We start from the raw sequence: 72,089 nt of genomic DNA, 5'->3' as shown, positions 1-72,089 counted from the left end.
ATATATTATATATAACATATAAGTAATTATATATCATGTATACTATATAACATATATAATCTTATATAATATATAATATATACGTACATACAATTATATATAACATGTATAAAATAAATATTATATATAACATATAAAATTACGTTATATAATATATAACATGTATATAGAATGTATTATATATTCATATTTATATAAGTATATAATACATTATGTATACATATAGAATATAATATGCATTTATATTTATATATTTATGGAAATATATTTATATAGTCATAGAAATATATTTATATTTATATATTTATGTAAACACATTATATGTGTCTATATATGTATGTATAATATGCATAATATAAATACATATTATATATATAGTAATAAACTTCCTTTTGCTTTTCTCTTGTTAATCTGCCTCTGCCTTTTATTACAGGGATCTGCTTTAACTGGAATTTATGAAAGTTGAAAAAAATGATTCTTCCTTCCCTACACTGTCCATTCTCCCTTCCCCCAGGCCCTGGCAACCAATAATCTATTTTTTATCCCTATAGATTTGCTTGTTCTGGACATTTCATATAAAAGAAATCATACAATATGTGGCCTGTTGTGTCTAGCTTATTTCACTTAGCATAATGTTTTCAAGGTTCATTCATGTTGTAGTATCTATCAGTACTTCCTTCTTTTATGGCTGAATAATATGCCATTGTATATAATGGACACATTTCATCTATTCACTGGTTAGTGAACATTTGAGCTATTTCTATTTTTTTTGCCACTGTGAAACTATAAACACTGTGAATACTCATAGCTACTATGAATATTTATGCTCAAGTTTTTGCCTGAGTACCTGACTTTGATTTTGGAGTGTGTATACCTAGAAGTAGACTTGCTGGGTCACATAGTAACTCTGTGTTGACTTTTTTGAGGAACTGCCAAGCTGTTTTTCACAGCAGCTGCATGATTTTGCACCTCTACCAGAAAAGTACAAGGGTTCCAAATTCTCTACTCCCTCCCAACATTTATTTTCTGTTTTTAAAATTGTTGTTATTATAGTTACCCTAGTGGGTCTAAAGTGGTATCTCATTTTTTTAAAGTATGATACTGTTTATTTAACTTAAAAAAACATTTCAGCATTCTAAACATAGGAAAAAATAACAGAACATTGCAAATCGTATTTAAGTACAGAAGGTTCTTGAACTTTCATTGATCCAGTGGCTCTTTATTTTGCTAGCAATTAAGAATTCTAGAGTTTGTTTAAAAACAGTTTTGAAACTACCACACTTCACTAAAAACAAAAAACCGAACACTTCTCATGCCAGCTGACCCCCCTTTGTCCACATCTAAGAATGGCAGCAGAATGCTATGTCACTATACACAGAAACAAGACCACCTGAAGCTAAATGGATGCCCATGCAGAGTCAACAGGTGGAGCCTCACAGCAGCACACCCTGAGCTACAGCCCCTCCAAAAGGCGTCTTCCCCCACAGCCTCAATGCCAAGCAAGGAGCATGAAGAGTTTGTCGGGGTTGTTTTTTCTTTTTTACAAATTATAGATATATGCAGTTGATAACTCAGCATTTCTAGCCAATAACCATAGACTTAATACCACCTTAAAAATAAAAAAACTGCCAGAAACATCTTTAAATGCCTTGTCGCTCCAACTGCAATGTACACAGAGTAGGGAGAATACCAGAGTGACTTTTCATTTTTAAAATGTTTGAAATATGTACAACTTTGATACAGTTTCAGGATGCTCCGGACACCCAACCACTTCATGTAAACCACTGACAATTTCTAGAGCACTTCAAGAGACTACAATATGATCATAATCAAATTTTGTAATTAAACTTAATGAGGGCAACAGACACTTCTCAAATAAGAGATATGTCAATTATGACACTCCCCTACTCTAAGGCATTCATAAGATGACAGATAAACAGTTTTTTAATTCCCCCTCCTCCTTCTTCTCTTCCTCCTCCTCTTCTTCCTCCTCATCTTCTTTGTCTTTCTCTTTCACCTTTTTCCAGGCAATTTTAGTGGGACCCTTTGCACTATCAAACTTTCCTTTAGACTTATAGTCAGCAACATCCTTCTCATACTTCTCCTTCAGGTCTGCTGCCTTAGTAATGTAAGGCTGCTTTTCCCTGTCACTATAGTTAATCCACATCTCACCCAGCTTTTTTGCCATGTCTCCAATAGAGATGCCAGGATTTGTGGATTTGATCTTGGGGTGGAATTCTGAACAGAACAGGAAGAATCCAGACAGTGGCCTTTTGAGGGCATTAGGGTCCTTCTTCTTGCCTCCCTCAACTGGTCCATTATCCTTCATTTCCTGATCATAGTGTACTTTATCCACCTTTGCCATTTCATCAAATTTGGTCTTCTCTTTCCCAGACATGGTCTTCCGCTTCTCAGAGCACTTCTTGGAAAATTCTACAAAATTGACAGGGACCTCTGGGTTTTTCTTCTTATGTTCTTCTCTGCATGTCTGCGCAAAGAAGGCATAAGCAGACATCTTGCCCTTTGGTTTCTTGTGGTCACCTTCAGCCATCCTGACTGTATTGTTCCCTAGTCCATCTCATGTGTTTCTATTTGTATTATCCTAATGACTAATAATTTTGAGCATCCTCTCATGTAGTTATTGACCTTTTGCATATATTCTTTGTAGAAATATCTACTCCAGTCTTTGGGGTGTCTTAAAATTAGGTTGCCTTCACTTTCTTTATATATTCTAGATACTAGGCCCTTATCAGATATATGATTTGAAAACATTCCCCCCCCCCATGTGGGTTATCTTTTCACTCTCTTGATAGTGTCCTTTGATACACAGAAGCTTTTAATTTTGAAGTGCAATTTATCTTTTTTTCTTTTGTTGCTTGTGCTTTTGGTGTCATATCTAAAACACATTGCCTGATTCAAGGTCACAATGATTTATACCTATGTATGCTATGAGGTTTATGATTTTAGCTCTTATATTGAATTCTTTGATACATTTTAAATTAATTTCTGTATATGGTGTGAGATGAGGTAGAGGTTCAACTTTATTCTTTTGCATATAAATATACAATTGTCCTTAACCTGCTTTTTGTTCCTTAAACGCGTTGATCATTTGTATAACTTGAGGTTTCCTTATTTGCTGTTTCCTTTGCTTGGAATTTTCTTACCTCTCTTCCTTGTATGGCTGGCTTCTGACTTTTAAGTCTCATGTGAAATATCACCTTATCAGAGGGTCCTAACTACCCCATCTAATCTAAAGTTGTCCTTATTCCCACTCCAACACTCTATCCTATCACCAAATTTTATTTTTGTTTTAAAACTTCTCTCTCTACTTCATTAATGTTCACTTGTTTTATTGGCTGTCTTTCCTACTAATATGTGAGCTCTGCGAGAGCAAGAATCTTGTCTGTCCTGTTATCATTGTCTCTCCAGTCTCTGACACATAATAGGTGGTCAACAAATTATTATAGAATGAATGTAGTGGTCCCACAAGTAGTAGTAATACTAATAACAATTACCTCAAAATTATTTTGCTACTTAATGATTTGTTCCCATAGTATAATGATAATTTTTAAAATTTTTTAAACTTTTTTCCCTAGAATTAAGTCCTGAGAAGGGTGAAAGTGGTGGCCCAAGGTGAAAGAGAGAATCTTTGATTTGTGGAGCAATTCTCACAGCAATAATTTAGCTTGTGGTATCCCACAAGAGTAAAGGGAGAAAGACACAAGAGACACATGGTTTGAAGCTACTCAAGGCCAAATTCAAGGTGCTTGGACCTGCTTCCAGCCTCCCTGTATTTCCTCAAAGTTTGTCTAAATTCAAGAAAGAAAACCAGGTGGTACCAGAGTTGATGGCTCTTTGCCAAGCACAGCAAGTATCAGCCATTGAGTCGCCCCTTAGAACTCATTAAAAATGAAAAAGAATGATTAAGGAAGCTGGAAATACTGTTTCATTTCTGAGTAAGATTGGTTTCTCACAGCTCATCCCTAGTTACCACCGGACAATAGTTGGTCGATACAGCACTTAAAGCTGGAAGGATGTGTAACCACTTTGCCCCCAGTCCCCACATCCTTCCTGAGCCACTTCTTCCTGAGCCACCTCTTGTCCTTGAGAAGCTGTGGTATGTGGGAAACAGGGTGGTTGGAGGAGGTCTGACCAATCTTTGTCTCCTTCACAAGTCCTTGTTTCTTTACCTATCCCTTAAGTGCGAGTGTTTCTCAGGGTTGCTCCTGTCCCTGGCCCTCGTATTTGACAAATACCTTTGTTCTATCATCTACCCTTAGGCTTGTATTTTCCACACATGAACTTTCAGCCTGGAACTTTCCCCTGAGCCCTAGACCCATATAACTATGTTTATTGTACATCTCCACTGGGATGTACAGAGATGCTTTGAACCTAATAGCCAAGCTGATCTCAATAATTTACTGATCCTCACTGTCCACTACCAGGGAGAAAGAGTGTGGAGAGGTGGGGATACTGCTGTGTGCCTGTGTTCTTATTTTAATGAAGGATATATCTATGCACCGATTTTCTCAAAGCAGAAATTTAGGATTCATAAAATATTTCTCCCTTTCCCTTATACCCTTTTGGACCCTGCCTTCTGTCCTCATCCAGCCTTTCTTCTTTCTCCAGGTTTTTTTTTTTTTTTCCTGAATCTGTTACTCAACAGACCTAAGAGCTCTGTGGCTTTGGAAAAGTCATTTAACTTTTCTAAGCTTCAGTTTCCTGCTCTGAAAATGGGGGTAATGTTTATTTCATAAGTTTATTGTGAGGATCAACTTTACTATTCAAATTTTAGGAATCATTACTCATTAAAAGGCAAGGCCTGCTTGAAAGGATTAGGCAATGTTTGCCTGTAATTCCCAGCAAATATTCTTAATGACAGCCTCCTGGGCAGATCTTCTAAATAGAAGGCATGTTAGAATCCACCAATGTGCCTATGATTTCCCCAGAGATCAGAATTACATACCAAGAAGTGATGAAATGAAGTTGTTTGGCTGTCAATTGCTTTACTCATTTCTGCCAAGAAAACATGGTTTATATTGTAGGTCACTAGGCAAATGCCCAAATGTGCTCTGGGGTGGTCGTAAGCCAGCACCCAAATACTTAGCCAGAGAACAAAGCTGAGGTTTATAGAGTAGGGCTTTTCTTATTGTATCATCTTTGCTTCCTGCAGCTGTTGCTTCATGGGATTTGGTGGGCAAGTAGTCTAGTTTGTAGAACTGCCTCCGCTGGCCAGCCACTGGCCCTATCAGATTGCCCCTGTAGAAAAGGTTGCTATGTATTTTCTGAGCTCTGTGTCTCATTTCCTGAGCATTTTTTGGGGGATGGGGGAGGCTATCTTGTAGCCTTCACTTTTCCTTCAGCCTCTAAGCCAGCACTGAAATGGCAGAAGAAATGTTCATCCTTTTAGCTGTTTTGATGTCCTTCTGTGGTGTGGTTGCCCAGGTTTTTTGGAGCAGCCTGGATGGCTATACTATTCAGCAAAGCCAGGAAACTATTGTAATGCTGTAATAACCAACGAGATGCCTAGAAACCAAAGTCTTTGTGAGTGAGGTCCCCAAATTGACAAAGCTCCGTGACTTGCTTTAGGAGACAGAGGCAAGAACAATAATTTCTTGGTTCTGGAATGCTGTTTCTCTTGTTTCACTGAATTTTCTAAAACTGAGTTTTAGAAAAAATTCTCCATGACATGAATTAGGGTGGTCTGGAAAATCAGCCATGCCACCAATGGCCACTCTTCCACATGATTTGGCTGACTGAGAAGAGAGGGGTGTTTATGTTAGAAAGTCTTTGAAAGACACTGATGGCTTTGTGGTAAGAGAGGTGGGATGAGGAAGAATGACAGAGGAAATACTGTTGAGAAAGTTGGGAGAGGATTTGTTGTTTCAGCTCTCTGGACCATCATTTAGGACACTGCCTGAAGAGTAAAATTCTACTCAAATCTTCATTAACTGGACCATGAGAGAGTGGACTTTCTGTTCCTAAGCAAACCAATCCCATAATTAGTTCAGCATTGAGGTACTTTTAATACAGGGGCCCAAGGTATATAGAATTCTGGTATATAGGACTTTTTAAGAGTTTTGTATTTAAATGGGCAAAAACTGGAAGCATTCCCTTTGAAAACTGGCACAAGACAGGGATGCTCTCTCTCACCACTACTATTCAGCGTAGTGTTGAAAGTTCTGGCTAGGGCAATCAGGCAGGAGAAAGAAAGAAAGGGTATCCAATTAGGAAAAGAGGAAGTCAAATTGTCCCTGTTTGCAGATGACATGACTGTATATTTAAAAAACCCCATCGTCTCAGCCCAAAGTCTCCTTAAGCTGATAAGCAACTTCAGCAAAGTCTCAGGATACAAAATCAATGTACAAAAATCACAAGCATTCCTATACACCAATAACAGACAAACAGAGAGCCAAATCATGAGTGAACTCCCATTCACAATTGCTTCAAACAGAATACAATACCTAGGAATCCAACTTACAAGGGATGTGAAGGACCTCTTCAAGGAGAACTACAAACCACTGCTCAACGAAATAAAAGATGACACAAACAAATGGAAGAACATTCCATGCTCATGGATAGGAAGAATGAACAATGTGAAAATGGCCATACTGCCCAAGGTAATTTATAGATTCAATGCCATCCCCATCAAGCTACCAATGACTTTCCTCACAGAATTGGAAAAAACTACTTTAAAGTTCATATGGAACCAAAAAAGAGCCCGCATTGCCAAGACAATCCTAAGCCAAAAGAACAAAGCTGGAAGCATCACACTACCTGAATTCAAACTATACTACAAGGCTACAGTAACCAAAACAGCATGGAACTTTTACCAAAACAGAGATATAGACCAATGGAACAGAATAGAGCCCCCAGAAATAATACCACACATCTACAACCATCTGATCTTTGACAAACCTGACAAAAACAAGAAATGGGGAAAGGATTCCCTATTTAATAAATGGTGCTGGGAAAACTGGCTAGCCATATGTAGAAAGCTGAAACTGGATCCCTTCCTTACATCTTACACAAAAATTAATTCAAGATGGATTAAAGACTTACATGTTAGACCTAAAACCATAAAAACCCTAGAAGAAAACCTAGGCAATACCATTCAGGCCATAGGCATGGGCAAGGACTTCATGACTGAAACACCAAAAGCAAGGGCAACAAAAGCCAAAATTGACAAATGGGATCTAATTAAACTAAAGAGCTTCTGTACAGCAAAAGAAAATACCATCAGAGTGAACAGGCAACCTACAGAATGGGAGAAAATTTTTGCAATCTACCCATCTGACAAAGGGCTAATATCAGAAGCTACAAAGAACTTAAACAAATTTACAAGCAAAATCAAGCAACCCCATCAAAAAGTGGGCAAAGGATATGAACAGACACTTCTCAAAAGAAGACATTTATGCAGCCAACAGATGCATGAAAAAATGCTCATCATCACTGGCCATCAGAGAAATGCAAATCAAAACCACAATGAGATACAATCTCACACCAGTTAGAATGGCGATCATTAAAAACTCAGGAAACAACAGGTGCTGGAGAGGATGTGGAGAAATAGGAACACTTTTACACTGTTGGTGGGACTGTAAACTAGTTCAACCATTGTGGAAGACAGTGTGGTGATTCCTCAAGGATCTAGAACTAGAAATACTATTTGACCCAGCCATCCCATCACTGGGTATATACCCAAAGGATTATAAATCATGCTGCTATAAAGACACATGCACACGTTATGTTTATTGTGGCACTATTCACAATAGCAAAGACTTGGAACCAACCCAAATGTGCAACAATGATAGACTGGATTAAGAAAATGTGGCACATATACACCATGGAATACTAGGCAGCCATAAAAAATGATGAGTTCATGTCCTTTGTAGGGACATGGATGAAGCTGGAAACCATGATTCTGAGCAAACTATCGCAAGAACAGAAAACCAAACACCTCATGTTCTCACTCATAGGTGGGAATTGAACAATGAGAACACTTGGACACAGGGTGGGGAACATCACAGACCAGGGTCTCTTGTGGGCTACGGGGAGGGAGGAGGGATAGCATTAGGAGATATACCTAATGTAAATGACGAGTTAATGGGTGCAGCACACCAACATGGCACATGTATACATATGTAACAAACCTGCACATTGTGCACATGTACCCTAGAACTTAAAGTATAATTAAAAAAAAGAGTTTTGTATTAACATCTTGATGGAAATTTTCACTAAATCTGTTTTCATTTATTTAATTATTTATTTTGAGATGGAATCTCACTCTGTCGCCCAGGCTGGAGTGCAGTGATGTGATCTCGGCTCACTGCAACCTCCACCTCCCGGGTTCAAATGATTCTCCTTCCTCAGCCTCCCGAGTAGCTGAGATTGCAGGTGCCCACCAGCATGCCCAGCTATTTTTTGTACTTTTAGTAGAGATGGGGTTTCAACATGTTGGCTAGACTAGTCTCAAACTCCTGACCTCAAGTGATCCACCTGCCTCGGCCTCCCCAAGTGCTGGAATTACAAGCATGAGCTACCGCGCCTGGCCACTAAATCTGTTTCTATTGGTACATAATACATGTACATATTTTCAGAGTACAAATGATAATTTGATACATTCATATAATGTGTAAAGATTAAATCAGGGTAATTGGAACATCTATTGCCTTAAATAATTCTCTTTTCTTTATCTTAGGAACATTTGAATTATTCTCTGCTAGCTATTTGGAAGTGTACAATAGATTAATGTTAACTATAGTCACCGTACTGACCTATCACACACTAGGTCTTATTCTAACTGTATATTTATACCCATTGACCAACCTGTACTCATCCTCCTTCCCCGCTGGTTTCCGAGGCCTCTGGTAATCATCAATCTACTCTCTATCTTCCTAAATCTGTTTTTTTAAAGTTTACTTAAACATAAATATGCTTACAGAAAGATACTCATAGTAGTGTGAATATAATGCAATTTAGTTTAACTTATCCTATTCAATTTGGACCCAAAATTTGGTACATGATTTTAGTTAAAAAAAGGATTTGCAATCTGTTTTATTTTCATCTACTATAAATATAATAAAAATCCTCCCTCAAAAGCTGTTAAAGCAGGCAGCAAGATCCATGAGCAAATTTATTTTTGGTTTACTTCTGAATAATACACAAATTGCACTGCAAAAGCTTAAAAGTTGGTGCAGCAAAATATTTTTGAAATGCATTTTAAAATATATTTTGAAACATATTGTGTAGTGGAGAGAAGCCTATGTGTAACACATGAAACAACTATAACAGCAATCCCATTTTTGTTAATATTGTGTGTAGCTTATAAATCTACACAGACCAAGATAGAAGTAACTTCTTGAATCCGAGTTCCAGTGGTATGCTGAAGCTGGCTTGTAGCAGCTTCTAAGAATCGATTGTGTGTATCTCTTCCCAATTCTACTTTTACTGATGTCAAGCTGGTAGCTTGAAATTGGCTGTGATGGGAGTATTTATACTATGGCAATCAGCAGATGCCACAAATCAGGGCTCTTTTGCAGCCCTCCACCTCCCACCTCCTGAAGCCAGTTACTAAATGTTTACCAACACACCACATCACTGCTTAACACTATCAGTTCATCCTTCGAGGTCAAAAAGGAAACTCAACAAAAGAGTTATTGGTTCTCATTTTTATATACTAAAGAAATATAAGTTTCATCTCTAGGTTTTCAATCTATAACTGAAACTATAGTTTAGGCAAGGAGTACCTTCCATATCCAATCTGTATTGGTGACAGGTCATGGAGTTCACATGGTTTTAAATTTGCAAACACATATATACAAATTTCCCGAAGTTCAAGGGCAATGGGATTCTAGAAATGATTTTTTTAACAAAATAAATGCTTCTGTCTTGGAAGACTAGAACAGAACATACTAATAAGAGAAGAAGACGCTCTGACAAAAGAGGAAAAAATAACTTAAAATATGTTGGAAAACAACATCAACAGAGGTTCAAAGGATAATTAACAGAAAAATACATTTTCATAAAACTACCAAATGTTTGGCTTAGCTGAATTCCTGTGTGTTGCTAACTCACAGGGAATAGATTTTAACTAGTGTGGGTTAACTGGCACCTTAACAAAGCTGACAGCAAGCAGCATTTATTTTTATTTCACAATTTTCCCTTCCTTTCCAACCTCTTTCTCCTCGTAATCAACACAATGTCTCTACTATAATCTACTGATGTGTGTTTAACCAGGGGTCAACATCTTTTCTCCGTAAAGAGTCACTTAGTAAATATTTTTAGGCTTTGTGGACCATAAGATCTCTGTCACAAGTACTCATCTCTGCAAGTGTAGCATGAAAGCAGCCATAGATGATACATAAGTGAATAAACGGTGGGAGTGTGCCAATAAAACTTTACAAAAACAGACAGCCTACTGGATTTGGCATGCACAGTCTCCGGCTTGCTGACCCCTTGTCTAGACTGCAAAATGCTGTGGGGGTGTTCATCTCATTTGGGAAATGCTATTGTATACAACAGTGTTTGGCAAATGAAGGATGGGGATGGGGATATATATCAGAATCACCTGTTACCCATATCTTACCCTTGCAGAATCTCTTATTCCAGACTGATCGAAGGCAGGATTTAGGTATTCCCTAGTTTCCTTTCCAATACCCATTTTAGCACCATCCTGTCCCCTAAATACATTACAAGAAGTGTTCCTTTCTCAAGCCTTTCCACATAATCTTATGAAAGCAAGGCTGAAGAGCATTTTTAATTGAAAACATATCAAGAGCCACAAGATGCAAGCAATTTTTTTCTGAGAGAGCGTTCAACTGTTAAGAACAGGAAATAAAATTTTGTCCAATAAATTAGATTATTATTTATTATACACTTAAGTGTCTATAGAGAAAAGAGGATAAAAGAGGAAAGTAAAATGGTATTCTTCTTAGAGTTTCAAATAATGATAGGTTCCCCAAATGACAGGTGTAGTCACTAAGCAAAGGGCAATATTTACTGCTGTGCATAGAGTGGGGATCATCTATTTTTTATATGTCAACATTTTCAGCCATATCTCACACAGTTACTATGTGTCAGTTAATATTAACCTATATTTAATGAAGGAGGGCCTAACATTTCTTTTCACATAATCCTATGTCTCAAGCAATGGTTCTTAAGGGAATGACAGCTGGGAGGTTATAAAACTTAGTTGGGGGGCTTACATTGCCAAAAGTCTAACATTCCACCTAAGGAGTCATCTGTGCTTCCCCCAGAAACATGATGGCCTCAGTAAGCCATGATTACAGATGGGAATGGATTTATCACTGTATTGTAGAACAAAACGGTAAAAATTGCTGATGGAAAGTTGCTAGATAGACAAATACATGCATGAATATAGGATTATATCACTGATAAAAGGCAGGACACAGGTGGTATACACAGAAGGCAGGAGAAACTTTGTAAGTTCATTAAATAATCACGGTACAATTAATATGTTAATTTATGGTCATATTTTGAATTATTGCCACAACATGCTAGAAAATAGGCCTAATCACCTTTGTAGCATTCTGGTGAGGGAACTGGGCCATCAGAGAAGCATGGATACTTTGGATCAGTCCAGTGTGCTCTGTTAATGTAACCATTCTTCCTTCTAAATCATTTGGATTTGTTCAGCAAAGTTCCCCATTCACAGGCCATCTAGGAGGGGAAAAGAGACATGTACGAAAATAATAATAATAATAATAATGATACTAGGTAGAAGATAATAAGTTTCCCCAAATATGAAGTGTCAGGGACATTCACAGGTGGGAAATATGACATCGGGTTAGAGTAGAACATCAGGCAAAGCTCCATTCATCTCCAGACCACTCAGCTCTTTTCCCAAGCAGAGTAGCAGTTATTAGTGCACTGGGATAAATTAAACACTGACTTTTGATTGTATTATTACTATAAAAATATATTAGTTATTCCTTTCAATGTATGATTTCCACAAATTCTGAAATGTAAGCTCATTACATCTTGGAGTCAAAGATTGCTCTGCTGGAGCATCTTCCCCATCAGGCAATGGAAATCAGTTTGGGGAGAAGAGGTTATTCTGTCTTATTCTATTTAGGCATGTGTTCTCTCAGTCACTTCTAGCCACATGGGTCTGCTACCTACCACGGTAGAGATTATCTAGGGCATTGGAGGAAAATTAGAGAAAATCTCTGTTCCTCAGCAGGCTTTTGGGCAGCAAGTGAGGAAGTAAGATAACGCAGTTCAAGCGCGGGCATGCCTGCGCGCATGCGCGCGCGCTCGCGCGGACACACACACACACACACACACACACACACACACACACACACACACAGAGCTGCTTTGTCCGCTGTGAGGTTGGAGGTTTGGGGACTCTGTGCCCACTAAGCTACTTTCGATTTCAAGTGCCTGTATGTCTGAGGCTGGGTTTGAAGCCTCCAGCGTGTTTGGAGTTAATCCCCATTAGGTTGGACTCCGCCCCTTTCTCCCAAAGGTAAAGCAAGGTTTTCAGGCATCACTGCAAAGGGCAGCTAGTATTCCCATCCTTGTCTAACAAGCTGTGAGGAGAAGTTGTTTCTGAGATCTGAGCCTGAAGAGAGGGAACAAGTCAGTCAGCCTTCGTGGTCAGAAGGTAAATATGCAACTTGGGCCAAATGCAATTCAAACAGCTGGATAAGAAACTGCTTTGCTCTCCCCTTGCTCAGCCCCCCTTCTCCCCTTCCTTTCTCAGGTTTCCTGTCCTTTCATCTCAAAGCTCAGAGAAGCCGTTTTCTACCCGAGGGCAGCCTGGTGCTTTTTTATTTCTTCATAGTCCGTTGTTTGCACAGAGGCTAAGATGAATCAGGGCTGGATTCCTATTTCATATTGACAAGATTTGAGGACCTAAGGGTTAAGTGCTAGTTGGTTTCCCCAGGGGAGTTGGTAACCTGAGGAGATGAAGTGCCTGTTTCTGGGAGTGGAGAGAGTGATTTTGTTATGACCTGTCTATACAAGTAAAAATGGATCCGGTTTGCTAATGTGGTAGGTTGATCTCCTGGATTTGCCTAAATCTAAGGGGTTATGCGACGGAAATGGGGTAATGAAGTTAAACTGAAATGCAAATATTGAGGCCTCTCAGGCTGGAAATAAAAGAATGCATCCATTTGGTAAATATTTATGAGTTCCTACTATGTGCCAAGGCATGACAATTTCCAGAAGAACCTGAAATACTTAAACTATAAATCCATTCTTGCAAAGAACACTTGGCCAAGTGGTTTCATTTTGTGGTGGGGAACTGAAAATAGAATGAAGCCTAGGGGTGAGGAAAAATCACCCATGGAGTGGTTGTGGGGAGAGAAAGGGGAAAGGAGAGATGTTCTAAATCTTAGGTGGTTTCAAGTCTTTTCCATTACTTATGAGAGAATAGGGTCTTTTCTGGTAGAAAGGGAGAGAATTGATACCTACTCTGGTGTTAGGTATAGTGCAGATGTTTCACTTGAATTTTATGCTTAATCATTTCCATTTTATAAATGAAACCAAAACTCAGAGGTTTTAAGTGATCTTTTTATGTGCATATAGCCTGTAAGGGGCAGACCTCAGGACTCTGTCTCTGATCTGATTCCAAAATTGTGACTTTTCCACTAAAACAGTATTCCTCAATCATTAGTTCCCATTAGAATCAATTGAGGATTTTTAACAATATGAATTCCCATAAATTCGAATTCAGTGAATCAAGGAGGGGGTGACATAGTCTGCATTTTGAACAAGCATTGAAAGTGATTCTGAACAAGCATTGAAAGTGACTCTGTTGAGAAACATTCTTGATATACCATGCTGCCTCTCAACTTCTCTGAAGTGATTGGAAAAGCAATCAGCCCATCTTCTTCCCATATGGGCCAGATTCACTCAATAGAAGTGGTCAGCTGTGGTGACATTTTATTCCCAGCTTATACAATGGGGTGGAGAGACTAATGGGCAACAATAACAGGGCTGGGGTTTAGGGCTTAACAATGTCTTGCCAGGGATCTTGATAGGGGTAGTTTCTAACCAGCTGAGAGTGTGAGATAGAACTCGTAGCCAACCAGCTTATCACTGAAGCTGATGGCACCTGTCTAGCCAGAATAAGAACTGAGATGAAGATCTCTCATTGGTACCTCACTTTTAAAATCATAGGATAGATGGGGAGCTCAAGGAGCAGCATCTTGGGGAGAGGGAAGGAGAGAGAAGCTCATATGAAATTTGGGGAGGTTATTCCAGTTCCTACCTTTCCAGTCTCAAACTCTGGAGAAAGGAAATAGCCCAGGGCCTGATGTGGAGGTTCTTTTTATGAGCTCTCTTTGTCTCTGCATGGTCAAATATATTTATTTAGAGTTGATCATTTCAAAGTTATCAATTGCTCAGTTAGTCCTTTCTCTCCACTTAGTCTCTGGCTTCCTGCCTTTTAATGCCTTACCTGCTTGTGAGCATTCCCACCTCTGGATGGAGAGATGCAAATAAACACATAAACTCACCCAACACAGTTTTGCTGGTCTTTCTACCCCAAACTAAAAGAGGAGGGAAGGAAGAAGAAGGCCCAGAAAGAAGTTCAGCAAACATGAAATCTGAGGAATTTGAAATAAAAGACACAAGTCAAAAGAGAGATCTTCTTAGAGTCACCAAGATGAGTGAGTACATCATGAGATGATTTCAGGCACAGGAGAACTCAGAGCACTTCTCATAATGGAGATAGCCAGAGGAGAAGAAACCCCTGAGGGAGACAGGTAGCAGAACATGAGGAGAGAAATGTTTGGGGAGTAGCAGTATTTTTTTTTTTTTTTTTGAAGCTTTGTCTGAAACAGAAAGATCTAGCATGGTCAGGCTGCTTATATACCCAACTTGATATAAGGAGTCACATCGGTCCAACACGTTTCTCTGGAGCAGGACTCTATTTACCCACTGGAAACATATGCCTGCATATCTCGTTCATTTCCTAGGGAAGTCTCAACTCTGAGTAAGATGTATTTGTAACAGTATTGGCAGGAAGACAATGCACACTGTCTGGGGGCGTGAGGAGAAAGGCCTGTTCACGTTCCTTTGCCAACCCCAGTGCCAAGAAAGCTGCTCTTCACAGACCAGTCCTAAACCAGCAGTCTTGCAGGCATGTTTCCCTCAGCAGCTGTTAAGTCACTGACTCCCTTTCTTACCACTTCATGTTCTAGTCTTTAATTTGCTTACTGTTTTGCCTGTACCCTCTTACCCTGGGAAAGGCAGTGCTTTCCTTAACTCAGAAGTTGCACAACAAGCTCAAGTGGAAACAAAAGGATTTGTGTCTTTTTCTGTGGGTACTGGGGAGGAGGTGATACAGGAAGGAATAGCTTTGTTTTTCTCCACCAAGAGAAATATAAAAGCAACGTTTCACTTTCATTGATACTTCATTGTAAGTGCCCATACATTAGTAGGTATACAAGAAAGTGAAAAAAGTGAGAACAAATGATTAAAGGCTTGGCAATTGGACACCACAGGGAGAGGGAGAATGCTCATTATGGGGAAAAAGGCTAAAGGTCTCCTGCTAGCAATCTGAGTTGATGAAGGGCTCTCATTTGGAAGATGGTGGCTAGCTGTTCTCCATTACCTCTGAGGACCCAACAAAAGGATCTGGCCTTAGGTTGCAACAAGAAAAGTTTATAAAGGCATATAACAAATTATTTATTGACGGTGAGAGTTGTTAAGCTACTAAGAGATAGTATAGATTTCCCTTTCCTAGAGTTATTTAAAAGTAATGGAGATAACCATTTGCCATGTATGGTTTAGGTGGGTTTCCTGCATCATATAGGTTGAGGTGACTTCTACCCACGAGGCTGTGCTAGAATGGCTAGCATTATCTCTAAAGATGAGCAAACATTAGGCTTTAGTAAGGATAGCAAATTCAGAACAGAACTCATATTTTTATCCTATTTATTACAACTTTCTGGCAACATCCACTGCATCTCATACAACCAATCTCGGAAACAGGCTTGCGGCCCATCTAGCAGATTAAAAAACCTGAGGAATGAGGGATAATGTGACACCTAAAGAGAGAGGTTCAACTGCAATCCTATCAATGCCTGGTAACTCGACCACTCTACAAGAGCATCAGGGTGAGTTCTTGGTTCCTGAAATCCAGTGTGGCTGTTTGGCTGGATATTCCAGGACAGGGAAACAAAGCTGTTACATACATGAAGTATACAACAGGAATTAAGATAGAATAAAATATAGCATTGTTTGTGATTTCTAGTTATGTAAATATAAAGCGACTTAACCGGTTTCTGGGAATGAACTTGGATTGCTTTGGAGGGTTGTCATGAAGGAGATTACTCCATTGCAGGTGGCATAACTAAAAGCATTTTCTAGAATACACTGCACTGTCCACCACATGTGAACATAAAGCAGTGTGTGAACAGACTCCATGTGCCCTGCAGCCTCTCTATCCAGCCACAAGGGAAGTTGGGCTGAGACTCATATTGTGTTCAGAAACTATTAAGCAATTGGATCTCTGAGATCTCTTTCTTGATTGCGTTCAAGTCAAGTCGATGATTTAGAAAGGTTTGCATTTAAAGTGTATAAGCTTCATATCTTCAATGTTTAATTCCATAGTCACTTTTAACTTTATATTGTTTGAGTCCTGAAAAGAGAATATTAGAGAATTATCTGTGGCAGTGATTCTTAACCTGCTGTCCACGGATCGTGCTAGCCCACAACATCTCTAGTCCTAAATAGGGTGACCATTTCATCCAAGGTTGTTTGGGACTTTCCTGGTTTTATCACTAAAAATTCCACATCCCAGGAAACCCCTGAGTCCCAGGAAAACTGACATAGTTGGTCACCCTAGTCATAAATGAAATAAGGACTATGAGTTTTTCCTAAAGTTGAAAGTACTTCATCTAAATTCTGAAGGACAATGAGTTTTTCTAAAGCTAAACACATTTAATTTAAATTGAATTTTGAGAATTTGTCTTCCTATGTCTTGGCTTCAAAACGTCGCTTTTAAGCTGAAATCATGGTGACAGTAGTTGATAGTATTGTAGTTTAATTTAACAGCTTCATTTGTCACAGGTGAGGACAACCATATATTACAACCCCTCCCCTCATTTCTACTGTAGTCTCGGTACTACACAGAGATAGTCCGTTCCTCTGCCTTAAGTTCTCTGCTCCTCCTACTGGTTGTTATATTGGGACTTTTTAAAAAATTTTATTTTTCCATAAGTTATTGGGGGTACAGGTGATATTTGGTTACATGAGTAAGTTCTTTAGTGGTGATTTGTGAGATTTTGGCGCACCCATCACCCGAGTAGTATACACTGCACCGTATTTGTAATCTTTTATCCCTCGCCTTCCCCCCAAGTCCCCAAAGTCCCCAAAGTCTATTGTGTCATTCTTATGCCTTTGCATCCTCATAGCTTAGCTCCCACATATCAGTGAGAAATATGATGTTCAGTTTTCCATTCCTGAGTTACATCACTTAGAATAATAGTCTCCAATCTCATCCAGGTCGCTGCAATAATGACTTCTTTTTCTCTAGGCAGATACCCAGTAGTGGGATTGCTGGATCAAATGGTAGTTCTACTTTTAGTTCTTTAGGGAATCTCCACACTGTTTTCTATAGTGGCTGTGCTAGTGTACATTCCCACCACCAGTGTAGAAGTGTTCCCTGTTCACTGCATGCATGCCAACATTTACTGTTTTTTGATTTTTTGATTATGGCCATTCTTGCAGGAGAAAGGTGGCATTGCATTGTGGTTTTGATTTGCATTTCCCTGATCATTAGTGATGTTGAGCATTTTTTCATATGTCTGTTGGCCATTTGTATATCTTTTTTAATAATTGTCTATTCATGTCTTTAGCCTACTTTCTGATGGGATTTTTTTTTCTTACTGATTTGTTTGAGTTCGTTGTAGATTCTGGATATTAGTACTTTGTCAGATGTATAGATTGTGAAGATTTTCTCTCTCTGTGGGTTGTCTGCTTACTCTGCTGACTGTTCCTTTTGCTGTGCAAAAGCTCTTTAGTTCAATTAGGTCCCCGCTATTTATCTTTGTTTTTATTGCATTTGCTTTTGGGTTCTTGGTCATGAAATCCTTGCCTAAGCCAATGTCTAGAAGGGTTTTTTCAATGTTATCTTCTAGAATCTTTATGGTTTCATGTCTTGGGTTTAAGTCCTTATTCCATCTTCAGTTGATTTTTGTATAAGGTGAGAGATAAGGATCCAGTTTCATTCTCCTACATGTGGCTAGCCAATTATCCCAGCACTAGTTGTTGAAAAGGATGTCCTTTCCCCACTTTATGTTTTTGTTTGCTTTGTTGAAGATCAGTTGGCTGTATTTGGGTTTTTCTGGGTTCTCTATTCTGTTCCATTGGTCTATGCGCCTATTTTTATACCAGTACCACGCTGTTTTGGTGACTATGGCCTTATAGTATAGTTTGAAATCAGGTAGTATGATGCTTCCAGATTTGTTCTTTTTGCTTCATACTGGGACTTTTCATCTCCAGGTGATGATGTCCATGAGGGACATTCGGAGTTAGTTTTGACTACAAGTGCTGAGATTGAAAGAAATTATATACTTGCCCTGATGGTGTTTGCACTATGTCTGGAGAAATTGGGTTTCCTTCTGTCTTCAATATTTTTTGAAAATCTCTATGGGAAATCATGGAGGCTTTTAATTGTAATACTTTTGGGGTAATACTGTAGGGGAAGGCTTCAGGTAAAAGAGAAGTGAGAAATTATGGCTTTGCCGTTGAATCACTGTGTACCCTTGGGTAGGTCGCTTGTCTTTCTGAAGCCCAATTTGCTCATTTGTAAATTTAGGATAATATCTTTCTTACTAACCTAAGAAGACCGTTGGGCAGAGCACATATAATAGTGGATTTGGAAGGGATTGTGATGACACAGCTAATAACTGTTTGTCAGCTTGTTTCCTCTCCTCCTCTGGCCTGGGCTGCTTCATCAGGAAATGAGTCTGTAATGGAGGGCTGCTTGCACTTTTTGTAATCTTACAAACTCTAATATAACAAGCAGAGGCATTACCTCATTGCGGCCAACCATACCTGCTGTCTAACAGCAATTACTCAAAACTAGTTCCACTTCTCCCCCTGTTGCCTTTCAATCCCTCATCACATCTTTCTCTCATTTCTCCCATTCTCAGCCACAAAGCCTAATTCCCAGGGGCCCAGCTCAGGGCACTTTCTTCCCAAGCCCTAACATTCCAGAGTAAGCACCTGCAATTTACGATCTCTGCTCCCTTCCTGCACAAAACACGTAGCACAAAATACATATGTATCAATAGGGGAATTGTGGTTGAGTAAAAAAAAGAGCATTATATTAAGAATCAAATAACTGGGCTCTGATCTGGCCAGTGTACCTCACTAGCCCTTCACCCTTGAGTAAATCACTTCCTCTCCATATTCCCACCTGTAAAGTCATGGAGAGGGGGTAGTTTAACATTGTGTGGTAGAAAAGTACTGGCCTAGGCATCTGCAGATCAGGTTTCAGGTTCTGATGTTACTGCTTGCTAACTTACTCTGTGACTTGAAGAAAATCACTTCCTCCTTTACTGGGCGAAATTCTCCCATATGTAAAACAAGAAGGTTGGATTAAATGATTCATTAAGTTCCCTACCCATCTGGAAATTGAATGATTCTATGAAATGGGTTTCACTAAACAAACTTGAAATGGACTGCCTGCTCTGTGTCAGGCACTGTTTGACGATGGTTGTGAAAGGGCTCATGACTGAGACCCTGAGACACTTAGTGCCTCTGCTGCTTGTTCCTGTCAGTGTCTAAAATTGGCAATGTGGCGATGACCCCATACAGCCAGTTCCTGCGCTTCCCCTGCTTTGGGTCCCCCAACCTCCTTCCCCGTCCTCTACACCACCACATATAACTTTAAGTAATGGTGGTGAATCATGGAGAAGTTTTTGAAACATATTCCACCATCTGCCTGCTGGAGACATTCACAGTGCTGTCATCAAGCTGCAGTGTGGTCTCTAGCCGGCCCAATAGGGAAACAGGCCAGAAAGCAATGGCAGATTAATGGAGTTGGGAGGAAAGTGGTTGATTTTTGACAGAGGGGTCTGTGAAAACCATTTGTGAGCTGAGCTGAAGAACTAGATCTGGAAAGACTCTCAGCGTCTTGATTACAAGATTACTTGTTCCAAAAGGGACCTTGAAAGGTCCTTACAGCTATATGTTCCTGCTGCAAGGTAGGGAGTGCCTGATCCTGATCTATTTCAGAACTTTAAGAAGCTTTTTGGATTATATCCAGCAAAGGACAAGGAAGCTTTTCTTAATAGCCATTCCAGAGATAACCTCTCCTGGTTGGAAAGTTGCCTCCCATTTTGATTGTGGGAAAAGTGACTGATCAGTGCTCTCTCAGTGACAAGTATAGGGTATGAGACTAGACACTCCTTATTTTATTCTATCCATTTAAACCTGGCTGATGCATCCCAGTTGAAAAGCCCACACTAACACACTGCTGGACATGTTACCCAAGTCAAATGGGAACAACCTGTAACTCCATGGCGAGGTCTCTTTCCCTCTTACCCCTTATAGTAGGGGCGGGTCTTGATAAGTTGTCTTCCTTCTCCTTCACTCACTGAAAACAACTTTGCTCCTGATCCTCTTCAGATATTGCCTCCTTCCAAGCTACCAGGCCAGGAAGTCCATTCAGCTGGAAGCCGGGACAGCAACCTTGTTTTCATTTAGGCTCCTTTCCTGCCACTTGTTCCACGATGTATGTCAAGAGTTAAAAGCTGTCTGATCCGGCTGTATTTGAATTGGCAGAGCAGACCCTAATTCAGTTATCTGGTTCCTCCATTGCAGCCTAAAGACCATAGAACTCTAAATCAGGCAGAAGGAAGGGAAGGTGGGAAAAGTACTGAAAAGCAAAATCCCACAGGGATCCAAATGGTCCTCGAGAGAATAATCTTATCCAGAAGCAATGACCAAGTGGCACATAATTGAGCCCCAGGACTGGCCAACCAGATGAAAAATAGGCCAGTGGAGCCTACATGGTAACTTACTGCATTTGGTGCTGTGATCCAACTCATCTCCCCATCCCTGCAGAGAAACCTGTGACCATGAGGAGCAGCCTGACCATGGTGGGAACCCTCTGGGCCTTCCTGTCCCTTGTTACTGCTGTGACCAGTTCTACCAGTTACTTCCTACCTTACTGGCTCTTTGGATCCCAGATGGGGAAGCCAGTGTCATTCAGCACATTCCGGAGGTGCAACTACCCTGTGCGGGGAGAGGGACACAGTCTGATCATGGTGGAAGAATGTGGGCGCTATGCCAGCTTCAATGCCATCCCAAGCCTGGCCTGGCAGATGTGCACAGTGGTGACAGGTGCCGGCTGTGCTCTGCTGCTCCTGGTGGCACTAGCTGCTGTCCTGGGTTGCTGCATGGAGGAGCTCATCTCCAGAATGATGGGACGTTGCATGGGAGCAGCGCAGTTCGTTGGAGGTAAGACTGTGCTTCTGGGATTGGGTAGGTTGGGTAGCTTTGGGGCAGGGAGGAGTGGGGAGTGTAGCCTTATGGGGAAACCCATTCTCACCCCCTTCACTTTGTCCAACTCTAAGGCTATGAATGAAGTCTCCTTTAAAATACTTAGTCTAGGACTTCCCAAAGTGCAATCAATATCAGAGTTTTATTCACAGCAAATTTGGCTAGTAGGCAGAATTGATATCTGTTGTTTACCCTCTATTTTTGTCACCTTCATCTGCCTGCAGGTTGCCCATTTAAAAACATTATCTATTAATATGTCTGCCTTCCAGAGGCAGCAACATACACTCTAGTATTACTGCTCCAACATAAACTTAATTTCTAGGAGCCCTGCTCTCTGGTAGTTATCTCAGAGAACAGTGATCTAATAAACACATACACACAGGTGCAAATTACTAACAGTTCTCATCAAAGAAATACACCTCTAATAGTGAAATGTTGGGTACCACAAAAACTGTAGATGACTACTTATCTGGACCACATCTAAGGCTAGCCCTGTCTGGCAGCTATTAGCAGTCTACCCAGATTTCTTGTGACCTTGACCCACCTTACTTGTCCTTCCCCTCATTCAGGTTCCCCCTAACTTTAGTGCAGGGAACCTGAGATACTGGCAGTGTCTGGATTGGCTAGAAAAGAGCAAAATGCAAAAATGGCAGACTTCAGGAAGACAGTGACAGCTGTATAATTTGAACTGTCTGAGAAGAAAAAACAAATTTAGAAAGACAGGAAAACATATATGTGAATATTTGAGTATTTTGCAAAACCTAGATTGGGCACTGGGAAAAAGTGCTGGTAGAATCTACTGCTGAAGTTTGTTGTTACAGAGTTTTAGAATTATTACCCAATTCATTATCATTATTATCTCCATTAGCATGACAGTGTGGGTCACTAGAGCCAGGAAACTTGGATTTCACTTCTGTTTTTTTCACCAAGTTGCTCTGTGACCATAGTGGGAAAATGACATGACTTTTCCTATGCTTCACTTCCTTTGAATTTGTCCCCTGGTGATATAGCCCAGATCTGATCTTTCTTTCTTCTGTCCAATGACTGCATTCATGTGGCCTTGGAGTGAGATGGCAGTGATGAGCTAAGACAGTGGTTCTCAATGGGGACTACTTTTGCACGCCCCTCCCCCCTGGAAGACATTTGGTAATGTCTGGAGGCATTTTAAATTGTCACAACTTGGGGAAGGTCCTACTGACATCAAGTGGGTGAAGGTGAGGGATGGTGATGAATGTCTACAATGCACAAGATGAGGACAACACTCACCCACAACAACAAAGAGGTATCCAGCCAAAATGTCAATAGTTCCAAGTTTGAGAAACCCTGGGCTAGGCTACCAAGCTTTCCTGGCTTGATTATGAAAAGCATCAGATTCTTTTTGTGATACCAATTAAAGTGATGCTTTCTGGTTTCCTCTTTTCTCAGACTAGCTGTAAAAGTTTTAAATCTGAATTACCATTCTAGCCTCCCTCATTTCTAAAATTTTTCCCACCGTTTAGCCACTGATGGGTTTTTAGCCACATTGGAATGTACAATTAAGTTAGTTTCTTCCCTTTGAAAACTGTAATACTAAACCAGTTGCTAAGGCTGATCTAAGCCAATTATCTTAGCTGGCTTTGGAAGCTCCATGGGTATTACGAATAGGTCTTAGGCTTACCTTTCACTTTTATTTTTAAACACGCTATAATTAACTCAGCACTGCTATGAACACATTATTTCAGGAAGTGACACTTGGCTGATAGGGCAGAGGGGTCATCCTTGCAATTCATATTTATAGCCCTGGAGCCCAGTTCCGTGCCTGGCTGGCACAAAGCAGATGTTCAGTAACTGTAGAAAGAATGAATGCATGGCTAAGGCAATACCTAGCATATGTTGGGATAAACTGAATATGTGAGAGCTGGATTAGTTCACATCCTTTCCTCTTTTTCCAGGCTTCCATGCAGGGCTGTTAGCACCCTGAGCTCTCTTCTCTTCTGACAAAAGAGTGACAGTTTAGCTTCACTTGTATTTCTAAGAGTTTCCAGCAGAGTGAGGAGGGGCTAACTGTCAGGAATCAGAAAGCCTAGCAACAGCCTCCATCAGATTCCACACATTAAAGTGGCTCCCATACCCCCAGCTTGCTTCCTCTTTTGGGCTCAACTGAGACTTTCACAAAGCATTCATAATTCTCCATATGATGCATTTCAGTTGATTTCACCTACTAGGTATAGAAACTCAAAGGAAATTGTTGATAGGGGATGTAGGAAGGTAGTGGAGATTTGGATATTCACAGGTTAGGCGGGACAGAACTTTGAGTGGCAGGTGTCACATAGAGGAAATAAAAACACGAGCATCATTTTAGTTTCCCATGATTCTGCCATTCTATATCCACGTGAGCCTTGCTCATAGGAACATAGTCACAGTGTTCACATGTAGATGAGGGTCTTTAAAGCTGAAGAAGAAAATGCCATTTGGCAGTAGTCCTACAAGTCTTCAAGACCCTGGGTGTGCTACCAGGTTTATCCCTGGGCAGGGGATTGATATTGGGACAGATCGCTAGACCTCCACAGCTTCCCCATCTGTAACACCAGCCAATTAAGAACCATTCCTGCCTCCTTTCTAGAGACTGGTGGCTGTCCAGGTTATATCAGATGTGAAAGAATGGTGAGGGTTGCTTGGATGAACTCACTAGGAGCCCCTTGACATATGACTGTGACCTAAGGATCTTTGGACATCTTCGGCCTGACCTTCTGAGACAGGCTTTGCCAGTGGAAGGAAACCAAGGCTGGGCAGCATTTTGGGCCCCATGGATAAAGACACAAGAGAAAGAGTTTGGGGGATTAAGTTCAAACTTGTGTAGCTGAGGGGAATTGATTTTGTTGCTTCAGGCCTGGCTGCTTCTCAGCAGCTAGCGCATTAACTGAAATATATTGGGGGAGTAGTCAATTTTTGTCAGGTCTGGTTTCTCTCTGCCAGACCCCAAACCACTGAAGAGATGGAGTATCCATTAAGAACTACCCCCTCCCCCTGCCTGACTCTTGCTCCCCAGTTTGGCGGCTGCCCACAGAGATGAGTGGTGGGAAGTGGGAGAGACAGGAAGAAATAAAGAGCTGCTGGCCTGACTCATACTCAGCAAAGTGACCTGATGGGGCCCATGGGTCCCATTTGCTCCACCTGTAGCTGATCCATCTGGATAAGCCCAGGGTCCAGAGAGCCTTCCACTGGGACCTCCATGCCCTGCTCCAATCAATGAAGGAAACACCTGGCCAGGAGATTATGTCAACACTGGGGATGCTGAGATTTCTAAACAGCTGGCCCCCAGTCCCTGAGAACATAGCCATTATTCACATTCCCCTGTTTATACATATGCAAGATGCTTATGAGATCCTCTATCTTCAGTGAGAGCTAAACAAAGAACAAATAGGTGAGTAGTAAACATAAGGAACTTCTTGGCAGGAAAACAATGTAAGATCTTGGATCAGGTTACTCATGGGAGGCCCAGAGTCTTTCTCGACCAAGGAATGTATCAGAATCACCTGGGGTGCTTAAAAATGTGAGCTTTCCAACTCTCTGGTCTCGTTTCCCATTCTGATATACACAACAACAGGTGTAAGGTTGCATATTTAGTCAAATCTCCCCAGTGACTTTGATGTGTATGTGTGTTCCCTTTCCCCAGCCCAAGGGAGGATCACTACCCTGGACATTATTTTTTTGTTGTTAAGAGAACAGCATTCAACACACCAGTGCTTTTCTCCATGTAAGGTCCTAATATTACATGCTTCAAACTGAATAAAAGTTGCCATTGGAGACATATCACTGAGAACTTGATTTCAGGAAGAGTGCCATGTTTCTAAAAACCATCATCATCTCTGGAAACTATTTTTTTCCTGGAAAGTCCTTCAGAGTTTTACCAGATATCATTTTATTTATCCTTACCATGCTGAGAAAGGATTATGAAAGCGATTTTCTGTTTGGGAAGTGGTATTCAAGGAAGTTAACCCACTAGCAAAGACTTATGTAGCAAATTGGAGCAGAGCTGGGAATATGGTCCAGTGCTCCTGACTCTCAGTCCTGTGCTTCATACACTGATGCTCTTGAATTTTTTTTCTTTTCTCTTTTGGAAAAGAAATGCTATCACAGTGTTTTCCAGAGTGGTCCATGAACCGCTTGGATTAAGAATTATCTGGGGTGCTTGTTATTACAGATTCCTTAGTGCTGCAGACTGCACCAGGGCCTGCTAAAGTGCGTATTACACAACCTCTCATGCTCATATATTTTTGAAAATATATTATGAAATATTTCAGATGTACTCACTACTCTGTGTAAGAAATGGAATATTAGCAATATAGCTGAAGCCTCCTTTATACCCTGATCACATTCCTTTGTCCCCACTGAAAAGGTAACAACTGTCTGGGAGTTGTTATTTATCATTCACTATCATGATTCCAGTACACACTAAAATTTGAGAAACTCTGCTCAGCCTTGTTTAGGGTGTTGCTTCTTTCTGGAATTCCCTTTTCTTCTATCCCTCCCTGTAAATATCTACCTATCTCTCAAAGGCCAGGTCCAATGCAGCCCTTCTGTGAAGCCTTCCCTGATCTACTTTTGACATCTTTAGCAGGTATGAACGATCCTGTAACTCCAAGAGGAATATGGGGTAGAATGAATGGCGGGGGCGGGGGGGTGGTAAGTGAAGGAACTCCCTAGGAAGGGAAAGCTGAGATATAGTTGAAAGTCAGGCTTGTAAATTTTCCACTGGTTTGTGTTTGAGTCGAAGTTGTTATAATAACAAATTAACCCATACTAGGCTTCTGCTCAGGGCAGTAAATCCAAGCTACCCAATAATTATGTTTGGAAAGTAGGATTGGCAGCTATGCAAAGACAAGGGAATTGAGAACGAGAGCAGGAAGTTTAACAAATGCCCACCCAACAGTTGCACTTGTGAATAGTGGAGGGGTGTGCAAAGGGAGTTGGTAATACCCAATGAGGAGGTTATCCCTGCCAGAAGACAAAGATTAGGCATCTACCTATTTGAGAATGTGTAGTTGGGAGAGGATTATATAGCAGCTGGGATATGGGCAAATAGTAGTGCTGGGAACAGGGGAAAGTTGAAGGCAGCTGTGGTGTGGCTGGAAGGAGGGCTCCAAGTTCTGTCTCAGATTTTGCACCTGAAGGTGTGTATTGGTGTCCCAGTTTCCACAAGGGCTGAAGCTGAATAAAATGTCTAACTCCAGCCCTCTTCTTGGTCAGCTCAGTAAATTCAAACCATGGCAACTATGTCAGGGAGAACATTTGGTATGTTTTGTGATAGGGGATTCTTAGGGAGGGGAGCAGCTGAGGAAGAGAAATAAAATGGCAGCCTATTGGACATCTTCCCACGTGTAGTAGGGGAGTAAAGACAGTAACACACTCTAAAGGCTTTCTTTTCCTTCCTAGAGGCATGTGTGATTAGAAAAGTTCCCAGCTAAGCATATGCAGTTGAAACAGACTTCTTCAGGCCTGGCGCGGTGGCTCACGCCTGTAATCCTAGCACTTTGGGAGGCCGAGGCAGGTGGATTGCCTGCGCTCAGGAGTTTGACACCAGCCTGGGCAACATGGTAAAACCCCGTCTCTACTAAAAATACAAACATTAGTCAGGTGTGATGGCACGCACCTATAATCCCAGCTACTAGGGAAGCTGAGACGGGAGAATCGCTTGGGGAGGCGGAAGTTGCAGTGAGCCGAGATCGTGCCATTGTACTCCAGCCTGGGTGACAGAGTGAGACTCCGACTCAAAAAAAAGGAAAAAAAAAAAAAAAAAAAGAAACAGACTTCTTCAAGGGGCATATGTGGTTGGAGGGGAAGTCAAACTGGGAGTTAGCAATGACACAGAAGAGAAGTGAGAGCCAGGGCTGCAGCTCATATGTGGCAGGGCTGGGATTTAAACAAGTTTTCTCTGCCACCAGAGCTTCTGCTCTTAACATTTTTAGGGGTGTTTTTCTTAAATGTTGGTACCAGGACAAGATACGTCCACATTACAGGGTGCTTTTAAAATGCATATTCCTGGGCTGCAGTTACTGAATCAAATACCTGGGGCTGAGGTCCAAGAATACACATTTTTAATGAACCTCCATTCTTTCAGAAGGTGGCAGGGACTGACACTTGTAAATGACTTCCCTGTTGCTACTTGAAGCACATCTTCACAACTCCAAATTAATGAGAACTGCTGGAGACAAATATAATTGAGAATGAATTACTCTATGAATCCATTTTTATTTTTAATGTGTTCCCAGGGGCATCTTTCTCCAGCTATGATAAAATGTAATGGAGTCAGCTGTCAGTTACAAGTCAAATATCTCCATGAAGTATGTTTACAACCTAATGTGCTCACCTGTCTAAAAGGGAGGATGGAGTACTGGGGAAGATGGCGGGGGTGGGAGGGCAGGTTGGGCAGAGCACGGAGCTACATGCACTAGAGCTGAACAAATGCTTTGCAGAGATTCCTGTTCTTTCAGCGGGTACCTCTGCAAAATTGCAAGATAACTCCAACAAGGCAGCTTTTGAATCAAGCCCTGTTCAGGTTTTGACTTTTTAGCTGTTTGTTATGAGGTTAAAGAGATGAGGAAGAAATTAGCATGGAGAACACAGGTAGAAACTGGGAGAGGAGCCACAGGGAGAGTCAGCTGTATAAGAATAATAAATTTTTCTTGAGCACTTTCTATGTACGAGGCACTTTATGTATATTAATTCTTGGAACACCTCCATAAAATACAGTCAGCCTTCTGTATCTGCAGGTTCTGCGTCCACAGATTCAACCAACCATAACTCAAAAATATTTTAAAAAATCCAACAAGAATACAACAACTATTTACATACCATTTACATTGCATTAGGTATTATAAGTAATCTAGAGATGGTTTAAAATATACAAGAAGATGTGCTAGGTTATATGCAAACACTACATCATTTTATATAAGGGATTTGAGTATGCACAGGTTTTGCTATCTGCAGGGGTCCTGGAACCAATCCCCTGTGAATACCGAGGGACAAGTGTATTATTATTACTCTGATTTTACAGATGAGGTGAATGAGACACAGAGAAATTAAGTAACTTGCATAAACTCACACAGCTTTCAGGTGGCAGGGCTGGAATTTGAATTCAGGTCTAGTTCTGCAGTCTGACTACAGAACCCATTGTTTTAAGCCACCATGTTGTGCTGCAACTCTCAATCTAATGCCTAGCAAATTCCTAGTGCCTGCTAGAGATATTGTTGCCAAGAGGTAATCATCCCAGGACACATGTCTCTAGAAGGACAGAGCCTCTAAGGGTTGATGATCTCTTTGATCGGGGAAAAAGGGCATTGCTAGTTACTAGCTATGTGACCTTGGGTAAATCATTTTCCCTTTCTGTGTTTCAACATTCACATCTGTAACAAGGAGAGATTAGCGTAGGTTATGTCCAAAAACGTTTTCCTTTCTATTTTTTTTTATGGTGTCAGATGTCTGGGATGATTTCCCAGCCCTGATATGGAGGTCCCTTCAGAAGGGACTTTCCCCTTGGGCAGTGTGGGCAAAGGAAGCTGTCTGTTATATAGACTGTGCATACTCTGAAACAGATGCATTTATCGAGTACCTATTATCTACCATGTGCCAAGGACACAGAATTGAAGATAAGTATGTCTCCTGCCTTCAAGGAATACACACTCTAGTGAGGGAGGCAGATGATAAACTTTTGTAAAGAATATATATTACAGGCTATTTTAGTCACAGGAGTAAGCACTGGGTGCTATGGGAACAGAAAGAAGGAGCGTGTAATTTAGCCTGGGGGTTGGGGATAGCGAGGGAAGACTTCCTGGAGAAGGAAATCCTTGACCTGGGCTCCTCAGTATGGTAAGATCTGAGGGGCAGGGGTCTGAAGAAGATGGAAGGTTCCCTCTACTGTGCCAAGAAAGGCACTTGGCCAGCTCTAGTTTCCGCTTGAGAAGGCAGAGTTCATGCCAGTCCCAGGGATCTGAATGTGAAGGTTAGAAAATAGAGCTGGTGTTCTTTTATAAACTTGTGTTCTTTTCTTCCTAGTCTGTGTGGGAAAACTCAGTCTTTATTAAATTTTCCCTCAAAGGGTATATACTGGCAGCAGGAAAACGCTTAGGTTTCATTTCTACTTTTGTCCTTAACCCAATGTGCGTACTCTGGACGACCTCTTCATATCCTAGGATTTCAGTTTATCTGTGGAAAAAACAGGGGGTGTTGTTGTATTGCCACTGGATGAATTCCAGGGCCTAGAAAGGTCTTTGAGTGACCAGTTTCACTTCCTGTGATACCACGAGACAGATAAGAATGCTTTCTAATTTTAAGCATTCCACTGAAGAGAATTTCTAACCTTAATTGGTCATTGTTTTAGTTTCTAAAACCATTCTCACTGTCAGTAAATTCTCCCTATTTTCTTATTTAAATCCTTCTTGTTATTTCTTAAGGTCCTTCTCTTCTTCTGCGGCCTCAATGAGTACTGAGAAAAGCTAGTTGCCGTGGGGCAGCCAAGCTTGGAGGCTACTTTGAGATCTTCCTAAAGGATTCATCTGAAGGCAATATGAGTTTCTTAGAGTATATATGGACTCTTCCTCAGTGAGGAAAGAGAAGTGAAGATGAAGCTGGCAGTCCCTAGAGCAGCCCGCTTTTCACTGTCCAGTTGAGCCCCAGAGCTCTGGAACCTATAAATATGCTATTCATTCACCATTGATCAAGCAGCTGCTTTGTGATGGTTCTGTGCTATGTCTTACTTTCTGTGTCCACATTCATGACAAGTGTCCCTCCCATGATCATTAGTGTGGCACCCAAGTATGGCGTGATTGTAATTAGGCTCTTTTGGTTGCAAGTAGCAGAAACTCACTTGAGTTGCCTCAGTGAAAAGGGAATTTATTATAACATAAGGAAAGTAGATTTTGAAAGCCATCAGGAAGGCCTGGCTTCTCTTTTTTCTAGCAGTTTCACTGACGGTATGGAGTTTTTCTCATGGTATGTCTGTTTCATGTCACTATTCCCCTCTATTCTCTCCCTCTACCAATCAGTTTGCTCAGCTTATCCAGAATTGATACTCACTCATAACTTTGAATTGAACGTGGCTTTAGCTTGACACAGACTTGATTCTACCTTCTGGTGTTGTGGGGGTGTTTTCAACTTCTGCATTATCTGTTAACTAGCTCAGCATCTTTATGATTTTTTCCCCTCCATTTTTAAACAGACTAGTCAAGTGCAGTAGTGAGAAGGGGGAAAGAGTAGAACAATAAGTTCAATCCATAACTGACTGTGAACAATCAATTGAGACAACTCACTACCTTCAGACCAGTCATCTTTATGCTTCTCAATTAAAAATTCCAGAAACAAGAAACTAGCCCAGGTCACCTCTTCATGCCAGGCTACAATGTCACCCATCACTGACCAGCCAATGAATTTGTCTTAGTTGTCAGATGCCAATGCTTGATACAATCCTCTGTGGCCAGAGGCAGGGTAAGAGCCGTAGGATATAAAATGTGAAAACGTACGCAGCAAGAAAAAGTTGTGAGCAACATAGTTGCCCTTAGAAGGCAGTGTTGGCAAGCAGACCCAGATTTGTATCTCTGGTTGGAAGAATAAGACTATCACTAAGGTACAACAAAATTTCCCTGTAATGACTAAAAAACCTAAATAAAAGGGCCTTCATCCTTTTATTTAGCATAAGGCGTCATGGTGTAAGGCATATGGAAACCAAAGAGGGGAGGACTGCTTGGTATAAAGCTGGAATGATTTATCGGGGGAGGAGTGTGGTTCCCTGCTCATCGGTCCAGCAGCTGACTCCAAGTTACAGGAATCATTACATATTTTCAGCTGGTAGGGACCTGCCTGATGTTTAGAAACAGCTGGATTTTGGGAAAGAGTAGTAACATTTACATTGTTATTCTCTGTATATCAGACCAAGGCAAAAGAGGTTGGAAAAGCCAACCCAGCCTTGTAAGTCATTGACAAAAGTATTTTGGCTGTAAAAAGTATATTGGCCTGTCTCATTTTTCAACATTTTTTAAATTTATGAGTTGTCCCCTCTGCTACCTATTACACTCCACTACCTGTGGCATGGCCAAAAATAAAATCCTGTTGAGTTGGTACTCTCATAGAAATTTAGGGTAAAGGGGGAAGTGTAAGCTCAGTTGAGGAGGCAGAATTTGAGCTGAACTAATCCAAAGGGAATGTTGGGGTGACAGAAGACGTTATATTTTTTCTGTCTGTGTGTATGCTTTCTTTCTAGGGCTGCTGATAAGCTCAGGCTGTGCCTTATACCCTTTAGGATGGAATAGCCCGGAGATAATGCAAACATGTGGGAATGTCTCCAATCAATTTCAGTTAGGTAAGGTGGCCTGGGCAGATGGCAGTGATGGTTCATGGGAAATGTGTTTTCCAAAGTGCTTTACCACTTGGAGGGCACTCTGCTAGTGGTACTTGCCTGAATCTCTCTCACTGTGTTAGCTTATGGGAAGTGGTAGCTTAACTCACAAGAGTTGGCTGTAAATTCCCCTTCTTTAACTATCTCTCCACACAATTTATGCAGTTTTGCCCGGGGACCTATGACCAGTTTAGGGCAACCCTATCTTCAGAGGGATTTAAAATGCTTGGAGACTAACAATCTGCCATCTTCTGAATAAATCCTAGTTCCTACTGGTGTTTCCTTCTAGGCACCATTTTTCAAATGTAAGTCAACAGTATCGTTTGTCAATCTCCACTGAAGATGTAACACGAGGTTATTTAGTTTACCTGAAGCATGAGGAACCTAGATAAATATTCAAAATTGTTTCTAACGGCAAGAGCTGTTAAATATTAGAGTAGGTGACAGAAGTAGCCCTGAACCATTCTCTGGTTGCCAGTTTTCATTGAGAATGTCTCAGGTTCACTATTGTGAGTTGATAATAGATTAGATTCTAATTGGAAGACTTCAGAAATATTCCCCCACCTATCATGATGAAAGAGAGTAGGAGAGGGAATGTCTAGGTTTCCTTGGGTATTCTCAATTGTACAAAAGGATTTGGGAACAACAAGGCCATCCAACCACATATAGCTTGTGCTCCAATACTTCCCTTTCTCTCTGTTGCCTCAGATTGATTTTTGAGTCTTGCTTGACTCATTTTTGAGAAAGTTGTTCCCTGTGCAAACATAACATGAGGGAAGGTGTAACTAGTGTGGACGCTCAAATGTCCAGTGTTCTTCACTCAGGACAAGGCTGACTGGTAAACATAATATTTCTGCCATAGATAAAAGAATGAGTAAATACTTGGGGCAGGTGTTGAAGAAAGGGAAGCAAGCCACTAGTCCTGCTAGCTGGGGTAAAAGCTAAAGATTCAACAAATTTTTCCTAGTTGGTTGTGGGACTGATTCTACTTTTTGAAAATGACAGTTTTGTTGATATATAATTCTCATATTATAAAATGTACCCATTTAATGCATATAATCACCGGGTTTTAGTATAATCACAACATTGTCTAACCATCACCACTATCCAATTCCAGAATTTTTTTTTTTTGAAATGGAGCCTCCCTCTGTCACCCAGGCTGGAGTGCAGTGGTGCGATCTCAGGTCATTACAACCTCTGCCTCCCAGGTTCAAGCGATTCTCCTGACTCAGCCTCTCAAGTGGCTGGGACTACAGGCTCGCGCCACTACGCCCAACTAATTTTTGTATTTTTAGTAGAGACAGGGTGTGGAGGAGGGGTTTCCGCCATGGTTCAAACTGCTGACCTCAGGTGATCCGCCTACCTTTGCCTCCCAAAGTGCTGGGATTACAGGGAGCCACCGCACCCTGCCCCAGAACATTTTCATCAGCCCAAAAAGAAACCTCTTACCCATTAGCAGTCAATGACTATTTCCCTTTGCTCCCAGCTGCTGGTAACCACTGTCAATATGGATTTACCTATTTTGGATATTTTATGTAAATGGAATCATGTAATATGTGTTTTTTTGTGTGTCTGGCTTTTTCACTGAGTGAGAAGTTTTCAAGATGTATACATGTAGTAGCATGTACCAGTACTTTATTTCTTTTCATGTCTGAATAATATTCCATGGTATAAATGTAACACATTTTATTTATCCATTTATCATTTGATGAATACTTGAATTGTTTCTACTTTTTGGCTATTATTATATAATATTTCTATAAATATTTGTGTACACATTTTTGTGTGGACATATTTTCATTTCTTTTGGGTATATATCTCAAAATTGCTGAGTCAAATATTAACTCTATGTTTAAACCTTTTGAGGAACTGCCAGGCTTTCCAAAATGACTGCATCATTTTACATTCCCACCAACAATGTACAATGGTTTCAATTTTCTCAACATCTTCCTCAATACTTATTTTCCACTTTTTGTTATAGCTGTCCTAGTGGGAGTAAAGTGCTATCTTATTGTGGTTTTGATTTGCATTTCCCTGATGACTGATGATTTCGAACATCTTTTTGTGTACTTATTGGCTGTTTTTACATCTCCTTTGGAGAAATGTGCATTGAAATCATTTGCTTGGTTTTTTTTTTCTTTTTTCTTTTTTTTTTTGTTTTTTGAGATGGAGTAACACTTTGTTACTCAGGCTGGAGTGCAGTGGTGCGATCTCTGCTCACTGCAACCTCCGCCTCCCAGGTTCAAGTGATTCTCCTGCCTCAGCCTCCTGAGTAGCTGGGATTACAGGCACCCACCACCACACCCTGCTAATTTTTGTATTTTTTAGGAGAGATGGGGTTTCACTATGTTGGCCAGGCATTCTTGAACTCCTGACCTCAAGAGATCTGCCTGCCTCGGCTTCCAAAGGACTGGGATTACAGGTGTGAGCCACTGCAACCAGCCATCCTTTGCTTATTTTTAATTGGGTTATTTGCTGTTGTTGTCGTCGTTGTTGTTGAGCTGTAAGATTGTTTTATGTGTTCTGGATACAAGACCCTTTTTGGATATATGATTTTTAAATATTTTCTCCCATTCTGTAGGTTGTCTTTTCACTTTCTTGATGACATTCTTTGAAGTACAAAAGTAATTTTGATCAAATCTAATTTATCTATTTTCCTTTTTCTTTTTTTTTTTTGCTTCTGTTTTAGGTGTCATATTTAAGAATACATTGATAAATCCAACATCATAAAGATTTACCCCTAGGTTTTCCTCTAAGAGTTTTCTAATTTTAGCTCTTATAGTTAGGCCTTTGTTCTGTTTTGAGTTAATTTTGAAAGTGGTATGAGATATAGGTCCATATTCATTCTTTTGGATGTGAATATCCAGTTGTTGTAGCACCATTTCTTGAAAAGTCTATTATTTCCCCTCATTGAATGGTCTTGGTATCCTTGTTGAAAAGTCAATTGTCCATAAATGTAAGGGTTTATATCTGGATTCTTCGTTCTATCCCATTGATATATATGTGTATTCCTATGCCAGTACCACACTGTATTGATTATCATAGATTTGTAGCAAGTTCTGAAATCGGAAGTATGAGTTTTCCTTCTCTTTTAATACTGCTTTGGCTATTCTGATTCCTTTGCATTTCCATCGGAATTTTAGATTTAGCTTGTCAATTTCTACACAAAATCAAGCTGATATTTTGATAGGAATTGTATTGAATCTGTAGATTAGTTTGGGGAGTATTGCTACCTTAATAATATGAAGTTTTCCAATCCATGAACCTGAGATGACTTTCTATTTAGTTAGGTCACTTTGAATTCCTTTGAATGATGTTTTGTCATTTTCAGTGTAGAACATTTTCACTTATTTGGATAAATTTGTTCATAAGTATTTTATTGTTATTTTTTAATAAGTAAAGCAGGCCTATTAGCACAGAATTGTTTTATGCTTTTATTTTATTTTAAGATTCCTTATTGTTATTATACAGAAATACAGATGGTCCCCCAACATACTATGGTTTGACTTATGATTTTTCAACTTTGCAATGGTGCAAAAATGATACACATTTAGTAGAAATTGTACTTCTAATTTTGAATTTTGACCTCTTTTTAGGTTAGAGATTTGTAGTGTGATACACTTTTGAGATGCTGGGCCACAGTAGTGAGCCACAGCTCTCAGTCAGGCACCAACAACCCATACTCTACAGCATACTGTGTTGCCCAGTGGTTTTGCTGAACTGTAACATTATAAGTGTTCTGAGCACCTTTAGGGTAGGCTAGGTGAAGCTATTCCATTCAGTGGATTAGGCATATTAAATACATTTTTGACTTGCAATATTTTTAAGTTACAATGAGTTTGTTGGGATGTAACCCCACTGTAAATTGAGGAGTATATGTACAAATGATTTTTGCATGTTGGCCTTGTATCCTGCAACCTTGCTGAACTCCTTTATTAATTCTAATAACTTTTAAGTGTATTCCTTAAAATTTTCTAGATACAACAATCATGTTATCTGAGAATAGAGACAATTTTACTTCTTCCTTTCCAATCTGGATGTCTTTTGCTTGTTTTCCTTGCCTAATTGCCCTTGCAAGAACCTCCAGGACAATGTTGAATAGAACTTGTGAGAATGGAGATCCTTATCACTGGTGTTAGCGGTAAAATATCCAGTTTTTCATCATTAAGCATTGATGTTAGCTATGTTTTTTTTAATAGATGGAGGACCTTTATTAGGTTGAAGAAGTTCCCTTCTATTCCTAGTTTGCTGATTGTGTTCACAATGAAAGGGTGTTGGAGTTAATCAGATGCCTTTTCTTCATTTACTGAGATAATCATGTAATTTTTTGTCTTTTATCCTTTCAATATGATGCATTTCATTGATTGATTTTCATATGTTAAACCAACCTTGCATTTCTTGGATAAATCACAGTTGGTCATGGTGTATAATTCATTCTATACCTTGCTGGATTTAGTTTTCTACGATTTTGTTAAGGGCTTTTGCATCTATATTTATTAGGGATATTGACCTGTATATTTCTTTTCTTGTGATGTGTTTATTGACTTTTGGTATTAAGGTAATATTGGCTTTACAGAATGAGTTCCTATGATTCTACTTTGATTAAGGTAAAATGCCAAAGTAAAAAGTTGGATATGTGATTTGCATGGAGATTACCAACTTTGTTTTTTGCCCTAATCACCACCTAAGGACCTAGTTCATAAATGAGTAGTTCTGGGCTGAGTGCAGTGGCTCATGCTTGTAATCCCAGCACTTTTGGAATCTGAGGTGGATGGATCACTTGAGCCCAGGAGTTAAAGACCAGCCTGGGAAACATGGTGAAACCCTCTCTTTACGAAAAATAAAAATAATTAGCTGGGCATGGTGATGTTCACCTATAGTCCCAGCTACTTGGGAAGGGAGATACACAGAGCCAAAAAAGAAAAGACATGGTCCCTACCAGAGGAATAAGCTTTTTACCCTGACATGGTTCAGAGAGATGAAGAAGGTAGGGAGGAGAATAGAGGCAGGCATTATCAATCCGTCAGAGTAAGTAAAAAGGATTTACCACTCTGCTACTCTGATAGGCTTTCTGCAGCCTCCTATATGAAGAGATCACATTCATGTCTTCAAGCTATCTTTTCTTAGGTTTTCATTCAAGTTATCCTAAACCATCCACACTATTTTTTAGTCCTAATTTGAATGATCAAAGATACAACTTATATTAAGGCACTGATCTTGATGTCTGCATTGGATTAAAGATAGCCACAAATTTCTTGATACTTTTCCCGTAGAGAAGCTGGGTCTGTCTCCAATTCCTATTCCCCAAATCTTCACTGGTGTATAGCTGCTTTAAGTTAATCTAATTACATCTAATTGGATCATTAGACTTAATACTCTAATTAGCTTCATTATAGAAGATAAATAGAGTATGACAGAAGTGACATCAAGCTTATTCTAGGCCTATGGTCTAAAGAACTTGCAGTTTCCTTCTTGGTTTCTTGGAGCTCTGAGTCATCATATAAAAAGTTTGACTATCTTGGAGAGACCACATGGGATTTCCAAGAGTTACTTAAAGACAGAAAAGTTCAGCTAGTACAGCCATTCCTGCCAAGGCACTAGACATGTGAGTGAAGTTGTTCTGAACCCTCCATACCGGTTAACTGAATATCACTGAATGACATCAGTTAATACCATTTAAAGTAGAAGAATTGCCCACCTGAGCTCTGAACAATTGTGAAACCATGAGATATAATAAAATGGTTGTTTTAAGCTGCTGTGCTCTGAGGTAGTCTGTCATACAACAATGGATAACCAGAAAAATGCCAAACCATAAGTATATTTCAGATCGTTATTTTAAATAAAAATAATTCATGTATGTGACAAAATAAAACAATACATATATAAAGGTTTAAAACTTAAAATCAGTCTTTTTTTCTGACCTCAATACCATTCCCCAAAATGACCATTAAGTTCCTTTTATATTCTCCAGAATTTTTAATAAATATAAATAATAAATATAAATATAAATATAATTTTAAATAAATATAAAATATTTTTTCCAATATTTGTTCCAATATCCAATGGGATCATATTATCTAGCTCTCTATCTAGCTACACTGTTCTGCACCTTGCGTTTTTCACTTATTCCTATCTCTTGAAAAGCTATCAATGTTTATAGATCTTCCTTCTATATTTTAGGTATGCCATATTTTTCCATTGCAGGGATAACATAATAACATGCTCTGTGAGGGCACAGATTTTTGTCTGTGTTGTTTATTGCTATCTCCCCAGTGCCTGCTTAAAGAGTACCAAATAGTACTGAATATTTGTTGAATGATTGAATCATATGATCATTAACCACTTCTTTATGCACATTTAGGTTGCTTCCAGTTTTTGGCTTTTCCAAAACATATTTCAGGGAACAACTTTATGTATATGTCTTAGCATACTAGTTTATCTGTAGGACAAATTCCTAGGAGTGGATTGATTGGGTTAATGGTTATTTTAAATTTTCAGAAGTCATTGATGAATTAAATGCTCTCCAAAGAGACTACTAAATTATTCTCCAACCCACAATGTGAGTTTGCCTGATGTCCCATAGCCTCCTCAGTTTTGTGGATTGTCAACATTTCAGTTTCTTCCACTCTGGTATCTTCTTTTAATCTGCATTTCAATAATTATGAAAAGGATTAAATAACATTTCATTTTTATTGCTCATTTTAAATAATATATTCAACTCTAGCAACTTTAAAAGGTAACAGTGTCTAATTTACAATTACAATTCTTTAAAAATTCTTAACTTTTATCCATTTATTTTAAGTCTACTTTGATTTCAGACCCTGATGAGAATGTTCCTGAGATTTGCCTTGGTCTATTTTAACTTGGAGTCAAAGCCCTTTCTAGCAGCTCATCTCCAACTTCCAGGCAGGCTTGCCATCGAAGGACCTCATGCTGCTTCTCTTGGAGAGAACAGTTTTCAGCATATGCCATCTTCCTTCAGCAAGGAAAAGGAATAGAAAGGGAGGGAGCAGAGAATAGGAGACCCACTTTATCCTTTCCATTCACTTGTTCCTAACTCTTTCTTTTTTCTGTGCATGGGATTGAGGAGAATAAAAATGATGTTAACGATAATTAATATGTTTTTGAGCATTTACTATATCCCATACATTATTTTACTTAAACCTTGATGACAGTTAGAGAGGGAATAACTGAAGGAGCAAAATTCTTGAGAAGGTGGTTATTAAGTTACCCCAGGGCACAGAGCTTGTAATTGGCAGAACCAGGATTTAAACCCAGGCCTGGGAGTCTCCATTGCCCTAGCTTTCAACCATTACTTAGGTGCTGTGATCATTACGTAATAATAATTGCTATCATTTATTGAATGCTTGCATAGGCTTCATATTAATTACATTTTAGAATTATTATGCAATACTTCAAATATTTTTAAAGATATGAAGTAATACCATGAACATCCATGTACCTATTACCGATTAAGTAGCTACTTAAAGTTATGTAGCTTGCCTAAGTTCACTCACTCAGCTGGTAGAGTGGCAGAGGTGGGATTTGAATTCCAGGTTAGAAAATAAAACCTTACCAATATGTTTGAATCTTTCTATATCCTGCCCCAATTACATCTCTGTGCCTCCAGAAGTAACTACAATCCTGAATTTGGAGGTCTTAAAAATGTTGTATACACTTATTATGGTGATTGTGCTATGAACATTAAATTCATTACCATATTGGTTTCTTAAAACTATTCTGTCAGGTTGATTTCATCTACTGACATTATCCTGAGAGGAAGAATAAGACTCTCATATCCCTCAACTGATAGCACAAAGCCCTTGGTGCCAGTTTTAATGAGGCAGCTCCCTCCTTTATGATGCTTGGCATATTTAGCTATGTGTGGCATATTTTATACAGAATCATAGAATGTCCAAACAAAATAGATCTTAGCTATCATTTGGGTTTGGCTGGTTCTTTATTATCGTTTATCTTCAATGTCACCACCTCAAAGTCCCCCATCATCATACTTTTCTATCACACATCTTTTTGGTGTCTTTTGTAGCACTAATCACAATATATAATTATTAGATTTGCTTATTTGATTACCTGTGTTCCTTATTAGAATGTAAGCTTCATGTTGGCCCAGACCTTGTGTGTCCTTTTTCACATTCTACAGAGGCTTATTGAGCAAATAAATCTAATCCAACCTCCTCAAGGTAAAGACAAGAAACCTGAGGCCTGGAAAAGGACTTGCCAAGATCACACACCGTAGGCTTTCTGACTCGCAGGCAGGCACTGTGCTAGGAGGGAAGGAACTTCGGTGGTTATAAAAATGGTAGATGTTCTGATGGTGTCTAATTAGTGTTGATAAATGATATGAAGGAAGAGACAGGGTTTGGTGAGAGAATTCTAGAGGGGCATCTGACTTAAATTAGAGGATTATTAGGGAAGGCCTCTCTAAGAAGGTAAGATTTAAGAAGAAACCTGAAGGGTGGGTAGGCTTAACCAAGTGAACTACATGAAGAAGAGAGTTCCACACAAAGAAGTAGAATGCTATAAAGGCTCTAATGTGCGAAAGCACATGTTGTATTTGGATACTACTCTAAGGCCAGTTTTGCTGAATCAGAAGAGTGAGTAATGGGAAGAGTAATAGATGATCTCAGAGACGTAGGCATTAGTCAGAATATAAGGACTTTGTATTTTATCCTAACTGCAATGAGAAACCATTGCAGGGTTTGAGGAAGAAAAGAGATAAGATATGATTTCTATTCTAGGAAGTTTCCTCTGGCAGTGTTGTAGAGAATGGCTATGGGGATGGTGATGAGAGTGGAAGACATGAGGGTAGCAAAGGTGACAGTGGAGCTGGGGAAAGTAGGCTGTTTCAAAATATATTTTAAAGTGTAATCAATTGTACAGGTGATAGATTTGATATGGGTATGGAAGAGATGTCCAAAAATGGGGAAGACTAGAGGAGAAGCAACTGTGGCTGGGATTGAGAAAAGAGAAGGAAACTCAGTTTTAGATAGGTTTTGGAGATACCTGTGTGAGAAATCCAAGTGGAGATGTCAAGCAAGCAGTCTGGAGCTCAGTGAGGTCTCTGACCTTGAGTTTAGAAATTGGGAGTTCTTAGTACATAGATGATGTTTAAAGTAATGGGAAAGAGGATTGTAATACTAACAGTGGTTATCACCTACTGACTATGACCTATGTGCCAGGCAATGTTCCAAGTGTTTTATATGTATCATCTCATTTAATTTTCACAGCAACCAAGTGAAATAGGTGCTGTCATTATCTTCATCTTATCATGAGGATGAGAAGTTTACAGAAAGGTAAAGAGACTTATCCAAGATGAATTTAGCTAGGGAGAAAGAGTTGAGTGAGAAGAGAAGAGAGCCCAGTCTAAGTAATGGGAAATTCTTCATGTATAAAGATTGGGCAATCATAGCCAACTCCTATATGGCACTCACTATACATACAAGAGCTCATTACATCTTTGCCACAATCTATAAAGAAGATATTATTAGCCTCATTTACAGAAAGGGAAATTGAGGTTAAGAGAGATTAAGTAACTTGCCTAAGGTCATTCAGCTGTGGAGTGGCAGATAGAAGTCTGATCTAAGCAACACCATCTAACAGAAGTTTTTGCAATGATGGAAATGTTCTGTGTGTTGCTGTCTCATGTGTTCCTAGTCACATGTTGTTGAACAATTAAAATATGGCTAATGGGACTGAGGAACTGAATTGTTACTTTTAATTTTATTAAATAAATATCTAATTTTATTAATTAATCTGATGTAACTTTATTAAGTGTAATAGGCACAATGCGACTAGTGGCTACCATATTGGACAGCACGACTTGAGAGAGTCTGTGCTGTTAGTTGCTTCTCTGTACAGAAACTTACTAAGGAGACTCAGAGGGGTAGCCAGAGAAACATAAAAAAGAAAATCAGGAATGTGGGGGTCACAGCAGCCAAGAGAAAAATGTATGTCAAAAAAGAATGTGTAACCAACTATGTTTAATGCTGCTGCATTAAACTCGATGAGGACAGAGAAGTGACCATTGCAGTCAGTCAGACAAAGGTGACCTAGAAGAGAAGTTTTGGAGTTACAGATACTGGTAGTATTGTGAGATGAGGAAAATGAAGGCAATGTGTGTAGATAGTTCTTTCAAGCAATTTTGCTAAGAAGGAGAGCAGAGAAAGTGAGCAGCAGCTGGAGGAGAATGCGAGATGAAGAAAGGCCTTTTCTAAGATGACCAAATGCTTGGATGCTGATGGGAATGATCCTGTAGTGGAGAGAGAATGATGCAAAAAAGCAAAGTCTCTGAGAAACTGAGGGTGCAATGAGGAGGAATTTTTTTTCTACTGTATTATAAAGAAATCTAAGTAAGAACCCTGAACAGATATTTCAAGTGATTTCTTAATACACTAATTGCAACTTTGATGAGATTTTCAAAATCCTCTTAAATCCACACACCACTAGAAAATTCTTTCATACCCAATGGCATATAGACAGGGGACACCCAAATAGGTCCCACTGAAAACTTAGAGAAGCTATATACTTCTTTTTTTTTTTTCACAAAAAACTAGATGTTTATTTGTTCCACACATGAAAAAAGGGATGTGAGAAGTCACGTCCAGCAACATAAAAGGCCGCCCTGATTACTCTGCACAATGAGAATAAAAGGATTCATGAATATACATATTATGACAAAATTTCAGAACATTAAACAGAACACCTTAAAAACTTGTAGAGAAGAAAAAAGTTATAAAAGACAAAATACATATAAATAACAAAATCATTCTGGCATAATATATTTTATCAAAGCCAATGGATGCTAGATGAAAAAGGTACAATGCTTTTAAAATTTTATACCCAGAAAAACTGTCATTCAAGTAAAATAAAATAATGAAGATTTTCAACATGGAAGCCCACATAACATTTATCTCTCGTGTATTTTTCATAGGGGAATATTGGAAGATATATTACAGTCAAAGGAGAGAATAAATCCCAAAAGAGGAAGGCAAGTAATCCAGGAAACCATAAAGTCTGCAAATCTTTGAAGAATAGCATGAATGAAGCCTCTGTAACACATTAGAAGGCAATTGTTCACAATTGGAGGAGGCTTATGGCCTTCAGTGAAAAGGTTGCTAAGGAAAAGGGAGTCTTGAAGAAGGAGAAATTCTAACTGAAAGGTTAGGATAATTTGTGAATAGGAAAATGTCAGATGACAGATAAAAAGAAGATTAGAAATGCCCAGGTAAACAAACATGCAATAAAAATATATAAGAAAGTCCTGGTCCAAATATAAAGCAAATGAAAAATAAGTATGCTTTTAGAGATATACCTAATGTTAAATGATGAGTTAATGGGTGCAGCACACCAACATGGCACATGTATACATATGTAACCTGCACGTTGTGCACATGTACCCTAAAACTTAAAGTATAATAAAAAAAAGAAGTATGCTTTAAAACAGTTGGGAGCTAAAGTAAGAATACATTTTAATTTTAAATATGGGTTCATTTATATTAAATTAGCTTAAGAAAATAACACTGTACATGCAAGAAGTGAGAAGTATCTTAGTAGAGAACTTGGTCCCTTGTTGAACAATATTTACTACTTCCTATTATTGAAAGCACTATTTGTTGGTAATAGAGTCAATCTATTGTCAAGGTATGGGAGACTAGGTTGTGATTGCAAGATAAAAATAATATGTTTCAACTTATACCTTCTATACCTAACACAGAGTCCATAATAAATGTCCTCATTAATATTTGGAGAATAAATAAATACATAAATTTCTTTTTTAATGTTGAAATTTTTATTTTACAGATGAAAAAGGTGGAAGATAAAATAATTTAAGAAGTCCTATTTTGTCTAGCATAGGGGAAAAGAGAACATAGCTTTGTGAGTTTGTTTTTTTTAATACTTTAAGTTCTAGTCTATTAAGGTAGAAGTCAAAATATTCCTATGTTAAAGCTTTAGTTTAATTAAAATAAAATGATCAGCAAACAGATTTTTTTAGCTGATTCTTATACTGTTATTTTCCTTTACTCTTTAGTTCTGAGGAAGAGGACATAAAAATCTTGAATTTCACTCCTGTTGCTCAGTGACAATGTTCAAGAGAAATGTGGCATTTTAACCATCATTTTGGTAAACTTGGTTATTTTTGTATGGCCATCTGTCCCTAAACCACATTATTAAGGATATTCTTTTTTAACAATTATACTTTAAGTTTTGGGATACATGTGCAGAACGTGCAGGTTTGTTACATAGGTATACACGTGCCATGGTGGTTTGCCGCACCCATCAACCATTCATCTACATTAGGTATTTCTCCTAATGCTATCCCTCCCCTAGCCCCCCACCCCCCAACAGGCCCCGGTGTGTGATGTTTCCCTCACTGTGTCCATGTGTTCTCATTGTTCAACTAGCACTTATGAGTGAGATCATACAGTGTTTGGTTTTCTGTTCCTCTGTTAATTGGCTGAAAATGATGGTTTCCAGCTTCACCCATGTCCCTGCAAAGGACATGAACTCATCCTTTTTTATGGATGCATAGTATTCCATGGTGTATATGTGCCACATTTGCTTTATCCACTCTATCACTGGTGGGCATTTGGGTTGGCTCCAAGTCTTTGCTATTGTGAATAATGCTGCAATAAACATAGGTGTGCATGTGTCTTTATAGTAGAATGATTTATAATCCTTTGGGTATATACCCAGTAATGGGATTGCTGGGTCAAATGGTATTTCTGTTTCTAGATTCTTGAGGAATTGCCAAACTGTCTTCCACAATGGTTGAACTAATTTACACTCCCACCAACAGTGTAAAAGTGTTCCTATTTCTCCACATCCTCTCCAGCATCTGTTTATTCCCTGACTTTTTAATGATCACCATCCTAACTGGCGTGAGATGGTATCTCATTGTGGTTTTGATTTGCATTTCTCTAATGACCAGTGATGATGAGCTTTTTTTCATATGTTTGTTTGCCGCATAAATGTCCTCTTTTGAGAAGTGTCTGTTCATATCCTTTGCCCACTTTTTGATGGAGTTGTTTTTTTCTTGTAAATTTGTTTAAGTTCCTTGTAGATTCTGGATATTAGCCCTTTGTCAGATGGATAGATTGCAAAAATTTTCTCCCATTCTGTAGGTTGCCTGTTCACTCTGATGATAGTTTCTTTTGCTGTACAGAAGCTCTTTAGTTTAATTAGATCCCATTTGTCAATTTTGGCTTTTGTTGCCATTGCTTTTGATATTTTAGTCATGAAGTCCTTGCCCATGCCTATGTCCTGAATGGTATTGCCTAGGTTTTCTTCTAGGGTTTTTATGGTTCCAGGTCTCTAATGAGACATAGCTGCTTTTAAGTAAGCTTATAAAACTGTCGTATTATAAATAGCACTTAATTCTAGGGTAATGTCTGTATTGTCCATCAATGGATCACATTCGCAACATGTTCTCATGAACACAATATAATAAGACCCTAAAAAACTCAACCATGGCTGACGGTAATATGCCATTTTTATGATGAGGAAAACCTGAGATGGAGAGCTAAAGTGACTTGTGTAAGGTCACACAGCAAATTAAAGGCAGAATAATGAATGGAGCCTATCTTCTAACTCACTGCCTGTGTGCTACAATGACTTTTTTCCTCTCCACTGGTGAGGGTATGTCTTGAGTCATTTGAGAATTTTTTTTTCTTTAGGATACACTTCAGCTCTATTGTTTTCAGAAACAAATGTCTGAAACATCATGGAAAGTACCTAGTGATGCATCCTGTCTCCCCACCTCAACCCCTATCCCCACCCCCAGTCCCCCATCAATCTTTTAGTATAATCAGATTAAACATAAATCAGGAAGTGGCTGGACCTGATGGGATTCTGAAAGAGATCCCCATTGGAATGAATATATATGGGAAATTCTTAAATGCCTCTAGATTTGACTTGCGCTAATAAAGGAACCTAAATGGTCCTGCTAAAGTCAATCAAATAAGAAAGATCTACAAAAATTTTTGTGTTCCACATGTTCTAAGATTATATACAGTTTATCTAGGGCCTCTCTCTGGTCTTCTGGGGTATGTGTTTGGGGGATAGGGAGGATGAAAGATTGGAGGGGGTTTGGGGAAGATACAGCCTTGAAAACAAAACCGTACAATTGCAAAAAGAATCTACCAGCCCCCGCACCCACCCCATCCCCCGCAAACCAGGAAAGTTTGACCTCCTTCCTTCCATTGCCTCTTTTGTTTCCAGGTTCTTCTCTTGTGTCTTCCAGTCCTTCTTCCAGGTCCCTTGCTGTCCCGGGACTCCCTTGGTGTCCACCCTACCCTCCTGGAAAATTATGTACCTGACCCTGTCCCACCAGAGTCTTCAGTTGAACAGTTTAGGAAATTGACTCCTTTACTTCTTTTCTTCACTTAAAGAAGAAACTAACAGCCAAATATTTAAAACAGAAAATGAACAAACATTAACCGGGAACCTGCACTGAAACTTAAACTGAGAGGGACCTTGAGATCAGTCAGTGGGGCAAATAAGGGCAGGTGACTTTCTGAAGGCCCCACAACTAGTGACCTAGGACTAGTTTCCTTACTCCCACGTATACGGTAGATTCTGCTTAATGGCAACCCAGTATCTGTTTCTTGAATGAATCACCCATTCAACAAGAGGGAGAAAACAGGTAAAGGCTCCTTGCAACAGCCCTGTCAAGTGCAATGCTTTTCATATACCTTAATTTTATTAAATAAATGAAAAATTCAAGCTGAGAAAAATGCTTTGCTGGTTGTTAATTGAACTCCAGCCATCAAATGAAGATTTTATGGACTTGATGCCACACAGATGAATTCTTGAGAAGTCCAATTCTAAATTGATGCTATTCTTCATCAAGCCTCTAATTGAAAGAGAGGGTTGGGCATAGATTGCCTAGTTGTAAGACTGGGCTTTTGCATAGCTACATTCTTAGCTCTGTGACCTTGGGCAAATTATTCAGCATTTGTGAGTTTGTTACTACCTCATGGATTGTTGTGAGGATTAGATGAGATAATGCATGCAATACACACAGTATAGTATTTGGTACATAGTAACCAGTCAATAGTTGATATCTGATATCATCATCATCATCATCATCATCATCCTGATACCAGTTGTTAAGATAAAAATGTTCCCAGTACTTTAGTTTTCAGAAAAAGGACCTATTACAGCAAGGAGCCAGTATATGCAGCATGAAGGCTAAATGCACAGGTTAATAGTAGAATGACCTGGGTTCAAATATGAGCCTTACCATTTACAAGTTGTGCAAGCCTCCATTAATGAGGATTGGTAATAGTATTTCTCTCCGTAGGGTTAATGAGAAGATTAAGTGAAGTATAGACACATACAAAGCACAATAGGCTGCATTATATGTAACTTGCTATTAGTAGCAGCCTAGGTCTCAAGAGCCTTTTTGGAGGGGATGCCCCAGACTTGGCTTCTGGGAGGGAAGGAGGGACCCCCTCCAACACACACTTGGCAAAGGCCTGCAGTAGAGGCTACCCAAAAGCCATGTGTGTGCTCCCTGTGTTTCCTCTCCTGGAGGTTCATTTCCTTTGCTCTCCCATCATTTCCGCTCATTCTTGCCAGTTCAAAGCCTTTTATGGTGACTTGGGGTTTGACCTTTGTGGGTTCAGTTTCCAGGCATTTCCTGTTACCTTTTCTTTCTGTCAGTTTCCTTCTTTATGGACAGTTTGTTTTCTTGTGCTCACCACAGCACAAAGAAGCAGTCTAATACATTTCCATGCCCATAGCAGGGCATCAAAGTGTGGTAGAAACAACCGTGGCCAGGGTATCAGGGCACCTGGGTTTTGATTTTCCTAAGCTTGCCTGGGCACCTCACTTTGACACTCTGACCCTTAGTTTCCTTGTTTTCACATAGAGAGCATTGGACTAGATCGATAAGTACTCAGAGGCCCCAGATACATGCCTAGCTCCCTGTGTTGTGATATGCCTACTTTTATGGTGAGATCTTTGATCTAATTTCACGTCTACCTATTTTGCATTTAAATAACAGAAGAGCAGATATCAGGTCCTCTTAATGTGTACACACACACACACACAAACAGGAGAAATATATGCTAATTTGCTTGACTGTAGTAATCATTTCACTATAGGTATATAAAAACATCATATTGTATATGTTAAAAATGTACAATAAAAACTAAAGCAATCTACTTAAGGCATCCGTTCTAGAGGAGAGGAGCTTTTTAGTAATACCCACCCCATCAAGATTAAGTTATAGAGGAAAAGAAAAAAAAAAGAAAGTAATACCCACCCATGGAAGGAGGGGCCAGAGATTGGCCAAAGGGATTGTCCAAAGCAACTCATCCATAGGAGGCCATCCGCCCCTCACAATTTTCCTGCAGCATCAGCTAGAATGCCCTGGCAGGCAGTCCTTGAAAATCCATGGCTTAGGTGTTGCTTAAGATTTTTTAGTTGCCCATCTAGCCCACACAGAGAGGAGTATCCAGCCAGAGAAGAAGCTGTGCTGAGCTGGAGCAGGCAGTGGGGGAATCAGTCAGTTAAAAGGCAACTTAAGCAGCTGCTCTGTGAGGAGGTAGTTGGTATCGCTTCTGTTTTACTCATGGGGAGCTGAAACTCAAAAAGGTTTGATGACTTGCCCCAGAGGTTAAGTTTGTGACAGGACATGATTTCAACCGCACGTCCGTAGTGCTTGGCATGCTCAGTGTTGCACTGAATGGAACGAACAAATTGTAGGGTGGCTCTGTTGCTATCTGACTGTATCACCATAGATAAGTAATTTCACTTCTTTAAACCTGTTTCCCCACGACTAAAGTGAGGATGATAATACCTACTGATATGGTTTGACTCTGTGTCCCCATCAAAATCTCACCTTGAATTGTAATAATCCCCACGTGTCTAGGGCAGGACTAGGTGGAGATAACTGAATCATGGCGAAAGTTTCCCCCATGCTGTTCTCATGATAATAAGCGAGTCTCACAAGATCTGATGGCTTTATAAGCATCTGGCATTTCCCCTGCTTGCACTCATTCTCTCTCCTGCCGCTCTGTGAAGAGGTGCCTTCTGGCATGATGATAAGTTTCTTGAGGCCTCCCCAGCCATGTGGAACTGTGAGTCAAGTAAACCTCTTTTTTTTTTTTTTTTTTTTTTTTTTTTTTTGAGACGGAGTCTGGCTCTGTAGCCCAGGCTGAAGTGCAGTGGCACGATCTCGGCTCACTGCAGCCTCTGACCCCCAGGCTCAAGCAATTCTTCTGTCTCAGCCTCCTGAGTAGCTGAGATTACAGGCATGCACCACCACGCCCGGCTAATTTTTGTATTTTTAGTAGAGACAGGGTTTCACCATGTTGGTCAGGCTGGTGTCGAACTCCTGACCTCGTGATCCACCCGTCTCAGCCTCCCAAAGTGCTGGGATTACAGGCGTGAGCCACTGCGCCCGGCTTTTTTTTTTTTTTTTAAATTACCCAGTTTCAGGTATTTCTTCATAGCAGCATGAGAATGGACTAATATACCTACCTTCAAAAATTGTTTTGGCCGTAACATGACAACATGCAGATAAATGTGCTTTATGAAAACAATGCTCTACAGGTACAAGGCATAACAGATTAGAAAGCTAATTTACCATTAGATTTTCTCACTGATCATCTTCTATTAAAAATAGTGAGGTGCTTAAAGTAATGAGACTCTATACATCCCATAGGCCACTAAGCTACTTTCATTTTGAATAGAAAAATAATGACGGTGCTTATAAACATTTCTATCTTTTCTGACATAGTCTGCATGAGAATGAGGTGCTCACCCCTGGAGTAGTTGGTGACTAAGGTGACTTCCAGCTTGGTGACTCCAGAGGAAAGCAAGGCTGTTACAATAGCCTCAAGGTCAGGTCTTCTGATTCAATTGGCCTTATTTTCACATTGCCTTGCAGAGGGCCTAGTAGGCTCAATGACTGGAAAAATGAACGCAGAATTGTGAGCCAGTTGTCTATGCATGAGACGACCACACGATGGCAGTAAAGTCAGGTGAATTCATTCTCTGCTGCTTTCTCAGTCCTGCCTCTAGTCCTTAGATCAAAGAATGTGAACACACTTAATTCCTTGTTTCTGTTTCTTCCAGTTAATGCCTGGGCAACATGGTGAAGCCCAGGCTGGTCTCGAATTGCTGGACTCATCTAAGCTGCCCACCTCGGCCTCTTAAAGTGCTGGGATTACAGGCATGAGCTGCTTGGCCTGACATTAACTGATAGTATTACTATTGTTATTAGTATAGGTTGGACAATACAGAAGATTTTTTAATAAAGTGAAATGGGTTTCAAACGCAGGAACCAGGAGGAAAACTAGGGTCAACTGTAATCCCAGGAGCAATTTCCTGGCGAGGCTAGAGTTACAGGGGTGAAAATATATGTTATATCTGTGTTCTGTGTCATATGACTTTTTCAAATCATTGTCACCTAGCCTCACCCTGGTGAACTGTGAGAAATTATGAGAAAGAGACAAATGTATCTTTCAAGTGAAAGCTGCTAGCACTGCATCAAGCACAGTGTAGGTTTCCAAAAAATGTGGATTCCTCTTGCTTTTCCTCTAAAAGTTAGACTGATGTGGGTTAATGATATGGTCCTATCCAGTGGTTCCCCATGGAAATGTGTATCAGAATCATCTGGGCCTTCTCCCCAGACATACTAATTTTGTAGATCTGGAGTGGAGCCTAGGAATCTGTATTTTACAGCTCTCTCAGACACTTTTGGGAACTTGTTGGACCAGTTGGGAGTGTGTTGAGCTGAGATAAAGAGGATCTGAGAAGTATTAATTATTCTAGGCATGGTGCTAAGTGCTTTGTATGTGTCATCTTTTTGGCCTTCAGAGCTGCTCTGTGAGATAGGTGGTATCACTTCCATTTTACTCATGGAGAAGCTGAAACACAGAAAGGAGAAATGGCTTGCCTCACAGGTTCATTTTGTGAAAGGACATGATTTCTAGCACAGTTCCCTGTAACTCTCATCCCAGACTCTTCTCCCTGTACCACACTGACTTCCTGAGCACACACAGACCTGGGCTCAGTCTCTATATTCTCTAAGTGGGGACCTTGGTCAGACACTTTATCTGGCTGTTCGATTCTTTCCTCTATAATAATTCCTGCCTCTGGCTGGGACTTGACGAATGAATAAAACAAATGAAAAATAAATAAATGAGATAATGGATCACAAGATACCTTAAAAATGATAAAGTACTAAACTCATATTGGGTGGTATTATTTGTGGCATTTGTCCTTACCCAGGAACCTTGGACCTGGAAAAGTCTCTGTGGTGTATATCCGTTGGCTGATAAAGCATGGATGGAAATAGCTAATGTTCAAAGCTGGCATTGCTGGTATGGGGCTAATTTAATGGCTAGAATGAGGGAACATGCACTTCTGAGTCCTGAGGTAAGTCAGCTCACTGGGTCTGGCTTTCTAGCATTCTTGAATGTTCAAGGATTATGTCAAAAATTAATAACAGTCACTCAAAAAGCATATTCTGAACATTCACTGTATTCAAGATGCTGAATAAGGCATTGTAAAAACTACAAAGAATTTAAGGATATAGTCTTCAACAAGCCTGTAGTTAATTTGAGGAGACATGATCCATACACACACACACACACACACAGATGGAATCTAACAAAAGCAGCCATAATGATGTCAATCACAAATGTGTAGTGTCGTCAGAAGAAGTAAATTACTGTTGTTACGCTAAGACACACAATGAGAACTCTAGAATCTATCTTCCTTCTCTTTTTTTTTTTTTTTACATTTTTTTTTTATTATACTTTAAGTTTTAGGGTACATATGCACATTGTGCAGGTTAGTTACATATGTATACATGTGCCATGCTGGTGCGCTGCACCCACTAACTCGTCATCTAGCATTAGGTATATCTCCCAATGCTATACCTCCCCCCTCCCCCCACCCCACCACAGTCCCCAGAGTGTGATATTCCCCTTCCTGTGTCCATGTGATCTCATTGTTCAATTCCCACCTATGAGTGAGAATATGCGGTGTTTGGTTTTTTGTTCTTGCGATAGTTTACTGAGAATGATGATTTCCAATTTCATCCATGTCCCTACAAAGGACACGAACTCATCATTTTTTATGGCTGCATAGTATTCCATGGTGTATATGTGCCACATTTTCTTAATCCAGTCTATCATTGTTGGACATTTGGGTTGGTTCCAAGTCTTTGCTATTGTGAATAATGCCGCAATAAACATACGTGTGCATGTGTCTTTATAGCAGCATGATTTATAGTCATTTGGGTATATACCCAGTAATGGGATGGCTGGGTCAAATGGTATTTCTAGTTCTAGATCCCTGAGGAATCGCCACACTGGCTTCCACAATGGTTGAACTAGTTTACAGTCCCACCAACAGTGTAAAAGTGTTCCTATTTCTCCACATCCTCTCCAGCACCTGTTGTTTCCTGACTTTTTAATGATTGCCATTCTGACTGGTGTGAGATGGTATCTCATTGTGGTTTTGATTTGCATTTCTCTGATGGCCAGTGATGATGAGCATTTTTTCATGTGTTTTTTGGCTGCATAAATGTCTTCTTTTGAGAAGTGTCTGTTCATGTCCTTTGCCCACTTTTTGATGGGGTTGTTTGTTTTTTTCTTGTAAATTTGTTTGAGTTCATTGTAGATTCTGGATATTAGCCCTTTGTCAGATGAGTAGGTTGCGAAAATTTTCTCCCATTTTGTAGGTTGCCTGTTCACTCTGATGGTAGTTTCTTTTGCTGTGCAGAAGCTCTTGAGTTTAATTAGATCCCATTTGTCAATTTTGGCTTTTGTTGCCATTGCTTTTGGTGTTTTAGACATGAAGTCCTTGCCCATGCCTATGTCCTGAATGGTAATGCCTAGGTTTTCTTCTAGGGTTTTTATGGTTTTAGGTCTAACGTTTAAATCTTTAATCCATCTTGAATTGATTTTTGTATAAGGGTTAAGGAAGGGATCCAGTTTCAGCTTTCTACATATGGCTAGCCAGTTTTCCCAGCACCATTTATTAAATAGGGAATCCTTTCCCCATTGCTTGTTTTTCTCAGGTTTGTCAAAGATCAGATAGTTGTAGATATGCGGCATTATTTCTGAGGGCTCTGTTCTGTTCCATTGATCTATATCTCTGTTTTGGTACCAGTACCATGCTGTTTTGGTTACTGTAGCCTTGTAGTATAGTTTGAAATCAGGTAGTGTGATGCCTCCAGCTTTGTTCTTTTGGCTTAGGATTGCCTTGGCAATGCGGGCTCTTTTTTGGTTCCATATGAACTTTAAAGTATTTTTTTCCAATTCTGTGAAGAAAGTCATTGGTAGCTTGATGGGGATGGCATTGAATCTGTAAATTACCTTGGGCAGTATGGCCATTTTCACGATATTGATTCTTCCTACCCATGAGCATGGAATGTTCTTCCATTTGTTTGTATCCTCTTTTATTTCCTTGAGCAGTGGTTTGTAGTTCTCCTTGAAGAGGTCCTTCACATCCCTTGTAAGTTGGATTCCTAGGTATTTTATTCTCTTTGAAGCAATTGTGAATGGGAGTTCACTCATGATTTGGCTCTCTGTTTGTCTGTTGTTGGTGTATAAGAATGCTTGTGATTTTTGTACATTGATTTTGTATCCTGAGACTTTGCTGAAGTTGCTTATCAGCTTAAGGAGATTTTGGGCTGAGACAATGGGGTTTTCTAGATACACAATCATGTCATCTGCAAACAGGGACAATTTGACTTCCTCTTTTCCTAATTGAATACCCTTTATTTCCTTCTCCTGCCTAATTGCCCTGGCCAGAACTTCCAACACTATGTTGAATAGGAGTGGTGAGAGAGGGCATCCCTGCCTTATGCCAGTTTTCAAAGGGAATGCTTCCAGTTTTTGCCCGTTCAGTATGATATTGGCTGTGGGTTTGTCATAGATAGCTCTTATTATTTTGAAATACGTCCCATCAATACCTAATTTATTGAGAGTTTTTAGCATGAAGGGTTGTTGAATTTTGTCAAAGGCTTTTTCTGCATCTATTGAGATAATCATGTGGTTTTTGTCTTTGACTCTGTTTATATGCTGGATTACATTTATCGATTTGCATATATTGAACCAGCCTTGCATCCCAGGGATGAAGCCCACTTGATCATGGTGGATAAGCTTTTTGATGTGCTGCTGGATTCGTTTTGCCAGTATTTTATTGAGGATTTTTGCATCAATGTTCATCAAGGATATTGGTCTAAAATTCTCTTTTTTTGTTGTGTCTCTGCCCGGCTTTGGTATCAGAATGATGCTGGCCTCATCAAATGAGTTAGGGAGGATTCCCTCTTTTTCTATTGATTGGAATAGTTTCAGAAGGAATGGTACCAATTCCTCCTTGTACCTCTGGTAGAATTCAGCTATCTTCCTTCTCTTTATGTAAGTTCTCATCTAGGTTACTGAAAATAGCCCCTGACTCTCTCTCTCCCTGTTCCACAAAGGTACTGCACATCAACGCCTTTATCTATCTCCCATTCTGTGGACAAACTGACGTTTCTAAAATGCAAATCTGATGTCATTATCCTTCTTTAGCAGTGGTTCCCCATTGCCTTCAGGATAAAGTCCAGATTCTTTAGCAAGGCCTACAGGGACTCTGGCTATCACTTCCATCACCACCCTATCTTCTTCTCTTGCCCAGCCACCTCGAAAATACCATGTTCCTCCACCCCTTTGCAACTTTGCATGTGTTACTCCCTTTGCTGGGAATGCCCTTCTTCCCTTCCTTACCTAGCTAACTTCTTATTTTTCCCTGAAAACTCCCCAGCTCCTTTCAACTGGATTTGATATCTCTCACCTATATCCTTGTGGCAGTCCATATCGGAGCGCTTGTCACACTAATAGTCTATTTCCTTGTCCCGTTTCTGCTTCTGGCTCCCTTTCACTCATCTAGTTTGTTGATCTTACCTATGAGAAAACAATATGTTTACAGAGTTTACTATAGTAACTGGCATATAGAAACATTTAACCAATATTAGCTATTACTATTCCAGTAACTGACTTATTTAGCTGAGAAAGTTCAAGTGGAAGCAAGCAGAGGACTACTGAGCAGATGTTAGGGGAGAGGAACCAATTTCCTAGAGGCTAAGTGTCCTCAAGAGCTAGCGCTGAATCAAATACATCCAATATTTGGTCAGATGGGTTTTAACCCGTCTCCTTGAGGCGAGTGCCCAAAGCTCTTCTGAGAATCTGCTCCAGGTGTAGCTGACAGGCTGTATAAAAGGCAACACGGGGTGACCCAGAAGTGTTTTTCAGAGGCAGCTAAAGGTAAATCTGGAGAAAGACCTAGAAGCACAATTTAACTTGGCCTGAGACATGGAAGATGAGCAGAGTAGCTAAAACTCAGGATAGCTATATGAAAAGTGATATAAATAAGCAATACAGGTTGGCAAAACATGAGGAAAGGTCGGAAGCTAATGCTCAATAGTGGCAAGGAAGATTTTAATCGAAGGACTCAATTTGTTCGGCAGAAGTGTGTGAGAGAGAAAAGAAAAATCAGCCAAATCAGGGCATTTCTGTCATCATGAGGACTTGGCTCTTCTTTGAGTACTCCCATGGACTTTCTAGCAAGTGTCCTGGTCTTCCCTTACCCTTTGGAACATTGGGTTGAACCGTGATGAAGTTGAAAACCCAGAATGTCCTACCCCTCCAGCAGACCTGACTGGACCAAAAAGTCAGTGGCTACTCACAATAACATATTTACCTGAACAACTGAAGTGTTCAGTGGGTTGTTTTTTATTCTTCTTCTCTGGCAAAGGAGCCTGGCAGGCTTCTGGAATCTTCAGTAGGTTCTGGGCCTCCAATCTGGGCTGCTGTTGACACTCACGCCCAGCTTGGAGAGTGAGAAGAGAGATGTTCTCATAGCTTTGGCTGTCTTTTTACTGGGGGCCGGGGTGGGGGTGGTAGGGTGTTTGGCAATTGCTCTTGAATTCGTTGGCTTTGCTTTATCTTTGTGGATTATTCATCTGTGTTTGCTGAACCTAGCAGAGAAAGTTCTCTGTTCATTTAGCTTGGCTGCATTAAAAATGTTTTTATGTTGCTACCTATAAAGACCCTAAAGTCAGCAGTATGTCTCTGAATAGATGGGACCACCAGCTCCTTCCAAACCCCTACTTTTCTTGCTAACATAAAATTCAGGTCTTCATGGCAAAAATATGTTGAGTCAGCAAATAGCAACCACCGCTCCCTTACCCTACCATGTGTACCAAACAGTAGTTTGGGAGATGGGTTGTTACCTGGTTTCATGACTTTAGATGGTGCCACAATGATGAGAAGAACAGCTGGCTTTCCTGAACTGTGTTTATTATTTCCTGAACTTGTTTATTATTTCCTGAACTTGTTTTATTATTTTCGGAAAAAATAATACCCTCAATAGGAAGAGGTCTGTAAAAGCTTAACCCTCCCCAGCCATCAGTCTCCATGTGCCATGATCTCTATGTCTAGTGTTCTAATCTTCCACCCACCCCATCGACTCTCCTTTAGTATCTCTAGTGTTCTAATCTTCCACCCACCCCATTGATTCTCCTTTAGTCTCTTTCTCTTCTTTGATTTCTCTCTATTCCTTCCCCTCACACCCTACTCTATCAAATTCCAAAGGATTCCTAGGTGCTTCTCTGTAGCTGAGGGTTTTGTCCTCAGGGCCACTATAGGCTACCTGGCTTGATATGTGGAAGCCTGTGAAAGCCATCAAGGCCCCCAGGTCACTCCCAAGCAGATTTCTCTGTATATCTGTCCTGTTCCTCTACACTGGGTGGTGAAGTTGAGGATGATATGCAGGTTCCCATTTTAGGTTCTTCTCTATCCTTGGTGTCATTCCTTCCCTTCTTTTGCCTATCTAAGGCCAGGGCAGTGTCTCTTAAACTTCCTGATTATTGGAGTATATTAGATGAAAAAACAAATGCTAATATTGTTCTCTTTGCCCCTTACCTGAAACACCCTCCAGTCTTCTAATTCCAATAATTCATAGAATTTGGATCTTATCTTTCTGGTGGAATACAATCTACACCCTTGAACTATTCACATTGTCCAAATGGATTTTACCCTTCTTGCCTGACCCTGAAACTCCAAACTACTTCACAATTCTTACCCCATCTTCATGAGCCTCTCCCCTGCCACACCAATATCCAACACTTCTTACCATAATCCGGGGTCCTAGCATGCTTGTTTTTTCCTTCTACAGTAGCAGCTCTCAGAACATGACTGTTGGCAACACTTGTGCGAAATTAAATCTTCATATATCTGAAGGTTCCATTACATTTCATCTAGCCCTATTCAGTTTTGGAGGTGTTAGTTGTCATTATGGGCTTGCTATATCCCTGCTTCCCTGACTCTTCCTCCAACCTTTCAGGAGCCTGGAATTTCATCAGATGATTCTCTGAAAGAGAAGACTCAACTCACTCAAAAGACAGACTTACCTCATTCTCTTTTTATGCCCTTTCTTTTCAACATTGTTTCCTTCTTCCTCCAAAGAGAACTCCTTTTTTGGATTCACTCTCCAGCATTCTTGGCTTCTAAGCTGGCATTCTGCACATGCTCCCTGAATGGGGGAGCCACTCTATCAGATTCTGACTCACTCCTGTCCATAATTTTGATGCCCACAGCAATGCTAGGTCCCACCACAAGCATTGGTTTGGGGCTAACTCCCCATAGCTCATCATGACCCATTGACAGCTAGCCAGACACCACAACCCTGAAGGGCATAGGACTGCGGCTCTAGGGAGAGTGGTCAGTTTAAGTGGCCACCAGTGACAATTTATCTCTAAACAGTGAGCTGTAAAACATAACATCGTGCTGAATCAAAGGAAACAGAGTCAAATTCCAAACCAATTTGATGTGCAACTTGGAATAAAAGCAACGTGTCTTGATTTAAATGTCAGGCCCACTGCTGAGTGATGATTTAATAACTTGTATGAGAGATTCTGTCACAGCAAATTCAACACTGGAATTCAGTGACTCACAGATAGAGTGTTAGAAATGATATAGAAGAGCACAAAAAGGAATAGGCTTATCTCAGGGCTCATCCAGAAGCTTTGCATAAAGCTCATTTGCAGTTAGAACCTCTTTTCTCCCCCTATCCTGCCACCGATCCTTCTCTTCACAGACACCCATGCATGGATATAGAGAAAATTTCTAGGTGTGATGTCATCTCCCTGCAGTATCTTCTAAGGACACAGACTTTTAAACAATTCTAGCATGGAAGTAGAGTCAGTGCATTTAATCTGAAGGCAAGGAAGCAGTTAGTTTGGTGTTTCTCAAGGGACTTTAAGGACGCATCTGGTCCTAATGTGACGTCTTTAGCCAGGTACTTAATTATTTTTCCACATTTTAAGGGTTAAAGAGCTGAGACCTGGTGGAGTTAAAACATTTATTCAAATATTTATCCTGTCTCCTTACTCCCAGGGAATCAGTGCTTCCTCCCCAATACCTTGTGAGATCTCTCCCCTTGAGCTTCCCTTGCCTTCCATGGGGTAACATACCAGAATGCTCAAGATTGACCATGCCTGGGTCCCAGTCTGCTTCCCAGGTCAAGAAGGAACCATGCATGGCCGTTCTTAAGGGAGGAAATTCCATTCTGTTGGGCTAATCTTTTAGTCATCAAGATTTATTTTGAATAGAATTTAAAGTATAAATATCTGGTGTTTGTCTACGTGAGGATTGCTCAACCTAGACAATATCGACACTTTTTGGCCAGATCATTTTTTGTTGTGGAGAACTGTTTTATGTATTGTTGGATGTGTAGCAGTGTCCGTGACCTCTGGTAACTCTCTCTGCCTATATCCTCCATTTGCCTCCAATCTATTTGACACAGACCTTTCAGGTTAATATTTCCAGGCAATACCTCTAACTTAGTGGTTCTCAATAGAAAGCAACCTCCCCTCACACCAGGGGACATTTGGCAATGTCTGGTGACATTTTTGGTTTTCACAACTTGGTGGGGAGGAAGAATAAGTTGCTATAGACATATAGTGGGTAGAAGCCAGGGTGTTACAGTGTACAGGAAAACCGCCCCCCGCCCCCGCCCCCACACCAAATAAATGTCCAACCCAAAATGTCAATAGCGCCAAGGTTGAGAAACCTTGCTCTAGCATATCGTTCCCTGCTCAGAAACTTTCCATTGTTTCACACTGCTTGTAGGAAAGATGACAGATTTCGTGGCCTCTCCTGGTATAGATTCAGTTTATTATTTTGTCAACTATAGCTCCTTTTTGGAAACAGCTCTGAATGTTATGCTTTCTCTGAAACATGTCATGTGCTTTCTCACTCACATAACTTTGCTCACGCCAACCACTCCCTCTGCCTAGAATGCCCACTTCCTACTACTAAAGCCAAGTTGAAATGTAGCGTCTACAAAGGCTTACCTGAGCTCAAATTTTCCCAGCTGCAAATAATTCCTCCTTCCCTGGATATTCCTATAGTATTTTACAAATATATCTCTTAAAGCACTTATCATATTCATACTACAATAGAAAATATGAACTGGAAGGGGCTTTTAGAATTCTCTTCAGTAAATCCTTCCACTAAAAGTAAAGGAAACTGAGGTCCAGAAAGGTGAAGTAATTGGTTGAAGGCATTGTATATTCTCGCAAGACTTGGACTGTAGTAATTTGTGTTCTTGGTTTCATTCTCCTAGCATGGTTGAAATGGATAATCATGAACTTTGAGTTAGGTCTGGCAGTCAAATTGCAATTCTGACACTTATAAGTGGGCCAAGTCATTTACCTTTCTGAAACTCAGTTCCCTGAGCAGTAAATGGAAATAATCATGGCTGTTATGAGAATTAAATGAGATTGTGTATTAAAAATGCCTAGCATATAGTCGGTACTCAATACATGTTTGTCAGATGAAAATAAGGATCAATAGTAGTTTAAATAATGGGATTTGGGAATGGATGATGGTCCATAGGACTTCACTAAAAGGCAACAAGAGGCAAAATATGGCAACTCATTGCCACCTGCTCCCTACTTTTGCACCCTTCCATAGACGATTTCCTCAGTGGGCCATCAGATCAGCATGCAAGTTTTCTGTGAAGTAACTGAGTGCTGACAGTGGCTTTCCAAATGGTAAGGTAGTTCTTAAAAGGTCTGCTTTTTCTTTTTCTTTTACCGTGCCAATGATATAATCTCTTTTTTTCCTCCAGTAGATAACAGGTAGAGTTGTGGGGAGGGATGTGGATGGAAGATATATTTCCCCTCTTTCTCCTTAGTTTCCTTTATGACAGCAGTCTGGGGCTTAGATGCCTTCAGAGGTCTAACAGGAATTTCTGTGAGAGGGAATTCACAAGGCACTTGGGGTGGCAATAGGAGCACTTTAGTGTTGGCTCCTAGCTCAGCGATACCTGGTTCTGACTTCAGTGAGGTTTATTGGGGCCTTTCTAGCCAGCTCTTCACTCTGGAGCTGACCACTCTGTCAGTTTTCTTCCTGCCTAGGGCCTTGGGGTAATGGCATGCTATGCATTTATTCTCTTCATTCAGAGAAATGAGTCTTTCCCTGATCCCATGGGGCATGCACCTAATAGAAATATCCTTGCTACTCAAATGAGGGGATGACCTGACAAGCAGCTGAAGAAACAGAATGAGAGTTCTGATGCCTTGTCTAGACTAGATTTGGAATAAGCTGGGGAGGATGAAGTTGCTTGACAATGGGCCCACCTCAGAGCTGGCTCCTGTCTGCTCTGCCAGGTGACTACAGGAGATTTTTGTTGAAGGGGGTTAGAAGAGAAGCTCAGGTGAGTCTACTACAACTTGACTTAGGAGCCCCCCCTCCTTAGGGCTTACAGGTCAAGGGCCCTGTAAGAGAAAAATGCTTTTGGGTGTGATGAAAAAAAAAACTGCAGAGGGCAGAGCACTGAATTGGGAGTAAAGACACTTGGTCTGGATATCTGCCTCTACCTCTCTGCTTCTGAGAGAGTTCCCAGGGCTATCACCAGAGCCTCATATTATGGTTTGTGAAGTAGGTGCAATAAAGTCTGCAGTCTTCTTCCCACTGATGGCAGAAGTTGAAGGTTTTCCAGTCTCTGGAGTTTTCACTCTGTGAATTCCAAAACATTTTTCAAACCTTCCTACTTTGTGTATGTGAACCAGGGAGTGCATGTGTGCGTGACAGTGTGTGTGTTTGTGTGTGTGTGTCTAGGGGGAGGAGCAACAAGGAGGGGATATAGCTCTACAGGCTGCTTGTCTCTATATGGTATTCTTCAGTTTACTGTCTTGAGAGTCCACCATTGTTGTTCACGTTTAAACTACTTTGGAGATAGTTGAGCTCCTTTCTCAAAGGAGGCTTCTCTTTCAAATTTGCTCTTTCTGAGCCTTCAGAGGCACTATTTTCATAGCTGCTGTAATTGGGTTTTCACCATGATTTTGGGTGGGACCACAGGAGTTCAGGAACTTTAGACTGCCCAGGTCTATTGGTAAAGTACTATTTCCTCTGAAGGACTGTAACACTTGACACTGGTCATAAGAGGGGATAAGGGATCCATTCACCCATTCAAGTAGAAAGGAAGGATACATGGTATTGTGAGAGCCTCTGATGAGGGAAGTTGACTTAGGAAGGTCAGAGAAAACTTCACTGAAGAATTAATGATTATGTTTAGTTCTGAGGAATTATTAAATATTGACTAAGTAAAGAAAGTAGTGGAAAGTATATGCATACACGTGCACATGCAGTAAATGTTTTAGGCAAAGGAAACAGAATGTGCATAAGCCTTAAAGTACAAGGGATCAGGGCACATTCCAGAAAGAAATAAAATACTATATTCGCTGGTTTTTCAACTTTAATTCAAAATTTAAGCCATAGTTTTAGGTGTTAAGGGTTGAAAATGCCAATGTACTCAGCTTTGAAGTACTGTTAGGCTAAATCACACATACTGAAATGGTACCCACTGTGGATAGAGCACATGAAAGCATAATCACGAAAAGAAACAAATGCATCTGTACTATTGAGCCAACAATCTGGAAGAGAGGAAAGGGCAGATTAAAAAATGTGAAATGTAAATCTTTCTCCCAATATTTTGTCCAGCAGGCACATCTGTCTATGGAGTATACGGATACATTCCGGGAGGGCTACCTGGTTGAGGTGACATGAGCCCAATGGAGTGAATCAAGGGAGGGCTTCAAGCAGGTGCCAAGTTCTGGATAGTGTTCTGAGGAAGCTATAAATTGGTGAATAAGAGGAGAGAAGATGTTTCTGGCAGGAGAAACAGCATGAGACATGACTTGGTGGTAGACTATTTTATTTCTGAGATGGGAAATGTGGGGATAAATTAGGCTGGCCTGAATGGGAAAGTGAAGCAGCCAAGCTTGGGCCCATCTTAGACTCTTTCTAGGAGACACCAACTAATCAACTAAAAGCAGTAAAATTAAGGTTCACCAGGTAGTATGTGAAAATAAATAATTAGTTATTTGAATTTAGCCTTTAAAAAATAAATTGTCATACAGATCAATCTTGACATCCTCCACTGACTGTAGTCAGGATTAACTTTCTTCAAGATTTAGATAGAGAGAGATAGGTGAAAGTTGCTGCCTATCTCTCTTCTCAGGGACTCTCTGCAATTTTGTATCACTGGGACCCTACCATAATTTCTGGAGTCCTGTTTGCTTAAGCACTTTATTTTAGCAGTTAGCCACTTTGATACCTTGTAAAGTAATAGCTCTTATTTTTCTAGGCATTGACATTTTCTGAAGGATGGCTGAAAAGTCACAAATCTTTCAGACAAAGGAACTTGTCTCTGATGGAATAGCAGGTGGCGGGGTGGATGTTTTTGAGCAGGTGACCTTTCCCATTACCTTTTAAAGAGAAAACTACCACTTCAAAGCTTGGCTTTGATTCCAATGCATATTTCTTTCCTGGGTGTTGAAAGGCTAGGTTAGGACAGAGACATGATGTAAGAGGGAGTTGATTTTATTTTACCTGTCTAATCCCCTGATGATGCAGGCAGCCCATGTACAGTATTCTATCACTGTGGTTCAAAGTGTGGAGTTTTGAAGTTATCATGAGTCAGCATTTGTATCTTTACCACTTGCCGGCTGTGTGGTTTTCAGTTGCCTCATCTTCTGTAGCTGTGTGTGCCTCAGTTGCTTCATCCTTCGTAAAACAGGGATAATAAGAGTACCTATCTCATATAATTACTGTAATGATCAATGAGGTATATGTTTAAAGAGCTTAGCATAATGCTTGACATCTTATCAAGTTGTTCTTGTCATCATTGTCATTAGCATTGCCACCCATACCACCCCCAGGCTCCTACTCTAACAAAAAAATAAAATCTTACAACCTCTTGCTGAAGCAAAGATCAGCAGTCAGCACAGAAGGAAAGAAGAAAATAGGAAGCCCAGGGACATTCGCTGTTTTCTATTCTCACGCTAACCATAGCATCCCAAAGAGAATGTATAAAAACTGTACTTTCTGGAATCATTTCTATAGTTCATTACCAAAGAGAAAATATAAAAAGACAACCCAATCCTCATTCTCTGTCCCTGTTCTCACAGGTACCTGTCGGCTTGGCTGGGCCTATTACTGTGCTGGAGGTGGAGCAGCTGCAGCCATGTTGATCTGCACCTGGCTCTCTTGCTTTGCTGGAAGAAACCCCAAGCCTGTCATATTGGTGGAGAGCATCATGAGGAATACCAATTCTTATGCTATGGAGCTTAACCATTGCCTCAAACCTTGAGCTTTGAAAGAAGATTGGAGAGGGTGGGAAAGGGGAGGAGGGAGCCCCAAAAAGAGGTACTAAGGATTAGGCCATTTGTCATCTGACTGTCATTAGCATAACCTAGTGTTTACATGCTTTTTAAACTAATTGTCGTTCATTTTCACTTATCTTTAAGCCAGTAGGTCACTGGCTGTTTATAAAATTCATCAGAGGAAACATTCTCAGACATTTACCCAACTGGCAAGTCGTGCTAACCCGAAGACCCAAAGTACCCCTTTATGCAAAATAGGATCCAAAGCTAAGGCTGGGTAAGAATAGTTGTGCAGGGAGGGAGCATGAGATGGGCAGAGCTGGTTCCTACCACTCCATTCACACAGTTCATCAGTTCATTCCCAAGTATTTATTGTCACCCCCAAACATCTCTGGAGTACTACTGCTCAATTTTTGTGTCGTTATCAGGAGTATACCTTGGCTCTTCCTTTTTTTCTCCTGCTTCCCCCCACACCTTGTGGGGAAGCTTCAGGGGAGCAGGGGAGGGTGATTCCCAGTGGTGGGGAAAACATTAATCAAGGATACTTGCATTTAGCCTGGAGCCCCTTCCTCATTATGCTTTAGAATATTCATAGGAGTTCAATTTGTATTCTGGCTGGGTGATGAGCAAAAAAAATATATAGTAGCAAATATTCTCTCATCCTTTAGAGATAAAGAAATGGTGTTCATCAAATGTACTGAGAATAGACTAGCATTTGTGGGGCACTCAATAAATTTAAATTCATGGTGACAGTGACAAGGATGTTTCTGCTAGATACTTATTGAAATTTCTATCAGAGATCATTTTTATTGACTAGGAAATCCACAGTGGCCTTTTACCTCCTATAGTCACTCCTAATGTGACATAAGTTCATCTGCCTGTTTCAAAGACTGTTCATCAAATGATCTCTCCTCCATCTGGGGCGAGTTAGCCACAAAAGAACACAGCACTGATGTCACCTAGGGCTGATGTATTTTTAGGCCTGGACTCCATCCCATCTGTGCTCAAGGTCGATGGATGGTGTAGAAGAACTTGGTGTCTCCTGGGGGCAGACTTTGTCTCGCTCCTCCCCCCCAGTTAATTCAGGCCAGCTCTATTGTTCCGTAACTACAGCTTTAGGGAATCGGGAGGGCCCGTGATTCAAAAGGCCAGCTCATCTGTTTCTATTCTTAATAATTCCAGCATGGTTTTGGTACAGCACTACCTAGAGGGATAGAAAATAGAAAAAAACTGGCTTCATAAGTTATATGCTATCTCATGAGAGGTCAGAGTTCTTATATTGGCTTTACATAGGTAAGTGAATTTAAATGCTTCCTCCATCTATAGTTGATTCATTCATTGAGTCACTCATTTAGAAAACATTTCTTGAGCATGTTACTCTATGACAGATTCTGTGCTAAGTTCTGGGGATAAAAGGACAAAGACAGTTTTTCACCTTAAAAGGGATAGTGGTGAGGTATTGAGAGACATGTCAATAAGTACTCGTCAGTGTATTTAGTGCTAGAAAAGTGAAGAAGAGTAGCTAAAGGATCACAGAGAAGCCATTAAACCAACTTGGCATGAAAGGGTTCATGGGAAAGCATCCTAGCAAAGAAGATGGGTCCAAGAGATGAATAGCAGGAGCTTTGTTAGAAAAGGTAAAGAGTACACGAGACAAGCAATGATGGCACCCAAGTCATGGAGACAGCATTAGAATGACATATGGTTGTAAAAAGAGGGGTGGCAAAAGCTGAAGTTGAAAAGGGAAGTAGTAGCCAGATTCTGTGGGACCTTTTACTCCAGAATAAGGCGTTTGAATTTTATCCTAAAGAAGGGTCATTGAAAGGGAAGTGACATGAACAAACTTGTAGCTTTCAAAGATAAGTTTGGCTAAAGTGAGGAGAATGAAAGAAAAGACGAGGAGAACTAGAGATATTTCAATAATCTAGGTATAAAATGGTCAAGGCCTGGAGGAAGGTAGTGATTGTGAGGCTGGAGCAGATGGATGAATTTGAAAGAAGATATTTAGGAAGTACATGCCACAGGATTTATTGTCTAATGGATATGTGTAGGTATTGGCAAGTGAAAATTTTGGGATGACCACTCCAGTATGTGGGCGACTCCTATCATCAAGATGGCAAATGCAAGATGAATAACAGGTGGTAGAGAACTGGTGATTGAATTCATGTCAAGTATTATATCCCTCATGGAACTGCATTAAGTGTTTAAGGTAAGGCCAACTTGAACATACCTCACTGGGAAGGAAGCAATGTAATGTGTTTGCAGCATCTCCTTTCTTTAAGAAAGATGACTAAGAACAGCTAAAACAAAAATGCAACTAGCTTAAACCTCAGTTTTATTGTGTAGACACAATAATGTAACCTTAATTTAGGAGGACCCACTGTATAGAGAATATGTCAAATATTTGAGAAAAGGCAGATAGCTCACTTCAGAAAAGGTAGTTGGATCAGGTGATCTCTCTTTTCAGGCTAGGCAACCTTCTGGAATTCTGTAGGATAGACTTTGTCAAAGTGAGTGTATAAGTCAGAATCCTGCCAAGAAACAGATGGTATACTCAAGGAGTTTAGCTGAGATGAGCTTAGTGAAGGGACAATTTATGATGGCGTGTGCAGGGTTAAGGGAACTTACCAGTGATTGTGAGGCATAGAAAGACTATGAACAGTGAGGGGCTGTTATTATTATTACTCCTAATGCTGAAAGGACAAAGGGAAGAAACAGTGTTATTGGCACCCAGTAAGCACTGCACATGTACAAGAGGGGCTGCCTCACAGGAGCTGTTGCTTCAGGTAGCACAATGTAGTCTCTGCCCAAATGCAGTAAGGAGGGAGAGAGGGGAATGAACACCCATCTCACTCTCTTTCCACTCTTTGATCTCCTGCCAGTGCCTATCATTGGCCAGACCCAGCCAAATGGCAGCTGGCAAAGAAGCCTGTTGCAATAGCCCATTGAGGTCAGACTCCTTTGGCATAGAGCATGGCAGGGAAGGGTGGAGAATGAAGCTTGGGATTGGGGTTATGAGGGGCCAATGGAAAATAACATTTCAGTGAGTGCTCTTAGCCACCAGACAATGCCATTGCCTTATGCACTGCTTCCCAGGAAGTATATGCTTTGCTTTCCTCCATGGCCCAGATGCTTAAACACACTGTGAAGTAATTGGACCCTGGAAAGGAGACTGAAGAGGAAGGGGTTAATTTGAAAGAACACTTTAAATAACTATCACCTTGGAGGAGTTAGTTGCAGGTGAAGTAAGTTGGAATGTTTTCTCCTCTTTTCCAATGAAAGGAAACTGGATTTAAAAGATATATATTTTTTTTTTTCTGTGAAGAAACCAGGTCTTCAGGGGCTTATATTCAAAGAGGGATCTAGCCCCATGTTCAATTCGAATTAAAATTCCTCCTTGCCTATGTCTGGTTTCTTTCCTGCCTCCTACCAGGCCTTGTTTTTACATAGACGCCTGACAAGACTTGGTTCTTTTCCCCATGGCCTGGAGCAAACTTAGAAGCTAAATCTGCATCTTGGGCTGCTATTGTACAGAAAGGAAGGAGAGTCCATGGGTCAGGTGGAGGCTGAATGAATGAGGTGAGAACCTAAGAGACTCTGCAGTTTGTCCCATGCCTAGCTGGCTGTCATGTTCCTTACCTGGGCATGCAGGCCGAGTGCCTAACTATGGGCCCATTCTGACCCTGGAACCACTTAGATCTTGGGGAGGGGTGAGAGATAGGAGGTGATTCATCTGGGCTAACTCACAGTCCATTTAGTATTTCATAAGAGCCCATTTTGCAAGATACTCCTTTCAGAAAATAATCTCAGATGGGCAACAACTTCCCAATTGGCATGCTTTTGTGTCTAGAGGATTGAAATTTCTACACCTGGGCTAGCAAGTGTTAAGTCACTAGGGTATGTCTTCAGTGGTGCTGTCTCTCTAATGTCACACCTCATTACCTCTGCTCTCAGAGGAGTAGCTTCCTTCATTCACTTACAGCTGCTAGTGACTTCCAGGCAGTGGGTTCTGCCTCGCGGGAGCGAGCGTGTGACCTGAGCCAAGATGGGAAGGTTCTGGTCTCTGGGAAAGGAGTTCTGGCTTATGCAAGAGTAGATGGCAATACGAAGTCTTGGCTGGATGAGGGAAAACCCTGTGAGGATGAGGGAATGAGGAAGCTTCTGGGAAGCAGAGGCTTTATAAATTTGTCAAACAAATTGTACTAAGGAAAGGTCTAGCTCCTTCAATATATGATGGGGACACTTTCTTCTGAGTCTGGTATTCACTCTCTGTAGAAACATTCGTATTAATTTAAAGTAGTTTCAAGATGGTATTTGGTCCCTAGGAAGCCCAGTGATGGGAAAAATGGAACTTTCAAGAAAACTAATACTGAATATATTTTGTAAAGGATGGAAGGCATCCTACTTGTTGGCTTGAGGGGAAAGGTGTGCTATTTCTAGAACTCACAATCAATCTCCAGCCATACCCAGTAAAGCTTTCTTAGTAGACAGCAGTCAGGGCTCTTCCAAAGAATCATAGCTACCTTGTGTCCTTGGTTAAAGAGTATTTTCTGAGCTGCAGTGAGGCTGGAGTTGAAAGATACTTATTACTGGCCTCTCTCTCAGATGTAGAGAAATGCATTTTAAGCTTCATTTTTTCATCTACTTCTGAGATTTGGCTCTCCCAGGGAGATCTCCCAGATCTCTTCTCTAAACTCGTCAAACCCCCACTGAGTCCTCAAAGCTAACAGCAAATAAACAGTTGCTATGTGTGCACACAAATAATTTAGATTTTCATTATACAGAGCTGCTGATATGTTAGGAGGCAGAAGTAGGGGGAGACAAAATGCTAGGTTTTGATGGCAATGCCGTATTCTTCTCCTTCCTCCCCCTCCAGAAACGAGGCCCAGAGAACAGTACTTGGGAGTCAGGGGGTGGCGGGGGTGGGGGGTATCAGGGCCAGCCAGCATCCACATTGGCAGGACCCTGATGTTGCCTCCCTTTCATGTAGTGTCTCTGCTACATGAAAGAGACATTAGAAGAGGTGGTAGAAACTACAGATGAGAATCAAAGCTGGTAGAAAGTTCAAGAGGGACAAAGGGTAAATAAAGAGGTAAATATCAGAACCACTCCAGAGAAACAGTGTCTCCTCCCACTGTGGCTTATTAGAATTTCATTTGGGACACTTCGACTTTCTTTCGAAGATATCTCAGTATCTTCTGCACTAAAATATTGCCCTCCTAGGCGACATGGTAAAGTGAAGTCAGTCCAGGATTTGTAGTCGGACAAATCAAGGTTTGAATCTCAGCTCAAACATTTATTAGCTGTGTGTCCTTGGGCAAGGCAGTTAACTGAGCTTACTAACATTCTAAGATAACACTGGCTATTGACTCCACAATTCTCAGCAACTATAGAAGGAGTTAATCATTTGGCCCCATTCATTTTAATTTGCATTGATTATTCTAATGTAGTGATTTTTAACCCTGGTCAACATTAGAATCTCCTGGGAAGCTTTTTAAAAATTTTCATGCTTTTGTCCATCCCAGTTCAACTGAGTCAGAATCTGTAGATGCCACTACACCATTCCGCCCTCTCTTTATTTTTGCTATCATCTACTGACCTCCTAGTCATCCCTCATTCATAAGGACTTTAGCACCTGGCTCAGTCTCTTCTCTATTTTTATTTCTTTCATCCTTTTAGAAATTTCAACATCATGTGAACCACTCTTCCAATTTACTGGCCTCTAAACTCGTTGACTTCTTTACCTCCAATAATATTTTTTTTTCTACCAACCTTTGTAGCTCCCACTGTTGACATCAACAATAAACACACAATCACTAAAGTCCTGAAGTCAAATCTCCCATTCCTGACCAACACTTCTTATTCTTTCATCTCATGTTTTTTAACATCCCAACTCTACCAACTATTTGACCCCATCCTAGTTACACAACTAGAGTCCCTAGTTTATCATTGTAATCACCCCTTGCATAAATGTTCCACTCTTTTCCCCTCTTTAATTCTGCCATATATTTATAAAAAAAAAAAAAACAAACCCAGCCCTGGTTAAACATAATAATTTCCCTGCTCGATGCTTGCACTAAGTTCTCAACTATTTAGAGAGAAAAACTAGCTACCTTGCACCTTTTCCTTGTCTATTCTCACCCCCTTGGTGAGTTCATTCAATCTCATGGCTTTACATGTTATCTATACCCTTGCTACACAAAGGGTGGGCTATGGTCCAAAAGTGTCAGTATCACATTGAGAATATATTAGAAATTTAGAATCTTGGCTCCACTTCAGACCTACTGAATCAGAATCTGCATTTTAACAAGATCCCTAAGTGATTCATTTGCATTGAAGTTTGAGAGGCACTGATCTGCATCAATGGTTATCATCTTCTATTGCAAACCAGAATCAACTATGATTTTCTAGTGCCAATATCTACTTTCAGAAGCTCTAATTTAATTGGTCTAGGGTAGGGCCTGGATATATATAAATTTTGTAAGCCATCATGTGATTTTAATGTTCAGCCTAGACTGATAACCACTGACTTAAGTACTGATGACTCCCAAGTTAATATCTCTAGGCCAAACGTCTCTGAACTTCAGGCTCAAATGTTCAACTACTTACTCCATGTCTCTACTTGGATGTCTAGTAGACTTGACAGAGTGTACATATCCATAACCAAGATCCAAATCTTCCAATCCTAAACCCATTCCTTGTAATCATCCGCATCTTACTAACTAAAGGGCACTATACTTACCGGGTTTCCCCTTCTACCTCCTTGGGTGGCCCTTCTCATCCTTTTTTGAATCATCTGTCTATGTTCAACCTCCCAGTGTTGAAATGATCCAGGGTACATAGCTCCTCTCGATATCTAGAATCTCCCCGGGTGATCTCATTTACATGCTGATGATGCTCTGACTTAAACATAGTCATGTTGCTCAAATTTAACCTGTGCAACAGGAAATTATTAGTTTTCTCCTCCAACCCCACCAGCACTTCTGCCAAAATCTGGGAATAATCTCTGATGTTTTTCCTTCCCTGGGCTGCTACCTCCAATCCATGTGCAAATCTTAACAAGTCTACTTCCAAAATATATTCCTTATATACACACTTCTCTTATCTCTACTATTACAACTCTAAGACATCAATGACAAAAAAGTTTTAGCAAACTGAGACTAAAAAGGCATATTCTGGCCAGGTGCAGTGGCTCACGCCTGTAATCCCAGCACTTTGGGAGGCTGAGGCGGGTGGATCATGAGGTCAGGAGATCGAGACCATCCTGGCTAACACGGTGAAACCCCGTCTCTACTAAAAATACAAAAAATTAGCCGGGCATGGTGGCGGGTGCCTGTAGTCCCAGCTACTCGGGAGGCTGAGGCAGGAGAATGGCGTGAACCCGGGAGGTGGAGCTTGCAGTGAGCCGAGATCATGCCACTGCACTCCAGCCTTGGCGACAGAGCGAGACTCCGTCTCAAAAAAAAAAAAAAAAAAAAAAAAAAAAAAAAAAAAAAAAAAAATTAAAAAAGGAATATTCTACCCTGGTAACAGATATCTGTCAAGCCTCTAGCAAACATTGTACTAAATAAAAAAAAAAAATTAGAAGCATTCTAGTTTAAAACAGAAAAAAAGGACAAAGATATTGCAGCTCACAATTGCAACAAAAAATATAGGGTACCTAAGACTAAATCTTACAAAAGATGCAGAAAAGTTATAAAGCAACATGGGAAAAGACAAAAAGGATTCATAAATAGGTTTCATGAATGGAAAGACTTGAGATCTTTTTAAAAGCATGTCAGGTTTTTTTCAGAATGAATTTGTAAATTCAATGCCGTTCCAATAAATATTCTATCTTTTTTTAGTGTAAATTTACATGCTCATCTTCACGTTTGTGTTCAGATATCAAGACAACGCTATAATGATTAACAAGTGTGGTAGTGACATAGAGATGAACAAATGGATAAATGGAACAGAATAGAGGATCAAGAAACACACTCATGATTATAAGGAAACTAGATAGATATGATAGAAATAGCATTATTAATCAATGAGGGAAGGATAGACAAATTCAATAAATGATAATATTTCGGAAATGAAATTATATCCCTAAAACACTCTAAGAATCTTAATTCCAGATGGATTAATGACCTAAATGTGAAACAATTCAAACTTTGAAAAGATAATTTAGAAAAAATATTGTTTTGACTTTAATATAGAAAGGAACTTCTAAAAAAGACACAAAAAGCACAGCCCATAAATCAAAAGAATGATACACTTGACTAAATTAAAATTTGAAAATGTCTGTTTAATGAAAAGGTCAGCTTGACTTTTCTGGTCCCCTTCTGTTGGGAGTGGGCCATGTGACTAGTTGTAGCTAGTGGGTTGTGAGCAGCAGTGATGTGTGCCACTTCCAAGCTGGATTATTAGTATTTGCCAGTGTGAGTCCTTCTAGAGATCTCCTTTCCCTCTCCCACGGTGACACAAAGTACTCTTGTTGAAAACAGCCTGGATCCTGGAGTGAGGAAGCACTCCCAGCCAACTAATGGTGCA

General features: G+C 40.2%; 2 protein-coding genes across 6 annotated transcripts; one reads left to right on the top strand and one right to left on the bottom strand.

Moving 5' to 3' along the window:
• Positions 1-1,918: 1,918 nt before the first annotated feature.
• Positions 1,919-2,551, bottom strand: LOC473737 (high mobility group protein B3-like). Its single transcript, XM_054676492.2, has one exon. It carries the CDS (start codon positions 2,549-2,551, stop codon positions 1,919-1,921), a length of 633 nt encoding a protein of 210 aa, XP_054532467.1.
• A 9,761-nt stretch (positions 2,552-12,312) lies between these two features.
• LHFPL1 (LHFPL tetraspan subfamily member 1) lies at positions 12,313-65,193 on the top strand. Of its 5 annotated transcripts, none has more exons than XM_063804763.1 (4): positions 12,313-12,628; positions 20,614-21,447; positions 31,724-31,822; positions 63,363-64,313. In XM_063804763.1, the coding sequence occupies exons 2-4, from the start codon at positions 20,997-20,999 to the stop codon at positions 63,542-63,544; spliced, it is 732 nt and encodes a 243-aa protein (XP_063660833.1). In that variant the 5' UTR covers positions 12,313-12,628; positions 20,614-20,996; the 3' UTR covers positions 63,545-64,313. The 5 variants fall into 5 exon arrangements, with proteins under 5 accessions (XP_063660833.1, XP_016799566.1, XP_016799568.1 ...); XM_016944077.3 differs by having other exon boundaries at positions 12,315-12,628; positions 20,809-21,447; positions 63,363-65,193; XM_016944078.3 differs by having other exon boundaries at positions 12,325-12,628; positions 21,052-21,447; positions 63,363-65,193.
• The last annotated feature ends 6,896 nt before the right edge of the window (positions 65,194-72,089 follow it).

The sequence above is a fragment of the Pan troglodytes genome, chromosome X (assembly GCF_028858775.2).
Source record: "Pan troglodytes isolate AG18354 chromosome X, NHGRI_mPanTro3-v2.0_pri, whole genome shotgun sequence".
NCBI classification, from domain to species: Eukaryota; Metazoa; Chordata; class Mammalia; order Primates; family Hominidae; genus Pan; species Pan troglodytes.
This window is presented reverse-complemented; position numbering and strand designations above follow the sequence as displayed.

What these genes read in the sequence shown, in the direction of transcription:
- LOC473737 (XM_054676492.2), bottom strand. Translation starts at nt 2,551, where the DNA reads ATGGCTGAAGGTGACCACAAGAAACCAAAGGGCAAGATGTCTGCTTAT.
- LHFPL1 (XM_016944077.3), top strand. Translation starts at nt 20,997, where the DNA reads ATGGTAACTTACTGCATTTGGTGCTGTGATCCAACTCATCTCCCCATC. An exon ending in AGCAGCGCAGTTCGTTGGAG is followed by an intron (nt 21,448 to 31,723) that starts GTAAGACTGTGC and finishes CTTTCTTTCTAG; the next exon opens with GGCTGCTGATAAGCTCAGGC. An exon ending in CTCCAATCAATTTCAGTTAG is followed by an intron (nt 31,823 to 63,362) that starts GTAAGGTGGCCT and finishes CTGTTCTCACAG; the next exon opens with GTACCTGTCGGCTTGGCTGG.